Source organism: Coregonus lavaretus (genome assembly GCF_964263955.1).
Source record: "Coregonus lavaretus genome assembly, chromosome: 35".
Lineage (NCBI taxonomy): Eukaryota > Metazoa > Chordata > Actinopteri > Salmoniformes > Salmonidae > Coregonus > Coregonus lavaretus.
The window spans coordinates 3,769,843-3,841,931 of record NC_140022.1 but is presented as its reverse complement, the minus strand read 5'-3'; the positions used below and the strand labels follow the sequence as shown (position 1 = coordinate 3,841,931).

The 72,089-nt window shown below is 45.1% G+C and overlaps 1 protein-coding gene across 1 annotated transcript; it reads left to right on the top strand.

The window, feature by feature from the left end:
• Positions 1-25,885: 25,885 nt before the first annotated feature.
• On the top strand, positions 25,886-63,098 carry LOC311109463 (Krueppel-like factor 7; the record flags this gene model as incomplete). Its single annotated transcript, XM_084152380.1, has 4 exons — positions 25,886-25,987; positions 52,997-53,642; positions 58,993-59,116; positions 63,047-63,098. The coding sequence occupies 4 exons, from the start codon at positions 25,886-25,888 to the stop codon at positions 63,096-63,098; spliced, it is 924 nt and encodes a 307-aa protein (XP_084008506.1).
• Between the last annotated feature and the right edge of the window lie 8,991 nt (positions 63,099-72,089).

Sequence of the window (72,089 nt, the reverse complement as noted above, 5' to 3'; positions counted from 1 at the left end):
GTCTGGCCGTCTTTCCATCTGTCTGTCTGGGGAGGCAGGTAGCTTAGTGGTTAAGAGCGTTGTGCCAGTAACCGAAAGGTCGCTGGTTCTAATCCCTGAGCCGACTAGGTGAAAAATCTGTCGATGTGCCCTTGAGCAAGGCACTTAACTATAATTGCTCTGTAAGTCGCTCTGGATAAGAGCGTCTGCTAAATGACTAAAATGTAATGTAAATGTCTGCCGCCCCAACACTGGCTGAAACACACCTACAGACCAGGCTAATGCTTTCACCATTGCAAGACTGGAAACCACTGATTTCTGTCTGACGGTAGTACATGTACATCCCACCACCAGGGATGATCAGACAGTCATTGATGAAGAGTCTCTGCACGACTACGGCAACAGGAGTTGAATTATTGATACCTCGCTGCTGTGTTCTCCCTAACGCAAGGCTTTGGCTGTGTCCCAAATCGCACCCTATTCGCTTTATAGTGCCCATAGGACTCTGGTCAAACGTAGTGCACTATAAAGGGAATAGGGTGCCATTTGGGACGTTGCCTTAGTGATCCTCAATCTTCCCATCCTAGCAGAGAAACAGGATGAAACATGGAGGAGTGCTCACAGCCGTTTGTCATGATACCCCACTGGTCACAGGGCTATATGATTGGTTACCTGCCTAGCAGTGGGAGCAATGGGAATGGTCCTTTTAATGAGGTGATTGTGTGTGTGTGTGTGTGTGTGTGCTTGCTTGTATGTGTGCGTTTGTGCATGCCAAAGGCTCATGTATGACCCACTGTCAGTAAGCTCCCACTGAGTACTGTCTTTATAACATTACAGACTGACCACTGATATACTGTCAGTGAGCTGCCTCCCACTGAGTACTGTCTTTATAACATTACAGACTGACCACTGATATACTGTCAGTGAGCTGTCTCCCACTGAGTACTGTCTTTATAATATTACAGACTGACCACTGATATACTGTCAGTGAGCTGTCTCCCACTGAGTACTGTCTTTATAATATTACAGACTGACCACTGATATACTGTCAGTGAGCTGTCTCCCACTGAGTACTGTCTTTATAATTTTAGACGGACCACTGATATACGGTCAGTGAGCTGTCTCCCACTGAGTACTGTCTTTATGACATTACAGACTGACCACGGAGATACTGTCAGAGACCACTGATCTCCAGCCATATATGAAGTCTGATAACAAGCCAGTGGCTTTGATTTGCCTCCACTGAGACGATGACATAGACGGCTGTTTACAATGACCCATAGACTGCTGTTAACACTGACCCATAGACTGCTGTTAACACTGACCCATAGACTACTGTTAACACTGACCCATAGACTGCTGTTAACACTGACCCATAGACTACTGTTAACAGGGATCACAGGGATCATGATGTCTAACACTGACCCATAGACTGCTGTTAACACTGACCCATAGACTACTGTTAACACTGACCCATAGACTGCTGTTAACACTGACCCATAGACTACTGTTAACAGGGATCACAGGGATCATGATGTCTAACACTGACCCTTAGACTGCTGTTAACACTGACCTATAGACCACTGTTAACACTGACCCATAGACTTCTGTTAACACTGACCCATAGACTACTGTTAACACTGACCAATAGAGAGTTATTAACACTGACGCATAGATTGCTGTTCACCCTGACCCATAGACTAATGTTAACAGGGATCACATGGATCATGATGTCTGACACTGACCCATTGACTACTTTTAACAGGGATCATGATGTTAACACTGACCCATAGACTGCTGTTAACACTGACCCATAGACTACTGTTAACACTGACCGAGAGACTGCTGTTAACACTGACCCATAGACTGCTGTTAACACTGACCCATAGACTGCTATTAACACTGACCCATAGACTACTGTTAACACTGACCCATAGACTGCTGTTAACACTGACCCATAAACTGCTGTTAACACTGACCCATAGACTACTGTTAACACTGACCCATAGACTGCTGTTAATACTGACCCATATACATCTGTTAACACTGACCCATAGACATCTGTTAACACTGACCCATAGACTGCTGTTAACACTGACCCATAGACTGCAGTTAACACTGACCCATAGACTGCTGTTAACACTGACCCATAGACTGCTGTTAACACTGACCCATAGACTACTGTTAACACTGACCCATAGACTGCTGTTAACACTGACCCATAGACTGCTGTTAATATTGACCGATAGACTGCTGTTAACACTGACCCATAGATTGCTGTTCACCCTGACCCATAGACTAATGTTAACAGGTATTACATGGATCATGATGTCTGACACTGACCTATAGACTGCTGTTAACACTGACCCATAGACTGCTGTTAACACTGACCCATAGATTGCTGTTAACAGGGATCATGATGTCAAACACTGACCCATTGACTACTTTTAACAGGGATCATGATGTCTAACACTGACCCATAGACTGCTGTTAACAGGGATCATGATATCTAACACTGACCCATAGACTGCTGTTAACAGGGATCACAGGGATAATGATGTCTAACACTGACCCATAGACTGCTATTAACAGGGATCATTATGTCTAACACTGACCCATAGACTGCTGTTAACACTGACCCATAGATTGCTATTAACAGGGATCATGATGTCTAACACTGACCCATAGACATCTGTTAACAGGGATCACAGGGATCATGATGTCTGACACTGACCCATAGACTGCTATTAACAGGGATCATGATATCTAACACTGACCCATAGAATGCTGTTAACACTGACCCATAGACTGCTGTTAACACTGACCCACAGACTGCTGTTAACACTGACACATAGGCTGCTGTTAACAGGGATCATGATGTCTAACACTGACCCATAGACTTCTGTTAACACTGACCCATAGACTACTGTTAACACTGACCCATAGACAGCTATTAACACTGACGCATAGACTGCTGTTAACAGGGATCACATGGATCATGATGTCTGACACTGACCCATAGACTGCTGTTAACACTGACCCATAGACTGCTGTTAACACTAACCCATAGACTGCTGTTAACACTGACCCATAGACTGCTGTTAACACTGACCCATAGACTGCTGTTAACACTGACCCATAGACTGCTGTTAACACTGACCCATAGACTACTGTTAACACTGACCCATAGACTGCTGTTAACACTGACCCATAGACTACTGTTAACACTGACCCATAGACTGCTGTTAATACTGACCCATAGACATCTGTTAACACTGACCCATAGACTACTGTTAACACTAACCCATAGACTGCTGTTAACACTGACCCATAGACTGCAGTATGAAAATGTATGCACTCACTAACTGTAAGTCGCTCTGGATAAGAGCTAAATGACTAAAATGTATATGTAACACTGACCCATAGACTGCTGTTAACAGGGATCACATGGATCATGATGTCTAACACTGACCCATAGACTACTGTTAACAGGGATCACATGGATCATGATGTCTAACACTGACCCATTGACTACTGTTAACAGGGATCACATGGATCATGATGTCTAACACTGACCCATAGACTGCTGTTAACAGGGATCACATGGATCATGATGTCTAACACTGACCCATAGACTGCTGTTAACAGGGATCACATGGATCATGATGTCTAACACTGACCCATAGACTGCTGTTAACAGGGATCACAGGGATCATGATGTCTAACACTGACCCATAGACTGCTGTTAACACTGACCAATAGACTGCTGTTAACACTGACCCTTAGACTGCTGTTAACACTGACCCACAGACTGCTGTTAACACTGACCCATAGACTGCTGTTAACATTGACCGATAGACTGCAGTTAACACTGACCCATAGACTACTGTTAATACTGACCCATAGACTGCTGTTAACACTGACCCATAGACTGCTGTTAACACTGACCTATAGACTTCTGTTAACACTGACCCAAAGACTGCTGTTAACACTGACCCATAGACTGCTGTTAACACTGACCCATAGATTGCTGTTAACAGGGATCATGATGTCTAACACTGACCCATAGACTGCTGTTAACAGGGATCATGATGTCTAACACTGACCCATAGACTGCTGTTAACAGGGATCATGATGTCTAACACTGACCCATATACTGCTGTTAACAGGGATCACAGGGATCATGATGTCTAACACTGACCCATAGACTGCTGTTAATAGGGATCATGATATCTAACACTGACCCATAGACTGCTGTTAACAGGGATCATGATATCTAACACTGTGGCCTACATGCTGGGTGGGTAATGCTGCTTGCTTGTTAGTCTTGATGCATATCTTGAACTCACAAATAGAGGGATGCACACACACACATGCATTCACGCGCACACCCACACACAAAATCTCTCACATACACACATGCACACACACTCTCCACCCCAACAAACACACACTTTCACTCCCTTTCTCCTGTATCCCATGTGGACTGTTGCATCACCAGCGAGAGCCCCTGTTGTTTTGCTGTGAAACAGACCCCTGGGGCCGTGTTTGTCTTCAACAGACTGGCTCTGGCTCGTATGGACGACAGACTGCCGTCTAGCCAGCCTGCCTCTCCACAGGTGATCTAGTGTTGTTTATTTGACACCAGTAGGACATAGAGACAACACACACACACACACACACACACACACACACAATGGGCTTTCTCTGACTGGGCAGATCATAGAATCAATGTTGTTTGCTTCCTTGTTTATTTGTAACTGCCTGCAGAGAGTAAAACAGCAAATTATATCTCTAGCTTTGAGTGGCCAATAGGAATCAGGTCAGATGTCAGATCAACAGGGGAACTCTGTGGTTTGCTATGGTGACACTGTAGGCTGTGTGGCATCAACAACCTGAATTGGACAGACAGGACCTAAAGAAATCAGTCATAAATATCAACATTTTATCTAAACATTGAGACCAAACAACACCAGTTATCTCATCCCTTCCATTCCTCCATGCCTTATCGAAGCAGATGAACGCTTATTACAATTCCATCCCTATGAAACCACTATGACATTGCTTCTTGAATATCCCCACCACTCATACTGTGGTGGGACCGCTAGACAGTGTAGGGTGAAGTTGCCCCTAGACACTGATCTTGGGTCAGTTTTGCATTTCCCCCACTAATGATTGAGGTTAGGATTGGAGGAGGGCAAGCTGATCCTAGCTCTGTACCTAGGGGAAACTTCACCCCGGAGCTAAATAGAAAGAGGGTTGATCATATTACAAGAGCATCTGATCCTTATCAGGAAAGTCATCACAGCACTGCACCGTCTGGCCAACAACCAACAACCATCCACCTATATGAAAGTGTGAGGCCGATGTCTGACTGTGAAGGAGCGATGGCTATCGGGTTGTTGTGAATGCTATCTGTGTGTGTGTGTGTGTGTGTGTGTATGTGTGTCACCTCTGCCTTAGACACAGATAGACAGGTAAACACAGACAGCTGTCTCTCATCTCCTCTCGGCCACGCGGCACGACAGTGGGGTTACAACATCTCTCATGTCTGTTAGATGTTTACATCCCTGGCCACGACGGTGGAGTTACAACATCTCTCATGTCTGTTAGATGTTTACATCCCTGGCCACGACGGTGGAGTTACAACATCTCTCATGTCTGTTAGATGTTTACATCCCTGGCCACGACGGTGGGGTTACAACATCTCTCATGTCTGTTAGATGTTTACATCCCTGGCCACGACGGTGGAGTTACAACATCTCTCATGTCTGTTAGATGTTTACATCCCTGGCCACGACGGTGGGGTTACAACATCTCTCATGTCTGTTAGATGTTTACATCCCTGGCCACGATGGTGGGGTTACAACATCTCTCATGTCTGTTAGATGTTTACATCCCTGGCCACGACGGTGGGGTTACAACATCTCTCATGTCTGTTAGATGTTTACATCCCTGGCCACGACGGTGGAGTTATAACATCTCTTATGTCTGTTAGATGTTTACATCCCTGGCCACGACGGTGGGGTGGTAACATCTCTCATGTCTGTTAGATGTTTACATCCCTGGCCACGATGGTGGGGTGGTAACATCTCTCATGTTTGTTTACTTCCAGCCAGGACTAAGCCCCCAGATTGCATTCTGACAAGCTCCCGTCATCTCACTCCATCCCCAGGACACTGCTGAGAGGAGAGATGAGACCACCGGCTGGCTTCTTATTAAACAGAGGGAGAGATGAAGAGGGGGAAAAGAGGGGGGGTAGGAGGAGTGTGTGTGTGTGTGTGTGTGTGTGTGTGTGTGTGTGTGTGTGTGTGTGTGTGTGTGTACTCGTGTGTGTGTGTGTGTGTGTGTGTGTGTGTGTGTGTGTGTGTGTGTGTGTGTGTGTGTGTGTGTGTGTGTGTGTGTGTGTGTGTGTACTCGTGTGTGTGTGTGTGTGTGTGTGTGTGTGTGTGTGTGTGTGTGTGTGTGTGTGTGTGTGCGTCTGCGAGCAGGTGTGTGTGTTGACGGCGGTTGGATTGAAAATGGGACATGACCAGACTTCCAGCATCATCCGACGGAGTGTAAGACGGATGGGAGAAACTGGGATCGTCGTGGTAACCACGTGTAAAACATGAGCAGATCAGACGAATGAGACTCAGCATATGAAAAGATGCTGGTGAATAAATTGAGAGCGCTCACAAGAGTGAAATCTATGTATGAACCACCCTGGAAATGGAAGAGGATCAAGGTAGTGTACAGGTGGGAATGGAAGGGGATCAAGATAGTGTACAGGTGGGAATGGAAGGGGATCAACAAAGAAAGTTGTTATTTTATTGTAATAGTATATATTCTCTATTTGCTTTGCAGGGATGCTCCACTCCACTCTCTCAAAGCAGTAATCATACCCATGTGTGATGGAGTTGACAGAACTCAACTTACATCATGCACACATGCCCACCCATGGGCAACTATGCCAGCTGGGCCAGAGACTGTCTGAAATACACCACATCATCAATTAGAGCTCCTGGGCCAGTGAGAGGCGCACACACACACACACACACACACACACACACACACACACACACACACACACACACACACAGAGAGACACAGTGTAAAGTAACTAAGTACTTTACTATTGATATTTTTGACAACTTTTACTTTTTTTTCACTACATTCCAAAATACTATAATGTACTTTTTACTCCATACATTTTCCCTGACAACCAAAAGTACTCGTTATATTTTGAATGCTTAGCAGGACAGGAAAATTGTCCAATTTAAACACTTATCAAGAGAACATCCCTGGTCATCCCTACTGCTTCTGATCTGGTGGACTCACTAAACACAAAGGCTTTGGTTGTTTATTTTTATAACTAAACTAGGCAAGTCAGTTAAGAACAAATTCTTATTTACAATGACGGCCTACCCCGGCCAAACCCGGACGATGCTGGGCTAATTGTGCGCCACCCTATAGGACTCCCAATCACAGCCAGTCTGTAGTGACACCTCTAGCACTGAGATGCAGTGCCATAGGCCGCTGCGCCACTCAGGAGATAATGATGTAAATTATGTCTGAGTGTTGGAGTGTGCCTCAGGCTACCGTAAATGTAAAAAATATAAGAAAGAAAATTGTGCCGTCTGGTTTGCTTAATTTAAGGAATTTGAAATGATTTCTACTTTTACTTTCGATACTTAAGTATATTTTAGCAAGTACATTTACTTTTGATATTTAAAACCAAATACTTTTAGACTTTTACTGAAGTAGCACACAGACACAGACACAGACCCACACACACACACACCCTCACCCACAAACACACACACACCTCCCCAATCACAGTCAGTCTGGAGTCCAGCTGTGCTATCCCTCTCTACCTCTCCCATTCCTTTTCTATCTTCTCCTTCTCTTGTATTTCTATTCCATTTCACCCTCCTCTCCTCCTCTACCTCCTCCTCTCCTCCTCTACCTCCTTCTCTCCTCCTCTACCTCCTCCTCTCCTCCATCTAAGACAAGAAACCATTGTCTTAATATCATCCGCATAAAACAAATGGAAAGTTGATCACAAACTGTAGACTGACTGTTACCTCTGTATGAGTATCGGTGCTTTTTCCAGATCTCTGTATCAGTATCGGTGCTGTTTCTATATTTCTGTATCATTATCGGTGCTGTTTCTATATCTCTGTATCAGTATCGGTGCTGTTTCTATATTTCTGTATCAGTATCAGTGCTGTTTCTATATCTCTGTATCAGTATCGGTGCTGTTTCTATATCTCTGTATCAGTATCGGTGCTGTTTCTATATCTCTGTATCAGTATCGGTGCTGTTTCTATATCTCTGTATCAGTATCGGTGCTGTTTCTATATCTCTGTATCAGTATCAGTGCTGTTTCTATATCTCTGTATCAGTATCGGTGCTGTTTCTATATCGCTGTATCAGTATCGGTGCTGTTTCTATATCTCTGTATCAGTATCGGTGCTGTTTCTATATCTCTGTATCAGTATCGGTGCTGTTTTCATATTTCTGTATCAGTATCGGTGCTGTTTCTATATCTCTGTATCAGTATCGGTGCTGTTTCTATATCTCTGTATCAGTATCGGTGCTGTTTCTATATCTCTGTATCAGACCTACTGGAATGTCTGACTGCTGTGTGGGCTATAGTCCCTTAGATCAGGAAGAGAGCAGCTCAGAGTAGTATCCTATAGACAGCAGAAGACAGTTATTCATGACTCCAGCTCTTCCTCTGTTCTCCGACCGACTGTGAGAAGTAATTACCACTGTCTAACACACACGCACACACACACACACACGCACACACACACACACACACACACACACACACACACACACACACACACACACACACACACACACACACACACACACACACACACACACACACACACATGGAAGCACGCACACACACATGAGCACATACACACACCACATACACACACACCATCAGGAATGTCGGGAAGATAACCAGAACCCCAATTACCTCACTGATGGGGCGTTTCACTGGGGTGGGAGCCATACTAAAAGAATGGGGAATTGCCCAAGATTTACAACGGTGGCTGGGCTGGGACAATTCCCACTTTACCAAATGGAAGATGGTGGCGAGATATCCCAAGTAAATTAGATAGTTTTTTTCTTTCCATAAAGAGACTGCAATCAAATTGAGGTTCTCGTTCCAATCAAGAGTTGGCCTGGGTCCCAAATGGCACCCTATTCCCTACATAATGCACTACCTTTGACCAGAGCCCTATAGGTCCTAGTCAAAAGTAGTGCACTATGTAGGGAATAGGGTGCCATTCATCATGATAGAGCGGTGATGGAGGAGAAACATTACCATTGAGAGACAACTGCAATCAGAGGAGATTGGGTGGGTCCATAGTTGAGATTAGATATCATGTGACCATTGGGAGGGTCCATAGTCAAATCAAATGTTATTTGTCACATGCTTCGTAGACAACAGTTGTTGACTAACAGTGAAATGTTTCGTTCCAGGTCCTTTTTCAACAACGCAGAGTTAAAGATAAAAAATACTATAAAAAAATAGAAATGGTGACACAAGGAATATATACACAGTGAATAATGAATGTAGAAAACGAGTAAAATTAACATGGCTATATACAGAGAGTACCAGTACTGAGTCGATGTGCAGGGGTACGAGGTAAACCCGAGTGGCGCTGCGGTCTAAGGCACTGCATCTCAGTGCTAGAGGCGTCACTACAGACCCTGGTTCAATCCCGGGCTGTAACACATTCTGCCGTGATCCCATAGGGCGGCGCACAATTGGCCCAGCGTCGTCCGGGTTTGGCCGGGGTAGGCTGTCATTGTAAATAAGAATTTGTCATTAACTGACTAGCCTAGTAAAATAAAGGTTAAATAGAAATTGATCTAGCTATGCACTGTACATATAGGTAAAGTGACTAAGCAAACAGGATAGATAATAAACAGTAGCAGCAGTGTATTGGAGTGTCAGTGTTTGGGTAGAGTCCAGTGTGTGTGCATACAGTTAGTGCAGAAAAGGTTGAGACTATATCATGTGATCATTGGGAGGATCCATAGTTGAGACTATATCATGTGACCATTGGGAGGATCCATAGTTGAGACTATATCATGTGACCATTGGGAGGATCCATAGTTGAGACTATATCATGTGATCATTGGGAGGATCCATAGTTGAGACTATATCATGTGATCATTGGGAGGATCCTTCTGTTAGAGTTCCAGTACCTGTCAAGTGTTCTGTGGATTAGAAATGTTGGAGTGTAAGGAGAAGAGTATGTGGTGGGGGTCTCTCTGCTGTCTCCGGCTCATGGAGGCCACCTAATCCATCTCTCTCTCTCCCAGCTAGCTATGTGCAGAATTACCTCCCTAATAGCCTTTCTGCAGCTTCCTGCTAACGGTACCATGGGGAACCATAGACAGACAGACAATCGCATTCAAACAGCAGTCACATAAGATATGAGAGGACATTTTGTAGCGTCCCACTGGGACAGAAATCCCCCTCTGGATCAATGAATGAAGGTGTTCCAAGTAGAGCAGTAAAGACCATAGGAGTAGCTATGCATCGTTTGCAAATGCCGCTTCCTCGATGGTTGGTCGTAATAAATGAATAATTGAACGCAAACAGCTGTTAGTTGGTCTGTTGGTCTGGGGACAATCAGACTGCTCCAAGAGCTCTATTGAAGAAGCCACATAGCCCATACCATTCCACTTGTAATGGAACATCCAAAAACCAAACATGCAGATTATATGGCACACACACACACACACACTCACTATTAGCATCCAGAGCAGACCCATTACTCTCTGTCTGTTGTGTGGGGCCCAGCCATAATGAGTGTAGTCCCAGAGGCCTTTGCTCAGGTACAGTACAGTGAAGGGTTCCTCCTGGATGGACAGCGCTGGCCTCTTTAAAGGAGAGGAGGAGAATGAGGTTCTACTACCCAGCACAGAGACCAGTGTTGTCTTTCAGTAGGAGCTATGAGGGGAGGTTCTACTACCCAGCATGGAGACCAGCGTTGTCTTTCAGTAGGAGCTATGAGGGGAGGTCCTACTACCCAGTACAGAGACCAGTGTTGTCTTTCAGTAGGAGCTATGAGGGAGGTTCTACTACCCAGCATGGAGACTAGCGATGTCTTTCAGTAGGAGCTATGAGGGGAGGTTCTACTACCCAGTATAGAGACTAGCGATGTCTTTCAGTAGGAGCTATGAGGGGAGGTTCTACTACCCAGTATAAAGACTAGCGATGTCTTTCAGTAGGAGCTATGAGGGGAGGTTCTACTACCCAGTATAGAGACTAGCGATGTCTTTCAGTAGGAGCTATCCTCACTGCTTCCTCCTCCCAACCGACAGGACAGGGCCGAAAGACACTGTTTGGCATGGTGAAGTTTAGGTCAGTAAGTAGGAGGATTTAGCTTTGCAACGACGTGTTTTGCCTTTATGTTCACTTAGCGGCAATTAAATCTAGGAAATGTATGTGTCCTAACCACGTTTGAGATTGAACTACAAGAGATGAAAAATATATCTTTATATCTATATTATTATATGTAATAACTATATCATCCTGCCTCTCCCAACAGTGAATCAGGGCACAGGGTGGAAGGATACGTCTGCCAGCACCGGCAGTAGTAGTGTCAAGGCTCCGGGCTGCCAGCTGCGTCTGATTCATCCTCCCTGGTTGTAATCGGCGTAAGTCATCCTTGATTAACCCCCGCAGAATGAGTCTAATTACTTGAAATTAGCCCAGGCACAATGGAGCCGCTCTCCATGCAGATGCAAAGTGGAGGGGTGGAGGGTGGAGGGGGGTGGAGGGTGGAGGGGGTTGGAGGGCACTAGCCAGCCCAGCAGCCTTATGCAATATCTACCAATACCTACCTCCTCCTCCACAAGCCCCCCATCCTCTCCTCTCTCCAAGCCCCCCTCCTCTCCTCTCTCCAAACCCCCCTCCTCTCCTCCTCTCCAAACCACCCTCCTCTCCTCTCTCCTCTCTGAGAGGTCAGTCTGAAGAGGCCCATTTACAACACGGAGGATGCCATAATTGTTCTAGCCTATCATCACCGACAGCGTATTTCAGCCTGATGATGGGTTTGTCCGCCTGCCATCCCTGGCAAACAAGGGATACATCCCAAATGGCACCCTATTCCCTACATAGTGCACTTATTTGACCAGGGCCCATAGGGCCATTTGGGACGTATCCCTTGATTTCCAGGGATGGAGAAAAGTCATTTTAGGCCCAGGCCAGGAGAGCGAGACAGCACATTCAAGCTCGGTGACGACAAATTGAAAAGGGGATTTTGTAATGTGCCGAAAGCGTGGCCTAAAATCAAAACAGTCCCGATAACCGTCTACCTCGCCGCTATTTACCTCATTATGCAGACAGTGGAAGATGAGGCTGTTATGTAGAATGTCTCTATTTCCTGTATGTAAAACACTGACTACATCCCAAATGGCACCCTATTCCCTATATAGTGCACTACTTGACCTCTCTCCGTTTAGCTACCAGGGAATTCTACACATCAGACCAGAATCACTGAGGATGTAAAGTACATGGTTCCTGTATGTGTCTAAGGAGTGGCGGATTGTTTGAGTTTCAGGCAATTTAATTTATTGGGTTAATCAATTGATTGAATGATTTTCATGTGACTGTATGTACTCAAAGTGAGTATAGATTAAGTGAAGCCAGTTCAGAAGGGAAAAACCACGGTGTGGTGGCATCAGCGGATCGCATCAGCGGATATCGCACCAACTGGATTCACTCTACTCACATGCGGTCTATTTAAGTTGACCAGTTCTACACATGCTTCCTCGATGCCGGATGCCTCTTGCTGCCATTGCGTTGCTGCTGTAACTAGCTGTTACTCGCTATGCTTGCTGTTTTCTGATATCCCACCTCCACCCCAGCCTCCACCCCAGCCTCCACCCCAGCCTCCACCTGTCTGGGTTCTGGGGTTTTTGGTATAGATATTTTATCATCTTTATATGACGCTTGGCTCTGGCAGTGAGCTACCCTGAAGGAGCAGAGCCATAATGCCAAGACTATGCATTGTAATCTTTTCTAATAAATGGTTCAACGTACACGTGGTGTTTCCTTTCTGAACTTGTTTTGAGGGATAACAAGATAAATGTGTCTGTCCATCATAACTGTGCAATGACTGTTCAAAGAAAGGTGGTAACTTCTGCTGTTTAATTCACTAATAAGTATTGTGTCTCAGTCTTTGCCTTGACTGGACATCAGACGTGTTAGTAGAGAGGTTTCATGGTGTGGAGGTGTTAGAGCGGTTTCATGGTGTGGAACCTTAATCGATAGTCACCAGTGGTTTTATCTGAATGGCTGACTTCTGCACGGTAGAGATTGGCGACATAGGTAAAGAGGGAGTATTTGATCGTCACATGTGGAGAGACTGGATTTACCATCAACCATTTCTTCATCTCACACTGTTAGTCGGTGAGTCGCTCTCATGCGTGCACGTGAACACACACACACACACACACACATCACACACGAACACACTCTCTATATCCCTCTCCCCTTCTCTCTTTCTCTCTCTGTTCTGTTTATCCAAATAAGGCTCTTTGAACCTCACAGTATTAGTGTATTCTGAGACTGTGGTGGCATCTGTTAATGTCAGTGGTAATGATGTACGGCCTGCTGGCTGACTGGTGATACACCTTGAAAGAGCAGCGGGGAACTGAGGCTCAATCATTCTCACACTCTTCACACAAATATATAAATGTATTCATGAAAGGGTGAAAAACAAAGAGAGAGAGAGAGAAACTTTCAGAATCGGAGAATCCGAGAACTGTGAATGCAGACACTTCTTTTCCCGCAAATCATTTTCACACACGCCTTTGAAGTGGCAAAGCCCCTTGAAAAAGATGAGGGAAGCTCCAATATTATGAACAACAACCCAGAGATGAAATAAGTTCATCCTTCCCCATCACCTTTTCACCTAGGCCTATCTACTGATCAGATGACAGGGTTGATGCCTCCTGATTCTCCCCCCCCCCCCAAGTGATTGGGTCAAAGCAAGTTACCCAGAGAGAATGTGATCGTCAGCCTCCTGGAGAGGATTTATGGTGAGCATCACATCATCACGCTTCTCGCTGATGAAGACGGCAGTTGGAAATGGTCCCAGCACCAACCTTACCCAGCTCTTTAGCAAAGAAACATTTAGCAGTTCATCAATTGATGCATTACTAATTACACTATAGAGTTATAAGATCTAAGTATTACAGATCAGAATTCTCACAAGCTACCCTCAGGGCCCAGTTTTTCAAAACTGAACCTATCGGATAGGATTAAATGCATAGAAATAGAATGAAAAGAACAGACAAATCATTGACTTGAATGGGGACTCCCGTTCTATTCATTCTGTTTGTATGCTTGTAATCCCATCCGATAGGCGAAATCCAGATAGATAACTTTTGAAAAACTGGGCCCAGATCTCACAAGCTCCCTCTCTACGTTATAAAAAAAGTATGTCTCCTACTTCTCATTAGGTTTCTGTTAATGTTGATATAGATATAGAGTGGCTTGCGAAAGTATTCACCCCCCTTGGCATTTTTCCTATTTTGTTGCCTTACAACCTGGAATTAAAATGGATTTTTTGGGTGTTTGTATCATTCGATTTACACAACATGCCTAACACTTTGAAGATGCAAAATATTTTTTGGGGTGAATCAAACAAAAAAGAAGACAAAAAAACAGAAAACTTGAGCGTGCATAACTATTCACCCCCCTAAAGTCAATATTTTGTAGAGCCACCTTTTGCAGCAATTACAGCTGCAAGTCTCTTGGGGTATGTCTCTATAAGCTTGACACATCTAGCCACTGGGATTCCAAGACATTTAAATGTTTCCCCTTAAACTACTCGAGTGCTGCTTTAGCAGTATGCTTAGGGTCATTGTCCTGCTGGAAGGTGAACCTCCGTCCCAGTCTCAAATCTCTGGAAGACTGAAACAGGTTTCCCTCAAGAATTTCCCTGTATTTAGCGCCATCCATCATTCCTTCAATTCTGACCAGTTTCCCAGTCCCTGCCGATGAAAAACATCCCCATAGCATGATGCTGCCACCACCATGCTTCACTGTGGGGATGGTGTTCTCGGGGTGATGAGAGGTGTTGGGTTTGCGCCAGACATAGCGTTTTCCTTGATGGCCAAAAAGCTCAATTTTAGTCTCATCTGACCAGAGTACCTTCTTCCATATGTTTGGGGAGTCTCCCACATGCCTTTTGGCGAACAACAAACGTGTTTGCTTTTTTTTTTCTTTAAGCAATGCCTTTTTTCTGGCCACTCTTCTGTAAAGCCCAGCTCTGTGGAGTGTACAGCTTAAAGTGGTCCTATGGACAGATACTCCAATCTCGTGGTCCTCTGTAGCTCAGCTGGTAGAGCACGGCGCTTGTAACGCCAAGGTAGTGGGTTCGATCCCCGGGACCACCCATACACAAAAAAAAATGTATGCACGCATGACTGTAAGTCGCTTTGGATAAAAGCGTCTGCTAAATATTATATTATTATCTCCGCTGAGGAGCTTTGCAGCTCCTTCAGGGTTATCTTTGGTCTCTTTGTTGCCTCTCTGATTAATGCCCTCCTTACCTGGTCCATGAGTTTTGGTGGGCGGCCCTCTCTTGGCAGGTTTGTTGTGGTGCCATATTCTTTCAATTTTTTAATAATGGATTTAATGGTGCTCCGTGGGATGTTCAAAGTTTCTGATATGTTTTTATAACCCAACCCTGATCTGTACTTATCCACAACTTTGTCCCTGACCTGTTTGGAGAGCTCCTTGGTCTTCATGGTGCCGCTTGCTTGGTGGTGCCCCTTGCTTAGTGGTGTTGCAGACTCTGGGGCCTTTCAGAACAGGTGTATATATACTGACATCATGTGACAGATCATGTGACACTTAGATTGCACACAGGTGGACTTTATTTAACTAATTATGTGACTTCTGAAGGTAATTCGTTGCACCAGATCTTATTTAGGGGCTTCATAGCAAAGGGGGCGAATACATATGCACGCACCACTTTTCCGTTATTTATTTTTTAGAATTTTTTGTAACAAGTAATTTTTTTAATTTCACTTCACCAATTTGGACTATTTTGTGTATGTCCATTACATGACATCCAAATAAAAATCCATTTAAATTACAGGTTGTAATGCAACAAAATAGGAAAAACACCAAGGGGGATGAATACTTTTGCAAGGCACTGTACAGTAACATTAATTATCATAGGATAAAACACACTTTTCCACCAGAGAATGATTCCAGCTGCATCTCAGGGGAGGGCTGTCTCTGTTCTCTGCACAGCAACACTGCTCATTGATGCATGAGGTGTCCTGTCAATATTGGACCATTCACTACGAGCGGACACCTCTCTCCTGACAGAGACAGACGGCCACCTGGGTACCAGATAGGATTAAGAGAGGAAGATACGCACATTAATATACAGATGCAATACGGTCACCTCTCATATGTCTACTCCTGCGTCTCAAATCCTTCCTTATTCACTTTTGACCAGGACCCATACAGAATAGGGTGCCATTTGGGACCCAAGCCTGAGACGATCAGGGGAAATCAAAGAGGATCAAGTTGTTGAAGACACATAGCAACCAGCTAGATAGACTAGACTATCAGCCCACATTCAAAGAGATTGTTCACAGACACCAACTAGGAATGCATTGCAATCACACACACACCCTGACTATAAACGTAGACGTATCAATGAAAGCATATCGGAAACCACACATTTACTTTCAAATCATATTCAATCCATTCAGATTCAATCAATTTGCACCCTATAGAAAACTTCACATATTAATATTGAATAATTAAGATCTTACTGCAACCATATTGAAAATTGCACATTTATTTTTTAAGACACACACTATCATCACAATGCTATTGAAAATGGGATTGCTATGCTGGTGTACAGCTGCATATGTAGGCCTATGTGCAGAGCAGTATATCTTTCCCAGGCAGTTCTCCTATGTTTGTGGAGAGGTGTTAGATAGTGATAAATGGTCTTTGCTTCGGGATCCTTCGGGATGCTCCGGGCCTTCTTTTCTCCCTCCGTGGAGGTCAATACCTGACCTCTGGTTGGCTGTGTGCTGTGGAGGTCAATACCTGACAGCTGCTGGTTGGCTGTGTGCTGTGGAGGTCAATACCTGACAGCTGCTTGGCTGTGTGCTGTTGCCATGGCTCCCCAGTGGATGGCCTAGTTTCTTTGACCTCTTGTCTTCTCTTTTTTGCCCACTCACCCCAGTGAGAAGCTGCAATCAAATCAAACACACACAGCTAGAGAGAGAGAGAGAGAGAGAGAGAGAGAGAGAGAGAGAGAGAGAGAGAGAGAGAGAGAGAGAGAGAGAGAGAGAGAGAGAGAGAGAGAGAGAGAGAGAGAGAGAGAGAGAGAGAGAGAGAGAGAGAGAGAGAGAGAGAGAGAGAGAGAGAGAGAGAGAGCGAGAGAGAGAGAGAGAGAGAGAGAGAGCTCACACACACATCGATAAGCACACACAATCACATGAACACACGCACGCACACACACACACACACACACACAGCAAAATCACTGCTTCATTTTTGACAAGATAATACATGTCTTTCAGCATCTGTGAATGAATACCTTCCAGTCTCTATTCATGCTCCAAAACCAAGTGGCTATTAGAGTTTCCTGTGTCTCATCACACCTTGTCATGTTTGTGTCACTGAGCAGAAGACAAGTCATGAATTCCATTAGAAATTCACCCATTGAGAATTCAAAGCTACAGATGTAGGATCTTAATTTGATCACTCTTTTGTTGCTGAGAATTTTGAAATGCAGATGAGCTTCGTGATTTACATAAATTCACTGAAAACCCACACTAGCACATGGTTATATTAATACTAACCAGCGATCAACCTGTATGACATGATATGACAAGGCTGTACCACCAATGGTACAAATGGTCCCTTTCCCACTCCCTTTCATTGCCATTCAGGTTGAGGCTAGACAGACAAACCTGAACGGTACCTTATTCACACTATCATGCCCACACAAAGCATACTAAGCTGGCTTGTGTATTTTCATGGAGTATCATGGAGATAACCTTCAACAGACTGGCAGGCCAAGACCCAGACAGTGCGAGAAACAATCCGTTTCACAGACTGTCACTTTCTCATTATACTGTCACAAATCAAATTTAATCAATTCAGATACAACCAATTCACACCCTACTTAAAACTGCTCATTATACTGTCACAAATCATATTTAATCAATTCAGATCTCACTGCAACCTATATAAAAAACCACACATTTACTTTTACAATCATCACAATCCTTTATTCAAAACTGGATCGCTATGCTGTTGAATTGCTGGTGTACTCCATTGCTTTGGATTGGCCTCGGATCGGCTCTGCTAGTGTGAAAAGGGCATGGGTGTCTCCAATCATGGCCACACTCAGCACAGAAGGACCACAGTATCATGGAGATAACCTTCAACAGACTGGCAGGCCCAGACAATGCTAGAAATAGTCTGTTTCACACATTGTCTCTCTCTCTCTCTCTCTCTCTCTCTCCCTCTCTCTCTCTCTCTCTCTCATTGGGCTTTAATTGGTTCTAAACAGCTGGCCACGGTGGCATTGTCTAAGTTCTATTTTCGCTGCATCTTCTGGAGTAGGAAGGACCAGCGCAGCACTAAATATCACCCTGCTAAAAGGGCACTTTCTCTGTCTCTCTCCCTTTCAGCGACTGCGGGGGAGACTGAACCTCCGAAACCCCTGCCGTTCATTATCGTTTTTCTGTTTTCTCAGTCTGTCGCTCCAAATCCCTCCAGTCCCTCCCTCCCTCCTCTTTTCCTCACTCCTGTGTCCTTGTTCAGATGAGTAATGGAGGATGGCAGTGAGGATGTCTGCAGCATCCAGGGCCCAAGCATAGAGTCTTAGAACATAGTCTGAAGGGGAAAACTGTCCATTAGGGTCCTACGAAAGGCCCTAGACTTCATCTGTGGTCTTGACTTCACACTGCAAACTGGTAGTGCTTACTGTATGTATAGGTATCTATATACATCCACATCTAGACATCCACGATGTAGTCACTGCATCATGCTGAACCAAAGCCGGTTTCCCGTGCTGATGAACAATCTCTTCCAGTGGTGTAGTGAAGGGTATAGAGCCCCACAGTGGAGGTGTCCTAATACCCATAAAACCTAGCGGTCAAACAGGGAAATGATTCCAATCGTTTTTCCACCATTCATTTTTCCCATAGGGGATTTAGCTAATTAGCATTTTCAAATCTGAGAGTAAATAGAGCCGAATATATTGATAAAAGTCACCTTGTCCGAGAGAGATTGACATTGTTATCAAAACGTCACGCCAGGGTAAGCCTACACGAAACACAGCCCATATTTGAAGTGTTTCTGAAATCCCCTATGGGAAAAATGAATGGTGGAAAAACGATTGGAACCATTTCCCTGTTTGACCGCTAGGTTTTATGGGTATTATGACTCATACTGTGGTACTCTATGTGCAGTTATACGCCCATATACACACCTTTTTTTCAGTGGGTATTGCATATACTCACTTCATAATTCCCATTGATGCGTATCAAAGTAGTGTAGTGGAGGTCTATGCAGCATCAATTAGTAAGGCTGATGGAACAGATCAGAATGTTTAGCTTAAAATGTTGATCAACTATTATTTCTTCACATTTTAAGTGCTGCAATGTGCACACGGCGGTAGGCCTACATGCCAATGAGCGCAAAATGCAATTTGCGGGTAAACACTGTTCTAAAACGCGCACCGCACATGCAACTGTTTTCAGATGGAAAGGCTTTCCCCAAAACCTTCACAATTGAATGTTAACTAGCTACAAAGTAGCCTATGCATACCTGGCAGAATGACACCATGATCCAGTGGCCATTTGTTTTGCAAACTCCATCTCATGTGAGCTACAGAAACACTGGTAACCAAACAACAGTGCCTGCACACTTTAATGAAAGGGTAACTACACAAAAAAATCGACATTTCTTAGATTTTTCCCAGTCCTCAAAAGTGGTTTCCTGATGTGGTTTAAGCATTGTTGGTGACTTAGAACATACAATTTTGTTGTTTTTCTGTTAAAAAAGCGTGACTTTGAGAGCGAAAACCTTGACAGCCTCATTTATTTTAATAGTAGACCTACTATTATCCTACTGCACAGTAAAGCTTGGGTTGGCCTGACTGTGAAAGACCAATATGTGATTTATCATTTTAGGCCATTCAGAGTGCAATTCTCATGTATTTTTTCACACAGGGCGCCATTCCTTCGCCCGGCAGACCGTTTGGGAAACGTTTAGCAAAGTTAGAGTACACCCACTTCTCCAGGCACCACTACGCCATTGATATCTTCAACTAAGCATCTCCATTAAAAACGCTTTTTAGTCCAGGAATAGGTTGGATCTGGGTCCCGGAAACTGGCCCAGGGAGTGCAACCATGGTAACACACACATAGGCATCTACAACACTACCTTTCACCATTTACATTTGCGTTCACATGGATGTCCCACTCCACTACAGGCTTACCATAATAGACTAGAACCAATGAACACCAGGCATAGATGTCCCCATGAATCTCATCCTGTTTAAATACCCGAGTGAGTGAACTCCTGTCAGTGACACACCCAGGCACTGCCTTCTGGGTAAAGGGCATCTGTCATTGTGCTCTTTGCTCCACTAAAGTCCAATCAAATTGTCCCGATCCATCTTCTTCAATAACAGCCCTGCATTGAGCTGACGGGATTAGCAACCCTGCTGCCTCATATCCCAATGATGGATCGTAGTCGTTCAATTATTTATACTGTAAAAGCACTAACTGCCAGGTAAAAGCCATGTCAGCATCCCCTATGCGACAGTGTGAGCTGAGCGGTGGATGGTTTGTTTTTTATCTATGATATGTGTGCACACAGGGAGTCTCAATGGTAGTGATGGAAGCTTTTATGTTTCAATATCAGCTTGTGTATGCATATACTTTACTACTATGCAACATGGGCTGGGATGATACGGTGATACGACATGGGTGTGTTTACTGCTACACAACATAGACTGGTATGATAAGGTCATACGGTGTGTGTGTGTGTGTGTGTGTGTGTGATGGTAGGTTTACCCCCCTGAGATGCCCACCAGGGTCCTCACCAGTACTTGTTAAATATTTACGCCTCAGTCAACCATGCAGAGATAAGCAAAGTGTGTGTGTGTGTGTGTGTGTAGTGGTGATGCAACATTTCTTGGTCTGTCTTTTTCCATGAGATCTACTGTTAGTTTTTCTTTCATCTTATCTGAGCTCTCTCTCTCTCTGGCTCAACACCAGGGTTGGGTAGGTTACTTTCTAAATGTAATCTGTTACAGTTACTAGTTACCTGTCCAGAATTGTAATCAATAACGTAACTTTTGGATTACCCAAACTCAGTAACGTAATCTGATTACATTCAGTTACTTTTAGATTACTTTCCCCTTAAGAGGCATTAGAAGAAGACAAAAATGTATGTTACCCAATTGAACGACATCTATTGCAGGATAAGTCAATGTTTAAGTTTACATAGCTGGCCATTTATGGATTTTACATTTTACTTTATGGGTTGGTTATGTAGGCTTCTTCTAACCCATCGCTTTCTACTACAGATAATAATACGATTAAATTATATCTTTACAAGTCCAAAAATGGATGTCGCAACTACAGATTGCCCCTTTAAGTCTATCAAAAGTGTGCGAGTTTGAGCATGTCTCCATTAGGCCTATGAATTATGTATGTTTATCAGCATGAATTAGATTGAGCAATAAAAGCCCACTTTTATTCCATAGGCTGGGATCCGCACTATGCAGCTGTTGCAAGAGCGCATTTTTCACTGGCTGTCCACTGGTTTCAAAAACAATGATTGATAGGCAGCTTAAACTTCTTGAATCCAACCATTATTGGGTTCAAATACACATTTAGATTTGTGAACAGCCATCCACAACAACCACAATCCGTAAGGCACAAATAGCTAAATGAGAGAGCAGCAGTGTGATTCACATCAATGCGCTATGTAGATATCAATAATAAGTGATATCGGTATCGCCGTAGACTATACCACTGCTGTCATCCTTACCTCCAAGCGTTTATTCAAGTTGGATAATCTTTGGATGCCGACAGCAGTCGCACCATTGGAAGACATAGCTTGGAATCTAGCCTATAAAAGCCTAATCCTGCGATCCAAACACATTTGGTGTGTCATCATAGTGGTCTCTGACTTGTGGTCAGACTTGGTCAGGTGGAACAAACTTGAACTTGCGCCTTTTTTCAATGCTGATTTGAATGTCATTGAGAAAACAGAGAAGTGTCAAAGATTTTTTTCGCAAACATCCTTTCTGAATTGAAAAGTAATCCTCTAAGTAATCATCTAGTTTTTACAAAAGTATCTGTAATCCGATTACAATGTTTTTGCTGGCAACGTAACGGATTACAGTTACCGTTTTTTGTCATCCATTTTTGTAATCCCTTTTTTGTAATCCGTTACTCCCCAACCCTGCTCAACACGTAGGGAGAACATCTTATCTGAGCACTCTCTCTCTGGCTCAACACGTAGGGAGAACATCTTATCTGAGCACTCTCTCTCTGGCTCAACACGTAGGGAGAACATCTTATCTGAGCTCCCTCTCTCTGGCTCAACACTTAGGGAGAACATCTTATCTGAGCTCCCTCTCTCTGGCTCAACACGTAGGGAGAACATCTTATCTGAGCACTCTCTCTCTGGCTCAACACGTAGGGAGAACATCTTATCTGAGCTCCCTCTCTCTGGCTCAACACGTAGGGAGAACATCTTATCTGAGCTCCCTCTCTCTGGCTCAACACGTAGGGAGAACATCTTATCTGAGCACTCTCTCTCTGGCTCAACACGTAGGGAGAACATCTCATCTGAGCTCACTCTCTCTGGCTCAACACGTAGGGAGAATTATGGAGAGGGAGCAAGAGAGAGAGAGAGGTGTAGAGAGAGAGAAACTGTGTGTGTTTATGTGTGTGCATGTGTGCGTGTGTTAGTATGTGTCTGTCTGTGTCTCTGTGTCTGTGAGAGAGACAGACAGACAGACAGACAGACAGACAGAGAGAGAGAGAGAGAGAGAGAGAGAGAGAGAGAGAGAGAGAGAGAGAGAGAGAGAGAGAGAGAGAGAGAGAGAGAGAGAGAGAGAGAGAGAGAGAGAGAGAGAGAGAGAGAGAGAGAGAGAGAGATGGAGTGAGTGAGAGCTGAACGAGTCAAATGGATAAATGTCAGTGAGTGCTTCATCAGCTCGCAGCGTGCTCTCCCTCCCCAAATGCCATGTGTAAATCCCACATCCAGGGCCGTCAGCCAGCCTCCCAGAACACCGTAATAAGATTACAGCTCTGCTGCATGCCACCGTGTGTGTGTGTGTGTGTGTGTGTGTGTGTGTGTGTGTGTGTGTGTGTGTGTGTGTGTGTGTGTGTGTGTGTGTGTGTGTGTGTGTAAGGTAACTCAGTATAAACTAGACTGACACAAATCCAGGCAAATAAGCTCCGTTACTCACATAAACAAGATGAGGTGAAGGTAGGTATCAGAATACTTTGAGTCTACTTGTTTTTAGTCTCTTAAGTCAATATATATGTTTTATATTATAGTGTCCATATTAGGACAGGCTCAGTCTCAGCAGGACTTTTAAGTAAGATGCCAACATTCTTGTCTACATAGACTTGTAGGGTCTGGGGGTGAAAGGTTGAGTTCATTCTCACATGGGAAGTCTTCCATCCCTTCCTCTTTCAGAAGAGGTTGTAGTGACAAGCATCTCTAACACGCAATGGTAGGTGGTTGTCAAAAGAGAGTTAAGTTTGATTCATAAACTTTGAGGCGTATACCAAAAACATAATTGCACTGAAGGATCCTGTTCTATCCTATATCCTGTGTACCTCACATGATGCTCCGTGTGGAAATTGGTGAAGCCAAATGGGAAAGACACAGGGTACTGCACAACGCTGGATTCGTCAACAAGCTCTCACAGTCTCACATCACAATTAGACTTTCATCCATGTTTCTCAAACTTAAAATGTTGACGTTTTCCAAACTTCTAAGTGTTTAAGGTTAGGTTTAGGCATTTACTCAATATTTTTAAGGTTAGGGTTAAGTTTAGACATTAACTCCAAAATCTTAAGGTTAGGCATTAACTCTGAATGGTTAAGGTAAGGGTTAAGGTTTGGGATAGACCCTACACCCAAACGAGGGCACTACGTTCATCCACCTCTGGCCTGCTAGCTCCCCTTCCTCTACGGAAGCACAGTTCCCGCTCAGCCCAGTCAAAGCTATTCGCTGCTCTGGCACCCCAATGGTGGAACAAGCTCCCCCACGACGCCAGGACAGCGGAGTCACTGACCACCTTCCGGAGACACTTGAAACCCTACCTCTTTAAGGAATACCTGGAATAGTATAACAGTAATCCTGTAAAAAGACAAAAAAAGGGGGTGGTTGTCCCACTGGCTATCCTAAGTTGAATGCACCAATTTGTAAGTCGCTCTGGATAAGAGCGTCTGCTAAATGACTTAAATGTAAATGTTAAAACAAAAATCTAAAACATTACTTTTTATCACTGGTTTCAGACATGCAACCTTTTGCACCAGCAGCAGATGCTTACACCCATCCACCATCCCCTACACCCAAACAAAACTGAAACCTACTTAATGGTAACAGCGATCACAATTGCCCCTAGTGGCCTTTTTCACGTCATCTCTGGACTTCCTCAGACATGGATGGATGTCGAATACTGACTTGTATCAAGGGTGACCTGGTGCCTTCATAGCCAACTCCAAGGTCTGTGTTTGTCTTTCTAAATTCTTTGGGCTACTACTTTGGTCACATATAGAGTCTTTGGCTAATGTGTACGCCTCAAACCGAATATAGCCTGGTTTCCCTGCCTATTCGAGGAGCCCACGACATGGCTGTACTCCTGAGTGGCGCAGTGGTCTAAGGCACTGCATCTCAGTGCTAACTGTGCCACTAGAGATCCTGGTTTGAATCCAGGCTCTGTCGCCGCGACCGGGAGACTCATGGGCGGCGCACAATTGGTCCAGGGTAGGGGAGGGAATGGCCGGCAGGGATGTAGCTCAGTTGATAGAGCATGGCGTTTGCAACGGCAGGGTTGTGGGTTCGATTCCCACGGGGGGCCAGTATAAAAAAAATATGTATTCACTAACTGTAAGTCGCTCTGGATAAGAGCGTCTGCTAAATGACTAAAATGTAAATGTAGATGCTTGCGCTGTAACTTATTTTTGTAGACTGGCCGAAATGAGCCGCTTACCATGTCTATAGGCTCCTTTAAATAGCTCACCTTTCAAACCTATATATTGCTTGAGTGACAGGAAGGGAGAGCCTATTGAGGTCCATTGTTTTGCATAGCCCCTCCCCTATACACACCTTAACCTGTCAAATCGCCCCGTTGGCGGAATTCTTCAACTCCATTCACCTTATATGGCCACGCACGGAGTTGATTGACGTGTATGTCCACGCCCCTCCACTCGCTACTCTCCTCCTCCTTTGGCTCGCTATGTGTGTTGCCTACTCCCATCCAGCCCGACAATTTTCCTGCGGACGCAGAGCGCGGGGGAAAAGCATCTTGGGGTTGAGCAAGGTTACTACCTAGCAATAGCCTACGGATACACATGGAGCCTCCATCATCACTGCAAGTTTTGATCTCACACCAAGTCTAAACTCGTTCATTAGAACCAAGTATAAACTTGTTCATTAGAGTCCCCAGCAAATAGTGAAACTATATTTTTCCTTCTTTCGGATCTGTTTATGCTTCTTTCTATGCATTATATTTCCTGATTGAACTGGCACGAACATGGATTTGGACATTTGATTAGGCACAGCCGGATTCCTTTTTTTTCGTGGAACAGTCTCCTTTCTGCACTCTATATACAGAGCATCATCATGGACGTTTTGGCGAATCACGGTATTTTTCAGGAACTCCAGCTCGTGCATGATACCGGCTACTTCTCTGCGATGCCTTCGCTGGAGGAGAACTGGCAGCAGGTGACAATGGAGTTTCAATCGTTAGTTATATCTATAGTTTCAATCGTTAGCTGTTGCTAAATTGCTGATGAGGGTCTGGCAAAGCCGCCGAATTGCTCTCGAATCACTGACATAGGCGTTAACTTTCCTCCAATACCTTGATCACGAGTTCAGAGAGAGGTTGACTATTCTATAGCCTACATGTAATAGTAACTTGTTAAATAGATGAGTGTATGAAACTGCTGCGCTATTGCAATTACATCTTCATACTAGGCAATTCAATCTGCACCGATGTATTGTTAGGCTATTGTTAAGAATATTGCCCTGTGTGATTAACTCGAAACATGGAGTTTAATAGGGACAGGGCCGCAATGTAAACTTGGACAAAGTATGATTGTGTTATGATATTAATAGCGGAGTGCTGTTCTGTGTTGAGCCGAGCGCATGTTGTTATTCGCTGCGGCTGCTGTATCCTTCACTCTGACGGGTGCGCATGGTCTCAGCTGTCAAAAGCAATTAGGGAAAAGCGGTCATAATTTAGACAGGAAAGATGTAGATCTCTGAATAATAAAAACAGTGCTTTGTGCCTAAATAATACATCTGCTTCCGTCGGATTACTTATTTTGAAACCGTCGGCGGCATGAGGAGAGGAGGTTCCCCCATTCTAACGCATAATGTATTAACGCAGATGCATAGGGGTTGCCGTTCGAGATAAGCAAGTGGTCTTTTTACAAGATGCTGTGGAAATGGGGAATGGGAGGAGAGGGATTATAACGAGGGAATGATATGGTCCAGGAGTCAAGCCTCGGGGTTTCGGAGTCACATTGTGTCAAAGTCTTTATTTGCACAGGCTCATTCGTGAAATGTCACGCCGGCAGACACATGGTGAACCCAACGCTCTGCTCTACCTTCCATGGGGCTGCAGGCGTTATTCAACACTGGTCTGGTGGGAAGTAAACTGTTTCACTTACTATGCAAGCAAGACAACATGTAAACGTTCAGTTTTCTCTATAGCATAAAGTCTCGATGTTTCTTGTTTTACGCTGTGCATGTAAAGGCATTTAAAGAACCATGCGGTTGCCATGCGGTATGCCATCCACCTGCACTGGATGGAAGCGGTTTGGGAGGATAATTCTCGCCACCAGCATCGCTGGGCTGCAGGCAACAGCAGTGCATGGTCATTTGATGCCGGCTACTTGTGCCAGTAGAGTTCTTCTTGTGTGTAAATGAAGGCTAGTGGTCAGTCAGTGGTCCATGAACATGGCTCTACTGTCTCTAGCCACCTTCTTAATTGGCTTCCAGATCAGTGTCCAGTCAAGATCAGTGTCCAGTCACACACCAGATATTACAGCAGTCAGTTGATATACTATGTAGCCATTGAGAAATGTCATATTACTGTATTACTGACATGGCTCTGCCCTGGCCTTGGGGAATAAAACCTGTCATCAATCTGGTAGAATCCTGGCCTTGGGGAATAAAACCTGTCATCAATCTGGTAGAATCCTGGCCTGGTGGAATAAAACCTGTCATCAATCTGGTAGAATCCTGGCCTGGGTGATAAAACCTGTCATCAATCTGGTAGAATCCTGGCCTGGGGAAATAAAACCTGTCATCAATCTGGTAGAATCCTGGCCTAGGGAAATAAAACCTGTCATCAATCTGGTAGAATCCTGGCCTGGGGGAATAAAACCTGTCATCAATCTGGTAGAATCCTGGCCTGGGGGAATAAAACCTGTCATCAATCTGGTAGAATCCTGGCCTAGGGAAATAAAACCTGTCATCAATCTGGTAGAATCCTGGCCTGGGGGAATAAAACCTGTCATCAATCTGGTAGAATCCTGGCCTGGGTGATAAAACCTGTCATCAATCTGGTAGAATCCTGGCCTGGGGGAATAAAACCTGTCATCAATCTGGTAGAATCCTGGCCTGGGGGAATAAAACCTGTCATCAATCTGGTAGAATCCTGGCCTAGGGAAATAAAACCTGTCATCAATCTGGTAGAATCCTGGCCTGGGGAAATAAAACCTGTCATCAATCTGGTAGAATCCTGGCCTAGGGAAATAAAACCTGTCATCAATCTGGTAGAATCCTGGCCTGGGGGAATAAAACCTGTCATCAATCTGGTAGAATCCTGGCCTGGGGGAATAAAACCTGTCATCAATCTGGTAGAATCCTGGCCTAGGGAAATAAAACCTGTCATCAATCTGGTAGAATCCTGGCCTGGGGGAATAAAACCTGTCATCAATCTGGTAGAATCCTGGCCTGGGTGATAAAACCTGTCATCAATCTGGTAGAATCCTGGCCTGGGGGAATAAAACCTGTCATCAATCTGGTAGAATCCTGGCCTAGGGAAATAAAACCTGTCATCAATCTGGTAGAATCCTGGCCTGGGGGAATAAAACCTGTCATCAATCTGGTAGAATCCTGGCCTGGGTGATAAAACCTGTCATCAATCTGGTAGTATCCTGGCCTGGGGGAATAAAACCTGTCATCAATCTGGTAGAATCCTGGCCTTGGGGAATAAAACCTGTCATCAATCTGGTAGAATCCTGGCCTGGGTGATAAAACCTGTCATCAATCTGGTAGTATCCTGGCCTGGGGGAATAAAACCTGTCATCAATCTGGTAGAATCCTGGCCTTGGGGAATAAAACCTGTCATCAATCTGGTAGAATCCTGGCCTGGGGGAATAAAACCTGTCATCAATCTGTGAGAATCCTGGCCTAGAGGAATAAAACCTTTCATCAATCTGGTAGAATCCTGGCCTGGGGGAATAAAACCTGTCATCAATCTGGTAGAATCCTGGCCTGGGGGAATAAAACCTGTCATCAATCTGGTAGAATCCTGGCCTGGGGAAATAAAACCTGTCATCAATCTGGTAGAATCCTGGCCTAGGGAAATAAAACCTGTCATCAATCTGGTAGAATCCTGGCCTGGGGGAATAAAACCTGTCATCAATCTGACATAGGCCTGCTGTAGTTTCCAAGCATGTTGTTTAGGTTACTAGAGGTTTTACTCTAGAGACACAGACATATTACTGTTTGCCTATTGTATTTACAATGTATATGCTTGCAATATTTCCAAGATGTTTGTGTGAGAGAATGAAAGATGTCTCCAGGTCTTGAGTTGACATCCCCAGACCAGATAAGTCATTATAACAGACCTGTCTACTTCCCACTAGCCACTCAGGGACATGCGACTGGCATTGTCCACCTCCAGGGAGAAATATTGCCTGTATAAAACACATAAAGCTCTGTCTGACACATGGAACAACGTTGTCTTAATGCTGTGGCCCACAGTAGAGATGTGATGCTTTAACGGATGCTGTGAAAGAACCTTGGTTTTAAAGGGCACCATATGTTAGTCACGACTGGCATTGTCGTGGTGTTCCCTCCTCCCTGTCTGCAGGGCATAAATCAGATGGTTATGGCATCAGCTGCTGGGCCTACACGAGGTGAGACTTGAAGACCATAGAAAATGAATAGGATGTACAATACAATATACGGATTCAGCACCCAACCATAACCTGAGGAGGAGCACATTGCCTGTTTTGTCACATGACTGACTGACCAGCTGCCTTGACTTGAAGGAATTTGTTATTCCCTGTATACCCAGTTGGTAGATGTAGACCTATCACTGGCCACATCGCATGGACCTGTAATGGCTACACTGTAACACAAGGGCTGGCTGACATTGACCTACAGACACAGGCTGTCTGCCCTCCAACACACTCACTTTGTCCTTCAGGGCTCACTCACAATAAGGGGTGTCTAGTCAGTACTCAAGCAACATGGCTGACAATATCACTCTACTGTATCAGAGATGTGCTAGGTTTCTAAATGGAGAGAAAGTGATGTAGCATGTCTGTATAGAGGAGCTGCTTTCGTGCATGTTTGTGTGCGTGCGTGTGTGTGCAGGTGCATGTGTGGGTGCGTGTGTGGAGATCTCCAGCAGCCTGGCAGGCAGCGGTGGTGGTTGATGAGGAGAGATGACTGGGAGAGAAGAGGGGAGGGGAGGAGGAGAGAGGAGAGGGAAGAGAGGAGAGAGGAGTGGAGAGGAAAGGAGGAGAGAGGTGAGGGAAGAGAAGAGGAGAGGGAAGAGGGGAGAGGAGAGGGAAGAGAAGAGAGAGGAGAGGGGAGAGGAGAGGAAAGAGGGGAGAGGAGAGGGAAGAGAAGAGAGAGGAGAGGGAAGAGAAGAGAGAGGAGAGGGAAGAGAAGGGAAGAGAGGAGAGGAGAGGAGAGGAGAGGAGAGGAGAGGAGAGGAGAGGAGAGGAGAGGAGAGGAGAGGAGAGGAGAGGAGAGGAGAGGAGAGGAGAGGAGAGGAGAGGAGAGGAGAGGAGAGGAGAGGAGAGGAGAGGAGGACAGTGAGGTAGAGGAGAGGAGAGGAGAGGAGGACAGTGAGGTAGAGGAGAGGAGAGGAGAGGAGAGGAGAGGAGAGGAGAGGAGAGGAGAGGAGAGGAGAGGAGAGGAGAGGAGAGGAGAGGAGAGGAGAGGAGAGGAGAGGAGAGGAGAGGAAAGAGAGGAGAGAGGAGAGGAGAGGAAAGGAGGAGAGAGGAGAGGGAAGAGAAGAGGAGAGGGAAGAGGGGAGAGGAGAGGAAGAGAAGAGAGAGGAGAGGGAAGAGAAGGGAAGAGAGGAGAGGAGAGGAGAGGAGAGGAGAGGAGAGGAGAGGAGAGGAGAGGAGAGGAGAGGAGAGGAGAGGAGAGGAGAGGAGAGGAGAGGAGAGGAGAGGAGAGGAGAGGAGAGGAGAGGAGGACAGTGAGGTAGAGGAGTGAAGTGCCAAGCATGCACATTCACTACTGCAGGGTTTCACATTTCACAGTCCACTGGGCCAAGCCTGCAGGAGCAGAGAGAGAGAGGAAAAAGAGAGAGTGATAGAGGGAGTCAAAGAAAAAGAAAAACATAATATCCTGAAGAGTGAAGAGACACACATGGAGCTGGACTGGCTGGAACCGGCTTTCCCTTTGACTGACCGGGGAATCTGCCCCGGAGTATCTCTAGTGACCTGTTAACCATGACCCTGTCTGCAGCCAGCTGGCAGTGTGTGTGTGTGTGTGTTGTAATCCTCAGTAGGGCCCCAGCTGCTTTCTTACACATAGCATGCAGACTGGAGGAGGAGAGCACTTACACTCTCCCTCTCTCCTTCCTTCCCTCCTTCCTTTCCTCCCCCCCCCCCCTCTCTCTCTCTCTCCTTCCTTCCCTCCCTGCTCTTCCTTCCTTCCGTCCGTCCGTCCCTCTCTCTCTCTCTCTCTCTCTCTCTCTCTCTCTCTCTCTCTCTCTCTCCTTCCTTCCCTCCCTGCTTCCGTCCGTCCCTCTCTCTCTCTCTCTCTCTCTCTCTCTCTCTCTCTCTCTCTCTCTCTCTCCCTCTCTCTCTCTCTCTCTCTCTCTCTCTCTCTCTCTCTCTCTCTTCCTTCCTTCCTTCCTTCCTTCCTTCCTTCCTTCCTTCCTTCCTTCCTTCCTTCCTTCCTTCCTTCCTTCCTTCCTTCCTTCCTTCCTTCCTTCCTTCCTTCCTTCCTTCCTTCCTTCCTTTCTTCTCCTGCCTTCCTTCCTTCCTTCCCTTCCTCCCTCCCTCCTCTCCCTCTCTCGATCTCCTTCCTTCCTTTCCTCGCCCTCTCTCTCTCTCTCTCTCTCCTTCCTTCATTCCTTCATTCCTTCCTTCCCTCCCTCTCTCTCTCTCTCTCTCTCTCTCTCTCTCTCTCTCCTTAGTTAGTATGTAAGAGGACGCGTACACACACACACACAAAAACACACACACACACACACACACAAACACACACACACACACACACACACGTGAGGACATGACCTCTGAGACTCAGACTGCTGTGTTTCTGATAAGCTTCAGTGGGTTGTGAGTGCATGGTCTGTATGGGGAGATACAGTATACATCTAGCTTATTCTGTGGCTGCCTTCACCACCAAGCCTTGCACTCCTCTCTAGAGGGGCCATGTTTTCTCCCCGATTCTGTTCTGATGCTGTTAGGAGCAGTCTTCAATTCAGCCATTCAGTTATCGAGGGATTCATTCAATTCAATTGTAGTATTTTGTCCATATTTTTCCATTCATTTTTCATTCATTTCCCCATTCATAGTGAAATATTATCAGACGTGCAGTAAATTCTATGATAAATCACTATCATTATTCAAACTGCACTATCATCATCTGATATGATCCAGATCTCCACATTTCAAAGTAATGAACCGACGTAATACCAATTCTATCATACCATCTCAAAGGAATTGGCAAGAAGACAGACGTTGGTGAGCAAAGCCTTGTTCCAATGGCAGTAATCAAATAGATAATCATCATGTCGATGGAGAGAGGATGGAGAGGACAGAGATTATCCTGAGCTAACACCACTCATGACACACGGTTTATGAAAGGGAGCTTTATGTTGTTGAACATCCTCTCAGGAGTGCGTTACACAGTACTCAGGAACCACTATCTTATGACTGAGGGGCCATTTCTTAGAAAACAGGAGGACAGAATTCAAGATGAAATAGGCCTAACAGAAAACCCCATTCTGTAAGTATGGGGTGTGTTTGTGTTGTGTGGGGGGCTGGGAGCAGAGTAAAAGAAGATTTTCCATCTGAGATGGACTAATAAAGTGATATTCTATTCTATTTGCTGTAGCTAAGTCTAATAAAGTTGTATTCTATTCTATTTGCTGTAGCTAAGTCTAATAAAGTTATATTATATTCTATTTGCTGTAGCTAAGTCATCAGACCATGGCATGACAGTTAATTGATAGAGAGAAGCTGGCTAAACCTAACATAGACTGGACCACCAGGCTGATCTAATGTATCTAAACCTAACATAGACTGGACCACCAGGCTGATCTAATGTATCTAAACCTAACATAGACTGGACCACCAGGCTGATCTAATGTATCTAAACCTAACATAGACTGGACCACCAGGCTGATCTAATGTATCTAAACCTAACATAGACTGGACCACCAGGCTGATCTAATGTATCTAAACCTAACATAGACTGGACCACCAGGCTGATCTAATGTATCTAAACCTAACATAGACTGGACCACCAGGCTGATCTAATGTATATAAACCTAACATAGACTGGACCACCAGGCTGATCTAATGTATCTAAACCTAACATAGACTGGACCACCAGGCTGATCTAATGTATCTAAACCTAACATAGACTGGACCACCAGGCTGATCTAATGTATCTAAACCTAACATAGACTGGACCACCAGGCTGATCTAATGTATATAAACCTAACATAGACTGGACCACCAGGCTGATCTAATGTATCTAAACCTAACATAGACTGGACCACCAGGCTGATCTAATGTATTTGTAAAGTGATTATCCCACTGGCTATAGGGTGAACGCACCAATTGGTGAGTCGCTCTGGTTAAGAGCGTCTGCTAAATGACGTAAATGTGCCCTTGAGCAAGGCACTTAACCCTAATTGCTCCTGTAAGTCGCTCTGGATAAGAGCGTCTGCTAAATGACTAAAATGTAAATGTAAATGTATCTAAACCTAACATAGACTGGACCACCAGGCTGATCTAATGTATCTAAACCTAACATAGACTGGACCACCAGGCTGATCTAATGTATCTAAACCTAACATAGACTGGACCACCAGGCTGATCTAATGTATCTAAACCTAACATAGACTGGACCACCAGGCTAATCTAATGTATCTAAACCTAACATAGACTGGACCACCAGGCTGATCTATTGTATCTAAACCTAACATAGACTGGACCACCAGGCTGATCTAATGTATCTAAACCTAACATAGACTGGACCACCAGGCTGATCTATTGTATCTAAAGCTAACATAGACTGGACCACCAGGCTGATCTAATGTATCTAAAGCTAACATAGACTGGACCACCAGGTCTGTGTGTATCTAACATTGAACAATAGAGTTTAGAGTGCAATTCAGACCAGATACAATGACTGACAGCAAGGAGATTCTTAATGAGATTCCTATTACACTGTCACAGAGAAAAATAACATGCATACAAGCATTTTAGAAGGCTGTTGCTAAAAGCAAGCCGTCATTATTCAACTTGCATTCAAGCACTCCAATGTGAATAATTTCATAATTGTGCGTGTGTTGAGTGTCAGGGTCACGCTCTGACCCCAGAGCACGTCTTTTAAGTGATCGGACCACAATGTCTGCTCCTCCAAGAGGTTAGCTCGTCATTCAACAAGCGAGGAGATGATTGCGAGTGATGGGTGGGTGATGCATTGAAAAGGGGGCGACGGAGAGGTTGAAGTGTTGATGAACTAGAGAAGAGGATGGAGGGAGGAGACGATGCATTCATTTGTCTGGCTCGTCTGGTTCGGAGGAGTGGCTGTCACGTCAGTAGCACCCGCTTGGAGAGACGACGAGAGGAGAGGGGGGAAGAGGGGGATGAGGAAGAGGAGAAAGGAGGAGGGAAAGCACGTCTTTATGTATGGGTTCTGTCATCTCCGCGCTGGACGAGCACGTCGAGAATATCTGGCAACCCGGCCTGGGGGGATTTGATTAACAGTGGGGAGAGGGAGCCAGTCATTTATTCTAACACCAGACTCACACATGGCCAGGCAATGACTTTCACATCATTTGAGTGGAGATGGGAAGCTGTTACAGTGCTTTAGAGTGATCCGACATGCCTCGTCGCAATTCATCCTGGCATGGCAACCATAGAGAGAGAGAGAGAGAGAAGGCTCAGACATTGTTCTATCCTCCCCCTCTCTCGGTCTCTGTCTACCTGCCTGCATGTCTGTCTGTTTGTCTGTCTGTCTGCCTGTCTGTCTCTGTTTCGTTCTCTCTCTCTCAACATGTGATATAGAAACATCAACCATCATTTCAATTCAACGATTACCTCAGAGAAGGTTAATCATTGTTGTTATCTAAAACCATGGAGAATTGTTCCAACTGAGCAGAGTGTACCAAGGCTACATGGTATTTTACTTGTCTGCTCTGCTCTTCTATAACCTTTGACCCCAGACAAACATCAATGGAAGGTGTCCAAGTATGCCAAATCAATGATCAACCGCTGTTGAAGACCAAACACAAAATCAACCTCAGATCTCTCTAGTCTAGCAACACCTGTTGCTAAGCAGCCGGCACCGAGCACCAGGCAGGGTCATTTGTTTGTTTAGTCTGGAACAATAATCCCACTTATCCATGGAACATCGAGGTCTGGAGAATGGAGAATCATCCATGTCCCAAGCCCCAAGCCCGTGTTGGGTCTTCTTTCTGAAAATGACACTAGCTGTCAAATCTGTTTTCTCTATCCTTTCTGGTAAAGTGGATTGGAGGAGAGGATCCCAGGTTCCCCCCCCCCCCCCCTGACCTCCTCCTCCAATGGTCTTTGAGAGAGAGGAGAGGAATGGAGGAAACAAGGATGGAGGAAGCAAGGATTGACGTCTAGTAACAGCCAAAGAGTCCTTTACTGGGAAGGAGAGAGTGAAAAAGTAGTGCACTTTAGATCAGAAGTAGTGCCCTATATATGGAAAAGGATGCCATTTCAGATGCACCCAGAGACAGAATGGGGAAGCCTTACAGACAGGAACGTAGTGGAGGGTAAACGCCTGTGGCTTAGGCATGATTCAGCCTCTGTCATATTGGCAGCATGCATAGAGTTACCCATGGGTGATGGTGAGGGAGATTGGGATATAGAGTTACCCATGGGTGACGGTGAGGGAGATGGGATATAGAGTTACCCATGGGTGACGGTGAGGGAGATTGGGATATAGAGTCACCCATGGGTGACGGTGAGGGAGATTGGGATATAGAGTTACCCATGGGTGATGGTGAGGGAGATTGGGATATAGAGTTACCCATGGGTGACGGTGAGGGAGATTGGGATATAGAGTTACCCATGGGTGACGGTGAGGGAGATTGGGATATAGAGTTACCCATGGGTGACGGTGAGGGAGATTGAGATATAGAGTTACCCATGGGTGACGGTGAGGGAGGTTGGGATATAGAGTTACCCATGGGTGACGGTGAGGGAGATTGGGATATAGAGTTACCCATGGGTGACGGTGAGGGAGATTGGGATATAGAGTTACCCATGGGTGATGGTGAGGGAGATTGGGATATAGAGTTACCCATGGGTGACGGTGAGGGAGATTGGATATAGAGTTACCCATGGGTGATGGTGAGGGAGATTGGGATATAGAGTTACCCATGGGTGACGGTGAGGGAGATTGGGATATAGAGTTACCCATGGGTGACGGTGAGGGAGATTGGGATATAGAGTTACCCATGGGTGATGGTGAGGGAGATTGGGATATAGAGTTACCCATGGGTGACGGTGAGGGAGTTTGAGATGAATGAGCAAGTGAGGGACTGATCACATGGACTGATCACATGAGAGTACAGTGCAGTAATGGGAACATGGAGGCATGTGGTTAGATTCAGAATGTAAAGTGACCTTGGCATCATCCACTGTGTCTTCATAGATGGAAGGAGACACAAGGAGAGACAAGGACCATTGACCAAGTGTAAACACTGAAGGTTGTGTTTGTTAATGTCACCCTCATCAGTCACAGGCCTTAAGAGCCTCATGGCGACGGCAGCAAGGACACACGGGCGTACGGCTCCCTAAAAGGGACTGTCAGGGATGAAGAACCAACTTGTATGGTTGTTTAGAGTAGAATACAACTTTATTGTCTAAATGGTACAGCGAACAACAGAAATGTCTTCTGCTCCGTTCTCAACCCCCCCCAACCTAGCATGGGGTGAAGTGGTGAGTTCCATTATGTTCATTAGAGAATTGTGCCATTGCGTTTCAGGGATGTCGCAACCCGTCATGTGGTGTTCAGGGTAGTCTTGGCACTGAGAAGAGGTTTGTTGTAGGATGCTGAAGATGTGGTGTTTTTGAGTTGCCCAATAAGAGCAGGGCATGCATACTATAACCTTACAGGCCTCAGAGAGAGAGAGAGAGAGAGAGAGAGAGAGAGAGAGAGAGAGAGAGAGAGAGAGAGAGAGAGAGAGAGAGAGAGAGAGAGAGAGAGAGAGAGAGAGAGAGAGAGAGAGAGAGAGAGAGAGAGAGAGAGAGAGAGAGAGAGAGAGAGAGAGAGAGAGAGGACAGGCAGGCAGAGTTCCTGTGTGTGTAGGGCTGTGTGCCTTCAGCTCTGTGGCCCAATATGCAAACCCAGCGGTATTTCCATATGCTCTGAGTAATCATTTCCTCAGTTCCAACACGACCTGGCCGCTCTCCAGTCAGCCAGTGTGTGTCAGGACCTCGATGTAATGTCCTCCCTCCCTCCCTCTGCTGTCTCTCACTCAGAGCAATGCAGGCTGCTGGCTGGACCCAGCTACTGGAATACAATACACACCGTCAGCTGTAGTGCATCAGCGGTGGCTAGGCTAGGTCTATACTATAGACAGTAATGCCTAGGCTTTAGCTCAGAGGGCTAACTTCAGACCTAGATTTGAACCCCGGTCAGTTACATTGTGGTTCACCAAACCACCTATGTTGCAATAGCAGCTACAGGCTAACTGCTGGGATTGGAGGAGAGGAGCGTGGCTGGTTTTACAGAAACGAATGCTAGGCTGCTGAACTGGTAAAGTCTCCAGACTATCTATCCTTCAGTGGTTTAATGAATCCTGGGGCAAGTCATTCCTCACTGTCTTCTACTTACATCAGTGGCATGGTTTTGTACAGTACTATTGGTCTGTCTCATTGCACTACCAGTATAGAACCTATAGAAGGCCTATATTTGGCCAAAGAGGATATCCTTCAACCAGTTGATCCTATTTACTGTAATCTTGTGACACCAGGTTGTGTCCTGCAGCAATCATAGAGCAAATGTATATCTATGATGTTCTGTCTCCCAGGCAACACACAATTGACTGTATCCCCCACCTCTCCCTGACCCACTACATTAATGTACACTCTTGGCCTAGATAGGCCATAAACATTTGGTTATAAAAACGAGCAAATTAATTACCCACTAAAAACAAATGGCTTTGGTGTAACATTGGGCGCCTCAGACAGTTCCAACAGGGGGGAAGGTATTTGGGTCGCTAGCTATTTTAGTCCCGGTGATGTTGCCGGGAATACCTTAGGGAACAGCCTGTGTTTTATAAGGAGTCCATCAATAATGTTGGACTGTGTGTCTGGAGGGGGATGGGGAGTGGAAGTATGTGTGAGGGGGAGGAGTGTGTGTGTGCGTGTGTGTGTGTGTGTGTGTGTGTGTGTGAGTGTGTGTGTGTGTGTGTGTGTGTGTGAGTGTGAGTGTGTGTGTGTGAGTGTGAGTGTGTGTGTGTGTGTGTGTGTGTGTGTGTGAGTGTGTGTATGTGTGTGTATGAGGGGGAGGAGTGTGTGTTTGTGTGAGAGTGTGTGTGAGTGTGTGTATGTGTGTGTATGAGGGGGAGGAGTGTGTGTTTGTGTGAGAGTGTGTGTGAGTGTGTGTGTGTGTGTGTGTGTGTGTGTGAGGGGGAGGAGTGTGTGTGTGTGTGTGTGTGAGAGGGAGCTTTAGCAAGGCACAGGATCTATGTGGATGGTGTGATCTGTGTACATTATTACCTGTATACTTCTACATACCCTACTGTATAATGATGTGTTCTTGTTGTAGCCTGCTGGGATCACTCTCTCTACGAGGTTCAGTGGAGCAGGTCCCATATGTTCACTTAAATCACAACTAGTCTGAATGATTTAAGCCTGAACTGCTGCAACCAGTGAACCCACCACCAAGGGACTGCGGTCTAATGTTTTCCTTCAACACGGTCCCCCATAGCTCCAACCAACCATGCAACATCAAGCACACCTCTGCACACAGTCCATTATGGGAAGCATTCATTCATTCATTCATTCAAACACTCACTCAAGCACCTGTGGCTGATCTCTCAGTGCAAAGTGAATGGCACTCTCTCGGTAAGTGGTGAACAAACACAGGGAATACTAGCCCTGATATGGCTTGTAGAAAGGTGAGTTGGGGAATGGTTGTGGTTGGGTTGAGATGAGATGAGGTCGTGTTTACAACTTCTCCTAAAGTCAGTCCTCTAATGTCTGAGATCTGGTGCTACGTGACTAAGGTGGAAACTAACTATAGGGTAACAAAAGATCCCTGTACCATGAAAGAGTGTCTTCACGACATCTTTTTGACTAGAGATGTGAACCTGTGGTTTAGATTGGATGGGGCTTTGGGACTGACTTTTCTAAATATATGGAATATATATATAATGGGACATTACAAAATAGGCTTCCAAGCCTGAACCAATCAAATACAGGCTTACAAAACCGAGGTCCAGTCTCTTGTTTAGAGGCGTTTACAGACTACATTACTATAGTGTCTGACTCATACTATGCCCTGTGTCCATGTGACAGACAGCTCACACACCACACACACTCTCTCACACAACACACACTCACTCACACACACACACCACACACTCACACACACACACACAGAAGAAAAAGTCTGGTTGTAGTGTTTCTGTCTTCACTCAAAATATTTATTAAAAGTTATTAAAAGAGGCTCAGTTATAAAAAGAGGCTCAGTTATAAAAAGATGCTCAGTTATTAAAAGATGCTTAGTTATTAAAAGAGGCTCAGTTATAAAAAATATGCTCAGTTATTAAAAGAGGCTCAGTTATTAAAAGAGGCTCAGTTATTAAAAGAGGCTCAGTTATAAAAAGATGCTCAGTTATAAAAAGATGCTCAGTTATTAAAAGATGCTCAGTTATTAAAAGAGGCTCAGTTATAAAAAGAGTCTCAGTTATTAAAAGAGGCTCAGTTATTAAAAGAGTCTCAGTTATAAAAAGAGTCTCAGTTATTAAAAGAGGCTCAGTTATAAAAAATATGCTCAGTTATTAAAAGAGGCTCAGTTATTAAAAGAGGCTCAGTTATTAAAAGAGGCTCAGTTATAAAAAGATGCTCAGTTATAAAAAGATGCTCAGTTATTAAAAGATGCTCAGTTATTAAAAGAGTCTCAGTTATAAAAAGAGTCTCAGTTATTAAAAGAGGCTCAGTTATTAAAAGAGTCTCAGTTATAAAAAGAGTCTCAGTTATTAAAAGAGTCTCAGTTATAAAAAGAGTCTCAGTTATTAAAAGAGCCTCAGTTATTAAAAGAGGCTCAGTTATAAAAAGAGGCTCAGTTATAAAAAGATGCTCAGTTATTAAAAGAGGCTCAGTTATTAAAAAAGACTCAGTTATAAAAAGATGCTCAGTTATAAAAAGAGGCTCAGTTATAGGGAGGAAATTGGGATTAAAAGTGCTTTCACTCTGTTTCAGCGTTTCACTGAGGAGGCAAACTCGGGGCAGAGAGGGGTGAGTGGGTTCAAGCAACATTGCGTGCTTCCTTCCACGGCACAGTCCTCAATGGGCACAGAACACTAAACAGCCTATTCTCTTGGAGGAGAGCCCGCTGCAGTGGCAACAGAGACATATTTTGTTCAATATTTAAGCAGCTTGGCTTATCTGTGTTCCTGAGGTTTGTTTTAAAAGCGTTCCTGTGTGAATGAAGACAGGGAAGAACGACAGATTGCCTCTTTCTTCTGGCTTATACATCCACCCAGTTAAACCTGGAGGAGGGAATTTGCAATCACACACACGTAAACAATTTTGACCTCATGAACATTAACCCCGTCACCTAAGGCCGTAGCAGGGTGCGGTAACCTGCTTTCTGAAGATCCTGCCTTTTTCACTCTTGACCCCTAGTTAACCTCAGTTGGAGCATATCTCAATGCTGTGGTTGGTGGAGTTGTCCCTCTTGACCCCTAGTTAACCTCAGTGGGGGCATATCTCAATGCTGTGGTTGGTGGAGTTGTCCCTCTTGACCCCTAGTTAACCTCAGTGGGGGCATATCTCAATGCTGTAATCAGTGGAGTTGTCCCTCTTGACCCCTAGTTAACCTCAGTGGGGGCATATCTCAATGCTGTAATCAGTGGTTGGTGGAGTTGACTCTCGTGACCCCTAGTTAACCTCAGTGGGGGCATATCTCAATGCTGTAATCAGTGGTTGGTGGAGTTGACTCTCGTGACCCCTAGTTAACCTCAGTGGGGGCATATCTCAATGCTGTAATCAGTGGTTGGTGGAGTTGACCCTCGTGAACCCTAGTTAACCTCAGTGGGGGCATATCTCAATGCTGTAATCAGCGGAGTTGACCCTCTTGACCACTAGTTAACCTCAGTGGGGGCATATCTCAATGCTGTGGTTGGTGGAGTTGTCCCTCTTTACCCCTAGTTAACCTCAGTGGGGGCATATCTCAATGCTGTAATCAGCGGAGTTGACCCTCTTGACCACTAGTTAACCTCAGTGGGAGCATATCTCAATGCTGTGGTTGGTGGAGTTGTCCCTCTTGACCCCTAGTTAACCTCAGTGGGAGCATATCTCAATGCTGTGGTTGGTGGAGTTGTCCCTCTTGACCCCTAGTTAACCTCAGTGGGGGCATATCTCAATGCTGTAATCAGTGGAGTTGACCCTCTTGACCCCTAGTTAACCTCAGTGGGGGCATATCTCAATGCTGTAATCAGTGGTTGGTTGAGTTGACCCTCTTGACCCCTAGTTAACCTCAGTGGGAGCATATCTTAATGCTGTAATCAGTGGAGTTCACCCTCTTGACCCCTAGTTAACCTCAGTGGGACAGGAGCAGTTAGGGTTAAGTGCCTTGCTCAAGGGCACACGACAGATTTTTAACCTAGTCGGCTCAGGATTTGAACCAGCAACCTTTCTGTTACTGGCCCAATGCTCTTTACCGCTAGGCATCCTGCCACCCGTAACACCGTGCAGCAGACAGGAACAAACCCTAATAGGTCTTATCTGTACAGAGACAGTTTATTTAGCCTGTTCTCCATTCTGGATGACGTGACTTGGATGCCCATTCTGTATCTGCACCAAGCCTTTTGACTGGCAACTGTATGAAGAGGAAGCTGACTTTTTCCGGTTCGCTGTTCCCTTTATCTCTCCCCTCTCTCTCTTCTGCCTCTGCCTCTGTTATCACCCCCCCCCCCCCCGCCCCCCACAGCTCTTTTGTTTCGCCGAACTCATTTCCAGCCGAGTGCCATTCTCTCTGCCCTGTCATTGTGTGTGGTAATGAAGATTAGCTAGCCTGTGGCTCACAATGGGGTACCCAAATCCGCCATACAGATGACTCCAAATCCCCACCGCAAACTGTTAACCCTGGTGTAAAAAGCTTGTCTTCCACCCTACCCTTAACCTAACCCGCTCCAACCCTTTCCGTGTCGGTGGGGGTAATACTCTTCGGCCGATTGACTGGTTGAATGGGAATGGCTGTTTCCTGATTAGATTAGCGTGGATTTGGCCGCCGAGAGGAGAGTCGCTACACCGATAAACAGCAGCTCATCCAAAGCCAGTTAAAGAGACAAGGATCCTCTCCCCAGTGAGCTCCACTACCGTCGCTCTAGTCTCTCCAGTCACTGGGATAATCCACTGGGCTTGGCTCCTCTCCCCACAACTTCTCTATTTCCCCAATACTAACTCACCTCCCTCTCCTCTTTTCTCCTCTCTTGTCTCCCGCCTCCTCTCCTCTTTCTCCTATTTCCCTCTTCCTTTCCTCTCCTCTCTTCAAATCTCTTCTCCTCCCCTCTTCTCTCGTCTTCCCCCCTTCTTCTCTCTCTCCTCTCATTGTCACCTTTTCTCTTCTCTTCTCTTCTCTTCTCTTCTCTTCTCTTCTCTTCTCTTCTCTTCTCTTCTCTTCTCTTCTCTTCTCTTCTCTTCTCTTCTCTTCTCTTCTCTTCTCTTCTCTTCTCTTCTCTTCTCTTCTCTTCTCTTCTCTTCTCTTCTCTTCTCTTCTCTTCTCTTCTCTTCTCTTCTCTTCTCCCTCTCCTCTCTTCTCAACTCCTGACAGTGTCTTCCCCCTTTCCTCTCCCTCCTCTCCTCTCCTCTAATTTCCACCCTCTGTTCTCCCTCCTCTCCTCCCCTGTCCTCTCCATCCTCTCTTCGTTGCCAGCACACACGTGCGTTTTCACAGCACGTCACAACCAAATTAGACTGCTCATCAGAAGAATACATTTGGTTTGCTTTTCTGATGCACTGCATGATGTTGCCTCAGCAATTCTCCTAATCTTTAATTACTTTTCTTCTAGAAGGATTTGCATCTCGAATCAGTCTGTCCATTTACCGTAGAATGTGTCAGATCGTGTACCGACAGTTGTATACTGACAAACAGTTGTATACTGACAGCATGTATCAAGTGGAAGTGCATAACTCCCTGCTGTTTTTATTGGTATTGAATTATAATGTAGGCCTAACTGTGCGGCGGGTTTGTTGCAGTCTGAGCACACTGGGACTGCGTCCCAAATGGCACCCTATTCCCTATGTAGTGCACTACTTTTGACCCAGGCCCATGGGGAATAGGGTGCCATTTGGGACGCAGTCCAGGTCTGCAGCCGGCTGAAGTTAGCTGCCATGCTGGATCATTGGCTGAAGAAGGATGTGTGGGGTAGTAGCGGTGAGTAGTTAACAGTGTTGCGGCAGAAAAGCAATGGGAAATGTATTTCCGTTCCATTTAGCAGAGGTTACCAGGTCTGCGATCTCTCTGCACCCTGTGAGCGGTGGCCTTTCCCTGGAGGAAAGAGGGACTGCTGATGGGCTTTGTAGTTCCCCGCGCCTTCCCTCCATGACTGATTGTCATAGTTTATAGATGTTTGGTGGGGTCCTCTTTTTGTGTGCTTCATAAGAGAGCTGGAGTTAGTCTTTGACCTCCAAAGTGGTCAGACAATGTCTAGTAAAGCAGACCTTGATTGAAGCTCCCCTTTCTTTACTCTCAGTGCTGACTGCACTTCACTGTCAACGTTTTGGATTGGCTGCACCAGGAAGAGAAGGACAGGTCACTCTTGTTAGCTCCACATGTTGGTCCCTGTCTCAGACTGGTGGTATAACTCCTGTTAGCTCCACACGTTGGTCCCTGTCTGAATGATGGTATAACTCCTGTTAGCTCCACACGTTGGTCCCTGTCTGAATGATGGTATAACTCCTGTTAGCTCCACACGTTGGTCCCTGTCTGAATGATGGTATAACTCCTGTTAGCTCCACACGTTGGTCCCTGTCAGACTGGTTGTATAACTCCTGACTGTCTGAAATAGATCTGCATGGTTCTGGAAGCAAAGCCCATTAAAACTGCCCTGAAGGATCTGGGAGCAAAGCCCTTTGAACCTGCCCTGAAGGACCTGGGAGCAAAGCCCTTTAAACCTGCCCTGAAGGATCTGGGAGCAAAGCCCTTTAAACCTGCTCTGAAAGACCTGGGAGCAAAGCCCTTTGAACCTGCCCTGAAGGATCTGGGAGCAAATCCCTTTAAACCTGCCCTCAAGGATCTGGGAGAAAAGCCCTTTAAACCTGCCATGAAGGATCTGAGAGATTATATTGTGAGGGTAATGTCGTCTGATAAGAGCTGTGTGTGTGTAATTATCTAACATCTCTGCTCTGCTTGGCGTCACCGGTCTCTAGCGCCTCTTAAGTGGTGGCAGAAGGTGTTGGATCTCGCTGAACCTAACCTCTACCACCCCATGTGAAATATATATTTGTTTAGGCTTGGCTCGGTAGTTTAAAAAGGCTATATTCTAAGCGTTCTCTCACTCAGATCAGTACGGAGAATTGAGTAATGTCTTCTTCCCTGTGAACAGCCCAGTCAATCAGGCAGTAACATAACAAAATGGGGAAAAAGTCAAGGGGTCTGAATACTTTCCGAATGCACTGTATATACTGTACAAAAGTATGTGGACAGCCCTTCAAATTAGTGGATTCGGCTATTTCAGCCACACCCGTTGCTGACAGATGTACAAAATTGAGCACACAGCCATGCAATCTCCATAGGAAAATATTGGCAGTAGAATAGCCTTACTGAAGAAATCAGTGACTTTCAACGTGGCACCGTCATTGGATGCCACCTTTCCATCAAGTCAGTTTGTCAAATTTCTGCCCTACTAGAGCTGCCCCAGTCAACTGTAAGTGCTGTTGTTGTGAAGTGGACAACGGCTCAGCCGCGAAGGGGTAGGCCACTCACAGAATGGGACCGCCAAGTCCTGTTGCTTGTAGTGCGTTAAAATAGTTTTTCTTCGGTTGCAACACTCACTACCGAGTTCCAAACTGCCTCTGGAAGCAACGTCAGCACAAGAACTGTTCGTCGGGAGCTTCATGAGATCGGTTTCCATGGCCGAGCAGCTGAACACAAGCCTAAGATCACAATGCGCAATGCCAAGCGTCAGCTGCCATTGGACTCTGGAGCAGTGGAAACGCGTTCTCTGGAGTGATAAATCATGATTCACAATCTGGCAGTCCGACGGACGAATCTGGGTTTGGCGGATGCCAGGAGAACGCTACCTGCCCCAATGTATAGTGCCAACTGTAAAGTTTGGTGCAGGAGGAATAATGGTCTGGGGCTGTTTTTCATGGTTCGGGCTAGGCCCCTTAGTTCCTCTGAAGGGAGATCTTAACTCTACAGCATACAATGACACTCTAGACAATTCAATGCCCCCGTGCACAAAGTGAGGTCCATACAGAAATGGTTTGTCAAGATCAGTGTGGAAGAACTTGACTGGCCTGCACAGAGCCCTGACCTCAACCCCATCAAACACCTTTGGGATGAATTGGAACGCCGACTGCGAGCCAGGCCTAATTGCCCAACATCAGTGCCCGACCTCACTAATGCTCTTGTGGCTGAATGGAAGCAAGTCCCTGCAGCAATGTTCCAACCTTAAGTGGAAAGCCTTTCCAGAAGAGTGGAGGCTGTTATAGCAGCAAAGGGGGGACCAACTCCATATTAATGCCCATGATTTTGGAATGAGATGTTCGACGAGCAGGGGGTCCACATACTTTTGGTCATGTAGTGTATCTCTCTGTGCTCTACAGCTTCTTAGATCTGCGTCTGGCTGAGATAGCATTCAGTGCAGGTGCAGGAAGGAAGAGAGGGGCTGAGGAGAGGGGGAAGGGTATAGGAGGTGGGGGGGCAGGAGGGTCATTTCTAAGTATTGCTCAGCGAGGGCTTCTGCTGATGAGATCACGCACTGCCGCATCATATCGCATGGATTTGTTGTTGTGACTGTGCAAACCCACACACACACCCACACACACACACACAGGGATGGAGCCAGGCAGCCAAGCGACTGGCTTGAGTCAGGCTGCTGGAGAACGGTCATTTGGCTGGTGTCACCAGTGAGGCAGCACATCGAAGCTTCTCATTGGTGGACAGGACAGGCACCTGACTTGACAGATGACCCATGTCGCTGCAGATTTCATGGAGCTAATAGTGATGCCACTATACACTCTAAGTGGCCAGTTTATTAGGTACACCACCCCGTTCACGAAAATGGTTCTCTCCCACAGACAGTGAGTCAAGTGGCAGTGGCTTGCTATATATAGCAGGCAGACAGGCATCAAGGCATTCAGGTACTGTTTGATTGAACGTTAGAATGGGCAAAACGAATGACCTAAGTGACTTTGAGCATGGTAAGATTGTCAGTCCCAGGCGCGCTGGTTCCAGTATCTCAGAAACGGCCGGCCTCCTGGGATTTTCACGCACGACAGTGTCTAGGGTTTACCGAGAATGGTGCGACAAACAAAAAACATCCAGTCAGAGGCTGTCCTGTGGGTGAAAACAGCTCGTTGATGAGAGGTCGAAGGAGAATGGCAAGAATCGTGCAAGCTAACAGTCTGGCCACAAACAGGCAAATAATGGTGCAGAAGCAACAGGATTAAATCTTCCCAAACCTTTTCTCACTTAACAGTGTCTTGTGTTCTGGCCTTCAGTCACGCGTCTATGGGCCCTTTGTTCGTTTTTATAGGCTAACCTCCATTTTTACCAGCCTCTCCAGCAGGTAGCCAGGCAGCCGACTGTGGGTGGTGGGTGGTAGCTTAGCTAGCACTTTGATACTAATGGCGTGCTGTGTGCTGGGCTGAGGGGAGGGATGCTAAAGGGGGTGAGAGGAGGGATAGCGTGGTTTGGCAGGCTTGGTACTGTGCCAAGTAGCTGCAGGGAGGGCGCTAGTGGTGCCCATGTGGGTGGGAGTGAATATTGGTGGATGGCTATGTTACAGTTGCACTGCAGTGGTAGAGGCTAAGCCAGAGGCAGGATACCCTACTATATGTATAAGTTAGATAGGATATATATAGAGGAACAACATTGTTATCTGTATAGTTCACCCCTGCCTGATGATTGGCTCTGTGGTATTAAGTTCTCTAGGCCTATTTCGCTCTGCTATTCTAAGTCTGCGTGTGACACATGATTCCCTCTGTCTGGGGAATCCACTGACTAGCTTGGTGTGAGAAGGAAAAAAAATATAGTATTGGAGAGGGCCACTGTCAAGCATAAGAATACTAGAGAGCCATCGAGGGGTTTGTTGTGTGTGTGTGCGTGCGTGTGTCCGTCCGGGCGTGCAAGTGTGTGTGTGGTGGGTGGGAAAGTGCAGAGCCTGATTTCCTGCAATTCAACACATTCTGCCATTGGGCAGTGAGAAACATTTGCAGTTTTATCATGCTATTCTTCACATTTTGTCATGAGGCTGACAGAACATTTTGCAGTTTTAAAGCAAATTTCCTGCAATTCTACAATATTTTGCCATGGCTTATGACATATGCTATCTAAAAATATCTTGACCCTTGGAAGCCCTGCATGCCCGGTTCGTAAATCCCACCCTGGGAAAGTGTGTACATAGGCCCAGGTAAAATTATAGTATGTGCAAAGGTGTGTATGTGGGGTGTGTATGTGCTTGGACCAATAATTTGCTTTGTCTGTGTCTGTGAGTCCCCTCCTATCTTTGTTTTGGGAGGTGTGTGTGTGTGGTGTGTGTGTGTATTGTGTGTGTGTGTGTGTGTGTGTGTGTGTGTGTGTGTGTGTGGTGTGTGGTGTTTGTGTGTGTGTGGTGTTTTTTGTGGTGTTTGTGTGTGTGTGGTGTTTTTGTGGTGTGTGGTGTTTGTGTGTGTGTGGTGTTTGTGTGTGTGTGCGTGTTGGTGTGTGTGTGCGGGGTTTGTGTGTGTGTGTGGTGTGTGTGTGTGTGTGTGTGTGTGTGTGTGTGTGTGTGTGTGTGTGTGTGTGTGTGTGTGTGTGTGTGTGTGTGTGTAATGTGTGTGTGTGTGGACAGATCAGTACACCCAGGCCTTTGTTCTCCAAATATTATCCCTGGTGGCTTGGTGACTAACTCACTAACACACAGCTCAGCTCCGCCCAAAGGCTTTGGTATCATAACAGCAGAATGTCCTATCACGGCACGTTTGTTTGCCCAACATGCTGACTCAGACAGGGTGAGGGCTGTATGCAACCATTGGCTGTGGGTACGGCTTTGGACATGTCATCACTGTTAGCACTAAATGGACCGCCAAGTTGGATTGGAAAGATCCATCTTTGCACTACTTTGCTTTTGTGCAGCAGGTCAATGGATAATGTCACCTCAATTCCACTCCTTGAAAGTAGTGTTTCTCTTTTCATTAAAGTCATGCATAGAAAAGGAGTCTGCTTTAAACCTGAAAGACTTAAAGACATCTTTGTGTGGAGACGATTCTTGTTGACTTTTTAGATCAGTGTCAGTCCATTACTCAAGGAGAACCAAGTGGCCTGTTAAGTCCTCTTTATCGAGCCCATTGGGAGAAATCAGCCTCAGAGGGATGCCAGAGAACTGCTTTTAAACCTGACAAAGAGAGGAAAAACACACACATTGCAGCATGAATATAGAATAAACACACACATACACAAACACGCACACACACACACATACACAAACACACACACACACACACACCTGCAGAACCACACAAAAAAGAATACATAGGCACTCAGAGAAAGATACAGAGACACAAGGAAAGAAAATGCTGAATAACTGCCCTTCTCTTGAACAATATTCATTTAATGTCACCACCCTAGGGGCTATGGAGGAGAGACAGAGAGAGAGAGAGAGAGAGAGAGAGAGAGAGAGAGAGAGAGAGAGAAAGGGAGCGAAGGAGAGAGAAGACATGTTCTGCTGTCTCTCCCAGCCCTCCATCTCCTCTCCCATGTAATCTACCTTCCAATAAACCCCTTCAGACATCCTGTCTGCATCCCAATTCTATAGCCACTGTTCACTTCCTGGGTTTAAAAGGAAAGGACTGTTGTAAGAAATATGGTGGAAAGTTCTTCTAGCCCACGCTTATCTTACACCAATCCAATGCTTTTAAACCTCTCCACTGGAATACACTCTACTCCTCAACACAGGTCACCTGACATCACTGACCAGCAGGCCCCTACACTCACATTCAATCAATCAAATGTATTTTATAAAGCCCTTTTTACATCAGCAGTTGTCACAAAGTGCTTTACAGATACCCAGCCTAAAACCCCAAAGAGCAAGCAATGCAGAGGGAGAAGCACGGTAGCTTGGAAAAACGTCCTAGAAAGGCAAGAACCTAGGAAGAAACCTAGAGAGGAACCAGTCTCTGAGGGATGGCCAGTCCTCTTCTGGCTGTACCGGGTAGAGAGGAACCAATCTCAGAGGGGTGGCCAGTCCTCTTCTGGCTTTACCGGGTAGAGAGGAACCAGTCTCAGAGGGGTGGCCAGTCCTCTTCTGGCTTTACCGGGTAGAGAGGAACCAGTCTCAGAGGGGTGGCCAGTCCTCTTCTGGACCCCATCCCTCCTTTCCCTGAGGTGTGTATTGAGAGTGCAGTCCCATCCATCTTTTCCCTGAGGTGTGTATTGAGTGTGTAGCCCCATCCCTCCTTTCCCTGAGGTGTGAATGCAAGGCTGCTGACCGTGTGTTAGTTAGCCTGCTGTGAGGATACCGTTACGGTAAATGTCACAGGCCTGGGATTGGTTTTACTTCCCACTGTGAGAGCCAAGGCAAGCCCTCTCTCCCTCCCTCTCTCTCTCTCTCTCTCTCTCTCTCTCTCTCTCTCTCTCTCTCTCTCTCTCTCTCTCTCTCTCTCTCTCTCTCTCTCTCTCTCTCTCTCTCTCTCTCTCTCTCTCTCTCTCTCCTCCCTCTCCCTCTCTCTCTCCCTCTCTCCCTCTCTCTCTCCCTCTCTCCCTCTTGCTCTCTCTTACTCTCCCTCTCTCCCTCTCTCTCTCCCTCTCTCCCTCTCTCCCTCTCTCCCTCTCTCTCTCTCTTCCTCTCTCCCTCTCTCCCTCTCGGCCACTCCTTTTTTCACACCCTCCCTCTTTCGCTCACTCGGTTATTCTCTGTCTTCCTCAGCCCCTCCTTCGCTTTCCATCCATTTCTGTTTCTCTTCCATACCTAATTTCTGTCCCTCATGTCTCTCTCTCTCTATATCTCTTTGCCCCTCCTCCCTCTCCAGCCATCTCTTTTCCTTGTCCATTTTTACTCCCCCCCCCCCCCCCCCCCTCTCTCTCACTAGACCTATCTATTTCTTGCACTTTTCCATCATTTGCTGAATGAAGTCTCCTTTTACTGGGTCATTTCAGCTGCTAATTACTCATAACCCCATGAGTAGAGAAGGAGGAAGAAAAATAGGAGAGAGAGAGAGAGAGGGAGACGGAGAGAGAGAGAGAGAGAGAGGGAGACGGAGAGAGAGAGAGAGATAGAAAGAGCGAGAGAGGGAGACAGAGAGAGAGAGAGACAGAGAGATAGAGGGAGAGAGGGAGGGGGAGATGGAGACAGAGAGAGAGAGGGAGATATATATATATATATATAGAGAGAGAGAGAGAGAGAGAGAGAGAGAGAGAGAGAGAGAGAGAGAGAGAGAGAGAGAGAGAGACAGAGAGAGAGAGATAGAAAGAGCGAGCGAGACGGAGAGAGATATAAAGAGCGAGAGAGGGAGACGGAGGGAGAGAGAGATAGAAAGAGCGAGAGAGAGACACAGAGAGAGAGGGAGAGAGAGGGAGGGAGAGATGGAGACAGAGAGAGGGAGAGGGAGATGAGAGAGAGAGAGAGGGAGAGGGAGATGGAGAGAGAGAGAGAGAGAGCGAGTGAGAGAGAGAGACACAAAGAGAGAGGGAGAGGGAGACAGAGACAGAGAGATTGAGAGAGTGAGAGAGATTGAGAGAGAGAGGAAGACAGAGAGAGAGAGAGAGAGAGGGAGACGGAGAGAGAGAGAGAGAGAGAGAGAAAGAGCGAGAGAGAGACACACACACAGAGAGAGAGAGAGAGAGGGAGACAGAGAGAGAGAGCTTGAAATTAATCTTGAAAGCTGAACATGTCCATATCATGAACTATACATTCCATGAGCATATTGAGCTCACTAGTATTAGCAGACTGAGACAGTGACCAATGGCTTTATCGATGATTGTTCTCCCTTTGAATTCAGTGAAGATTGTAGCATACCATTTTCTTATCACTTCTTAATGTCGCCAACACTTAAATTGCCTCTCTCGTAAATTCAGTTCATTCCAATTACATTTTACAATGACCGCAGCAATCAAGGGAACAGTAAAACCACGGAAAAGGTTATTTTTAAAAGCATCTTAAAATAAGTCCCCATTATAACAGGTGAGAAAGATATTTCTGCAGCACTTCTCTATTGACACACTCTTGGGGGTGCTTTCAATTTTATGTCAATATGCAAATGAGTTCAACAGCCCCCCAAATAAAATCATACAATCCCTTTATTCCTGAAAGTATCACCTAGCAACAGATGCAAAAAATAAACGGTTTTATTTTTAGAGTGCAGAACACAGAAACAAGTGTGTGGGGGGGGGGGTAGTTCTATGAACTACATATCTCAGATGTATGCGGTCTATACACCCTCCGCCTCGATAATGGAGCTGTCTGTCATTCTCTACTGGCTCAGTTGAAATGGTTAGTACTAAGGGCCCGGCGGCGGTGCTGTTTTCTCCCATTGCCCCTACATGCCAAACACAACTCACAGCTATCAGAGAGAGAGAGAGAGAGAGAGAGAGAGAGAGAGAGAGAGAGAGAGAGAGAGAGAGAGAGAGAGAGAGAGAGAGACAGAGAGGGACGCTGCTGTCAAACAAAAGGCCTTTATTGTTTTGTGCAGAGAGCGCTCCTGTGCTGAACAATGTCTGAACAGTGTCCCTACAACTCCAACCCAACACGTCCCCTTTCGAACAGAGCCAGGCTGTCTAATGGAGTAGACCTACTAGGCATATGCAGGTTGTTTATGATGGAGTATTCAGTTATTTTAGCATACGGCCGAACCGTAAGGAAATCCCTAGACTGATGACTTAATAAATCTCTCCTCTCCCTTATCTGAGGGTGGTAAAACTGCGTGCGTGGCTTATCCGTGCTCCATAAAGAGAGACATGTGCTTGCGTGTAAGATAGAGAGAGAGAAAGGTTACTCGGTTCAGGGCTCCTCTCCCCACTCCAGCCATTGTAATCAATCTGCGTGTAATGAGCCATCTCTGCAGAGTTGCCAGGCCTGGTAATGTGGGGCTGGTTCTACCATCTACTATCCTCCCTGGGGTTCTAAAAATACAGCAGCAGTCTTTCTGCTATTTAAAAAGGTGTGATGGGTCCGCGCTTAAAAATATGTCGTTTCTTTTGTATTCGTTTTTTACTGCATCAGGGAACAGCGTACACAGACGATTCGGCTTTGCAGCCTTCTTCAGTGTGTAGGTAGAAATATGTTTCATTCAGAACAGCATTTGTAGGGAACACAGGTGGGCAACCGATGAGCAGCAGGTGCTTCTAATCAGGGTGGTCACTCATCTTCCAATCAGGGATGAGGCTTCTCTGGTCTACCTGTATACACGTTACAGTCACAAAGAAATACAGAATTATAGGGTATGGGAGCGGGCACGAAGGGCAATTGAGGGCATCAGGCATGAACCATTCATCAATTATTTGCCTTAGGTGCCTGCTCACTTGGATACATTATATCAATTGATGATATATATATGACCCAGCTCTGGCTGGTGTAGTAATTATGTGAGTTGTCAGATTATTTTAATTGAATGATGTGATATAGTGATAAAACAAATCTGAACAGGAAATATCCACTCAGCTTTAGAGGGATGTTCACCATCAGCACCACAGTATTCAAGTATTCCACTGAAATCTACACTATAGTGATTCTATGTAGCATGTGCTTCAGCCAAGGTTATGTGTTGCCAGTCTGGGAATACCAGTGCCACTATACAAGTACCTCTATCAGTGTTAAGACATAGGGTTTATGTGTGTGTCTGTATGTTGACCCCCTCTCCCTTCTCCCTTCAGACCTGTCTGGAGTTGGAGCGATATCTGCAGACGGAGCCCAAGAGGCTGTCGGACCTCTTTGACGAGGAGCTGGACTGCCTGCTCACCCCGGCCTACCTGAAGGAGGACAGTGAAGAGGAAGTACTAGAGCCTCTCCTCCCCAGCCTCCCGGACCCCCCCAGCCCTCCTCTACCGCCCCTGCTCTGCCCCTCTCGGAAGCACCTCTCTGGGGCCTTGAAGTCTGCCAAACTTGGCGTAGGCGACGGGACGGGGTTAGGGTCTGGAGGGGGAGGGGTACACCCAGCCCAGTTGAGCGCCGTCACCTCCCTGACGCCGCCCTCGTCCCCGGAGCTGGGACGCCACCTGGTCAAGCCCGACCCCCACCAGACTCTGACGGCGTCCGCTGATGGCACACTCACTCTCAAACTGGTGGCGAGGAAGGTGGGGCAGAGCGCCACCAGGTTGGTAGCGACCCACGCGCTACCCCTGCCCACAAGGCGTGACACCACAGGCGGGCACAGCGACGGTGAGCAGGGGGGCACGTGTGTGATGGGCGTGGGGGATATCTCTGAGAACAAGAAGAGGGTCCACCGCTGCCAGTTTAACGGCTGCAGGAAGGTTTACACCAAGAGCTCACACCTCAAGGCTCACCAGAGGACACACACAGGTGAGACTCATCAGCACGACTCTAGTCTAGAGCAGAGTTGAAATAGCATTGGTTTTTATTTCAGATACTTTGAGTGTCGGATTGAGCCTGCCTTGAATACCAAATGGACAGCACTTTTGGGACTATTCAATTACATCCCATTGCTCTAGGCAAGCTTAATCAAGTATGTGAAAGGAAACAAATACTATACAAATACTACTCACTTCTGCTCAGGGAAATACTACTCACTTCAGCTCAGGGAAATACTACTCACTTCAGCTCAGGGAAATACTACTCACTTCTGCTCAGGGAAATACTACTCACTTCAGCTCAGGGAAATACTACTCACTTCAGCTCAGGGAAATACTACTCACTTCAGCTCAGGGAAAGTCACTTCATCTGAAAACATAAGTGTCGTTTATCAAAGAGGTAGATCATCTGAGTCGTTGCCAGGCAGGGAGAGCTCTCAGACAGACTCTATAGACCACCAGACAAGCACCATCAGGTCTACTATTAGCTCCTTAGACATCCCTCGTCCATCCATGTTTCACCTTCCTTACCTTTAGCTCAGGTTCTCTTTAATCATACCTGGTACTCATCTTGGCCCTTTCTGTTAATGGGGCCTCATCTATTAATTAAAGAACACATCCACTCGTCTTCCTCATCCTCCTCTACCTCCTACTCAGCCTCTTTGTCCTCTTCCTCATCTTTCCTGGACCGCCCTGGGCCAGTGGTCATTAGCTCCTCAAATGTTCAACTGCTTGAGTACCAATTATAGAATATTGGCTCTAAAATATAATGAATACCACCTAAATTTAAAGAGTGAGTACTTCAGTACTCTTCAGCACTGCCTGTACCCTCAGTATACTCGGCTATCAGTATTCCTTCTCAAGGTTGCCACACTACTTCCTCAGCAGATTTTCCGGAAACGGACATCATTCTCCCTCTCTTCGATCTCAATCCCAAACCACTCAGACCTCTGTCAGGAAACTGTCCGCCGAGTGACTAACTGCCCCGTGATGGATGGATTGACCTGGATAAGCCGTGGTTTCCCAGTTTATTTTAGTCTGCCGCCCCGTATCCCTCTATGGACGCTTTCTATAGGCTATGTCTCGGTGACAATCCACCAACTTGGGACTCTGTGGGACTGAAATATGTTAATGTTCCCCGTCTGGCACTTCTCAAACACCCTTATTCTAACCAGGGTTGGGGTCAATTCCATTTCAATTCCAGTCAATTTGAAAAAGTAAACAACAATTGTTTCATTGAAAAGCATTGAGGAGAATAGGAATTGGAATTTTAGTGTACTTCCTGAAATGAAATGGAATTGACCCCAACCCCGACTCTTACGCACCATGTCAGCTCTACAGCTACAGCAGATCTGTTCCAATATCCACACTAGCTTCCCATTTAGAATGAAGCAATGTATCGGCCGTGCATTTTGATCAGTATGTGTAGTGTGGCCAATGAAACACATGAAAGAGAGTGAGTGTTATAGCTGGAACAGTTGTTTTAGTCACTCAGAGAGATAAAGCACCAAGACAGTGACAGGGCGCTGAGAAGGAGAGGTAGAAACGTCTCAGTCCACCTGTACTGTTACGTGACATGCTGGCTCTAAAAGCGCAGGGAGAGTGTTATAGCTAGCTGAAATAGTTACTTTAGCCACCGACAGCACAAAGACAGTGACAGAGCACTGAGAAGGAGAGGTAGAAACATCAGTCTGAGACATAGCGCCATGGGCCTCCACTCGTTCAACCATCAGGCCATGACTTAAGAGACGGCGTTACTCAAATCCCCCCATTCTTCATGTGTTATTACCATCCATTACTGACAGAGCAGAGATTAACATTGGAGCTGGAATCAAGCAGACTGGGTGGAAATTACACGGCCCTGCAGTGACTTTTATGAATGGAGGTTTGAACGCAGATAAGGAATTGTACAATTAGATTCTGAGGAGGAGAAGAGTAAAACACGTCTCCCTCTGTCCTGCATCCTCCTCCTCCTCTCTCTGTCTCCTCCATTGCTCCCTTTCTCTCACACACGCACACACACACACACACACACACACACACACACGCAAACACACACGCACACACTCTCCCTCTCTGCTCATATAAAGGAAGCCAGCATTGACTAGTGTAACAGTAAAACTGTAGGAGTGAGTAGTGCTGGCCTGTAAAGTGCTTTCCCCCCATAATGACCTCAGAGACCACGATACACCGGTCCATCTCCAGCTAATGGAGGAAATGCAATTAACCACAACTCAGGCACCTGAGAGGCTGGATCGAGTGTGTGTGTGTGTGTTTAGTTGCTAGGCAACCATAGCCTATCAATGGAGGAGTGTGTAGCTGGAGTGGTTATCTGCTGTGCTCTTGGCACTGGTCTCAGCCTGTATCGATGCTGTCTCCACTATCCCTCCCCCCTCACAACCACCACACCCCCCCCACCCCCACCAAGAAGGTACAGCATTACAGCGCCTGTTGCTAGGCAACTGCATACTCCTCTGCCAGCGTGAGTGGTAATTGGCTGGTGGCACAGCGGCGTGTGCTGCCAATGCCAGATCCAGCCAGCTGCACTAGCCTCCTCGTGTTTCATCACTCACCCCGTTGCTAGGAGACCGAGTCAGGCATCCATGCCTCCCGGGACTATAATTGACCGGTGTGTGAGGGAGTGGGCCAGACCTAAATCTGCCTCTCTTGTTTTTAAGGCTAGAGGAAAGGAGAGGAGAGAGGAGAGGGGAGGATGGGGCTAGGGGAGGGAGAGGAGAGAGGAGATGGGAGGATGGGGCTAGAGGAGAGGAGAGGAGAGGAGAGGAGAGGAGAGGAGAGGAGAGGAGAGGAGAGGAGAGGAGAGGAGAGGAGAGGAGAGGAGAGGAGAGGAGAGGAGAGGAGAGGATGGGGATAGAGGAAATGTGAACCTGTGATGGGGGATAAGTTGGATGTGAGTGATAGGTACTCTGTTACACACCTTGTACCTCTGTTATCCACCACTCAGCTAGTCTCTGATTATAAAATGGTCTCTGTTATCCACCACTCAGCTAGTCTCTGATTATAAAACGGTCTCTGTTATCCACCACTCAGCTACCCTCTGAATATAAAAATGGACTCTGATTTTTAAAGTAGTTGAGTAGTGAATTCCTTATGGACAACCTCAGAGTAACACTAAAGAAGGCTGGCCCAAGCAGGAAGAGGGGGATAGTCCTCCTAAAAACATCTTCAAGCAGGAAGAGGGGGATAGTCCTCCTAAAAACATATTCAAGCAGGAAGAGGGGGATAGTCCTCCTAAAAATATCTTCAAGCAGGAAGAGGGGGATAGTCCTCCTAAAAACATATTCAAGCAGGAAGAGGGGGCTAGTCCTCCTAAACACATCTTTAAGGAGGAAGAGGGGGATAGTCCTCCTAAAAACATATTCAAGGAGGAAGAGGGGGATAGTCCTCCTAAAAACATCTTCAAGGAGGAAGAGGGGGATAGTCCTCCTAAAAACATCTTCAACAGCTGACACACGTCATCCCATTTGTTTTATTTTATCCGTTCTCCAGCAGCTCGGTTGGTGAGATAGCAGGCAGGTCATTATAAAAGCACTGTAAACCACAAAATGCTTCCTTCCTCTCTTAATTGCATTCTGAAAGCTGATGAAGCAAGTGTAATGTGGATTTGATGGAGTTCTTGAAGAGATATAAAATGTGTGACAAATGCTGGTACAAACCGTGCCTTATTAAACCATCCAAACACACTGGGGAGCTATTATATAGATTATATTATAATAAATAGATGATATTATATATAGTGTTGTTGTCATATAGACTAGTACAAACCAACATACACTGACATACATGTGATCTACCACTTAAAAGCATTGGCCTCATTTTATGTTTTTACATTGCATAACTCCTCTACAGCAAAACAACCACGAACGGACACATTTCTGATTCACATTGGACAATGAAGTTATGTGAATCTGTTCAGTTGTTATGATCATATCTGAGGAAGTTGCAATGGGAAGACTGTATTTAGTCTGATGTCTTTATGAGACTGTATTTAGTCTGATGTCTGAGACTGTATTTAGTCTGAGGTCTTTATGAGACTGTATTTAGTCTGATGTCTTTATGAGACTGTATTTAGTCTGATGTCTTTATGAGACTGTATTTAGTCTGATGTCTTTATGAGACTGTATTTAGTCTGATGTCTGAGACTGTATTTAGTCTGAGGTCTTTATGAGACTGTATTTAGTCTGATGTCTTTATGAGACTGTATTTAGTCTGATGTCTTTATGAGACTGTATTTAGTCTGATGTCTTTATGAGACTGTATTTAGTCTGATGTCTTTATGAGACTGTATTTAGTCTGATGTCTTTATGAGACTGTATTTAGTCTGATGTCTTTATGAGACTGTATTTAGTCTGATGTCTTTATGAGACTGTATTTAGTCTGATGTCTTTATGAGACTGTATTTAGTCTGAGGTTTTTATGAGACTGTATTTAGTCTGAGGTCTTTATGAGACTGTATTTAGTCTGATGTCTTTATGAGACTGTATTTAGTCTGATGTCTGTGTTATGCGATCTAGTTGGGATGATTGGTGGATGTGTGTGACATCTCCTTGGAGAGGGAGGCAGCTGGCAGGGTGTAAATATAGAGGAACTTCCCATTAAGCAACACCACTGGCCTAATTATCACACATACACACATGCACGCACGCACACACTCACTCACACACACACACACACACACCTCCCACCAGTATCTCTGCCCCTGTCCTCCTCCTCCTCCTCCTCTCAGTTTCTGCCCATTCAGCAGGATAAGAGACTACTGGGAACCCCTCCGCATCCATGAAAAACACATTACATACACACACACACCTAACATATCTCTCTATCTCACTCCCACACACACACACGCCTATCACACACACAAATGCACACACAGACGCATACACACACAGGGGCGGACTGGAACCAGAAATTAGCCGTGGCATTTCTAACACACCGGACCATTTTTTTCCTTGAGGCCCCAACACCGGACAATATTTTTCTTCGAGGCCCCCACACCGGCAATATTTTTCCATGAGGCACCCATTATTTGACAAATGATCATTTTGCACAAAAAAACCTAAGTCAGACAGGACCAATGGGCAAGAAATGGACCAGCCCTTCTGGCATTTGCCCAAAATGCCAGATGGCCAGTCCACCGCTGCAGACACACACACCCTCCTAAATGGAAGTCTCCTATCAACATAGCTGCACGTGAAACACAGTACGATGGGAATATGGAGTGGATGCTTGCTATAACCATCCATATGATTGGTGGATAACTGTTAAACATGCGTGTGATTGGTGGATGAGTGATAAACAGCTTTGTTTGTTTCCGTCCTCAGGTGAGAAGCCCTACAAGTGCTCATGGGAGGGCTGTGAATGGCGGTTCGCCCGGAGCGATGAACTGACAAGACACTACCGCAAACACACGGGCGCAAAGCCTTTCAAGTGTAACCACTGTGACAGGTATGTCAAAACACACTCTCATCACACACACACACACACACACAGGCAGCAACACAAGCCTGTTAAGTGTATCGACTATGATGCATTACACAAGCTCACTGTTTGGCAAGGTAGTTACAGTACTTAACAGACTGATGTTGCCAGCCCTAGTAAGCAACACTGTAGTAAAGGGCATATAATACTCATGTCAAGTTGAGAACATAAAGATTGGAAAGGTACCCGTCATGTCGGGAAGACTTGAAGGCCTTAAAATAGGCCTAAAAAAGCCTACATAAAAAATTACCATTTTAAACTTTACTCAGAAATTCAGTGCAGGGTCACGTCTAGATTCCTGTGTGTCTCCCTTCTGCTCCCAACTGTTTGATTAGATGTTATTAGGATCTCTTTTAGCCCACCAAGGGCTAGTCTTCCAGAGTCCTTAAGAAATGTAAAAACATACAGAAATGTAGAAGAACAACAGAAGCTAAGTAAAAACACAAACACAGATCCACTGTCCAACTGTTCAGTGCCCTCAGGTTATACTGTTGTCTATAGAAGCCTATATTACCATGGCAACTGTTCAGAGCCCTCAGGTTATACTGTTGTCTATAGAAGCCTATATTACCATGGCAACTGTTCAGAGCCCTCAGGTTATACTGTTGTCTATAGAAGCCTATATTACCATGACAACTGTTCAGAGCCCTCAGGTTATACTGTTGTCTATAGAAGCCTATATTACCATGGCAACTGTTCAGTGCCCTCAGGTTATACTGTTGTCTATAGAAGCCTATATTACCATGGCAACTGTTCAGAGCCCTCAGGTTATACTGTTGTCTATAGAAGCCTATATTACCATGGCAACTGTTCAGAGCTCTCAGGTTATACTGTTGTCTATAGAAGCCTATATTACCATGGCAACTGTTCAGTGCCCTCAGGTTATACTGTTGTCTATAGAAGCCTATATTACCATGGCAACTGTTCAGAGCCCTCAGGTTATACTGTTGTCTATAGAAGCCTATATTACCATGGCAACTGTTCAGAGCTCTCAGGTTATACTGTTGTCTATAGAAGCCTATATTACCATGACAACTGTTCAGAGCCCTCAGGTTATACTAATGTCTATAGGAGCCTATATTACCATGGCAACTGTTCAGAGCCCTCAGGTTATACTGTTGTCTATAGGAGCCTATATTACCATGACAACTGTTCAGAACCCTCAGGTTATACTGTTGTCTATAGGAGCCTATATTACCATGGCAACTGTTCAGAGCCCTCAGGTTATACTGTTGTCTATAGAAGCCTATATTACCATGGCAACTGTTCAGAGCCCTCAGGTTATACTGTTGTCTATAGAAGCCTATATTACCATGACAACTGTTCAGAGCCCTCAGGTTATACTGTTGTCTATAGAAGCCTATATTGCCATGACAACTGTTCAGAGCCCTCAGGTTATACTAATGTCTATAGGAGCCTATATTACCATGGCAACTGTTCAGTGCCCTCAGGTTATACTGTTGTCTATAGAAGCCTATATTACCATGGCAACTGTTCAGAGCCCTCAGGTTATACTGTTGTCTATAGAAGCCTATATTACCATGGCAACTGTTCAGAGCCCTCAGGTTATACTGTTGTCTATAGAAGCCTATATTACCATGACAACTGTTCAGAGCCCTCAGGTTATACTAATGTCTATAGGAGCCTATATTACCATGGCAACTGTTCAGAGCCCTCAGGTTATACTGTTGTCTATAGGAGCCTATATTACCATGACAACTGTTCAGAACCCTCAGGTTATACTGTTGTCTATAGAAGCCTATATTACCATGACAACTGTTCAGAGCCCTCAGGTTATACTAATGTCTATAGGAGCCTATATTACCATGGCAACTGTTCAGAGCCCTCAGGTTATACTGTTGTCTATAGGAGCCTATATTACCATGACAACTGTTCAGAGCCCTCAGGTTATACTGTTGTCTATAGGAGCCTATATTACCATGACAACTGTTCAGAGCCCTCAGGTTATACTGTTGTCTCAAGCAGCCTATATTACCATGACAACTGTTCAGAGCCCTCAGGTTATACTGTTGTCTATAGGAGCCTATATTACCATGACAACTGTTCAGAGCCCTCAGGTTATACTAATGTATATAGGAGCCTATATTACCATGGCAACTGTTCAGAGCCCTCAGGTTATACTGTTGTCTATAGGAGCCTATATTACCATGACAACTGTTCAGAACCCTCAGGTTATACTGTTGTTTATAGGAGCCTATGTTACCATGACAACTGTTCAGAGCCCTCAGGTTATACTGTTGTCTCAAGCAGCCTATATTACCATGACAACTGTTCAGAGCCCTCAGGTTATACTGTTGTCTCAAGGAGCCTATATTACCATGACAACTGTTCAGAGCCCTCAGGTTATACTGTTGTTTATAGGAGCCTATGTTACCATGACAACTGTTCAGAGCCCTCAGGTTATACTGTTGTCTCAAGCAGCCTATATTACCATGACAACTGTTCAGAGCCCTCAGGTTATACTGTTGTCTCAAGGAGCCTATATTACCATGACAACTGTTCAGAGCCCTCAGGTTATACTGTTGTCTCAAGGAGCCTATGTTACCATGACAACTGTTCAGAGCCCTCAGGTTATACTGTTGTCTCAAGCAGCCTATATTACCATGACAACTGTTCAGAGCCCTCAGGTTATACTGTTGTCTCAAGCAGCCTATATTACCATGACAACTGTTCAGAGCCCTCAGGTTATACTGTCGTTTATAGGAGCCTATATTTCCATGACAACTGTTCAGAGCCCTCAGGTTATACTGTTGTTTATAGGAGCCTATATTTCCATGACAACTGTTCAGAGCCCTCAGGTTATACTGTGGATGGAGGGAGGGAACGAGGGATGGAGGGATGGTAGGGTGGAGGGCGGGTGGCATGACAGACCTGTGGTGTGCCAGCTGGTGTTGTGGCCCCTCGTCATGACTCATACCACCATCTGGTCTGACCATAACCCCCTTCACTCCCCACCCCCCTCGCTCCTGTCCAACAGGTATGACAGTGAGACAGATGACTGGTGGCTCATCTCAGTGTGTCACCTCACCTCCCTGTCCTGTGTGTCTCCAACATCTCCATGAATCCAGACGTATGAGGCAGACAGGGACCTGTGTGTCTCCAACATCTCCATTCATCCAGATAGCTTCTGTTTTTTGCTGTTCTGTTCTGACTGGTGATACAAGGAGGGTAGAGGGATCTAGTCATGTAAGGTTTAAATCTAACTAGAATTAGAATGACTTCAGTATGTATTCTAATTCAATGAAGCACCCAGGCAAGTTACAATGTTATCACAGTGAATGGACACGAAGACTGCTTCAAATTGCAATGTAACGCTAAATAGCGATATATATATAAATGTAACGCATGAATCTTTCCTTATTTGTAGCAAATAGGAAAGTAATGCACGAGTAAAGAGTAAGGAGTTATGAATATGATCAAATAATATATTTGATACATAATGTGATTTCATGTTTTACTCTGTTGACTTTGGTCTCGTACAAATATAGTAGCTCAATTTCAATATGTTATACTAGTTTAGTTCTAATTTAGAGCAAATGTTGTTTGTGTGCATTTCTTATACATGCAGACAGTTCAACTAATTGTGCCTTAATGTTAGAGCAAATGTTGTTTGTGTTGGTTTTCCATCACTGGTTCAACAAATCAATCTGCAGCTTCCATTCCTATTCATAACGCAGCTGCAGTCATTACCGGCCCTGTTGAAAATGTTGATTTAAATGTTGATTATGAATTAGTCATACATGTTTAATTGCATGTGCATCAGAATTTCCTTGACGCACATTGACTAGCTAACAGCAGCAGTTAGACTGATGACTCAACAATAGTTCCTCCTGCCATGGCAACAAGCTAACAACATCATTTCTGTCTGTTCTACAGATGTTTCTCAAGATCGGACCACTTGGCGCTACACATGAAAAGGCATATCTGAGGAGGTGGAGGGAGAAGAGCGGGAGAGGAGGAGGACAGGAGGACAGAGAAAAGAGGAGAGGTGGAGAGGGAGGTGAACATCATGGCTGTCTCTGTTGTGTTCAAAAGGGAACTGAGAGAGAGTTCAATCAAAAGCTTGGTTGCATCAGATCAAGGATTGGATCAGCCTTGGGAGACATGGGAGTGAAAGACAAACGGATAGTGTCCGTGGGGCTGCATTGGGCACATAATCATGGCTTTTGTGTGCAGCAGACAAACAGACAGTCTGGTCTAATGTTGTTCCCCGAGCAGCTCTGCCTCACCCGAGTCCTGGAATTCTGATACTGCCAGATTGTGATTCTGCCTCGAGACAGTAACACAGGACTGACAGACGCTTGTGTCGTATAGAGAGTAAAAGGGTTGTCGTCCCGTTTTCTGTTGCTCTCTCGAAGGTTATCTTAGAGTTTGGACAACTGCAAGCCAGCCCTGTCAAACTCCTATTGTAAGGGGTCAAAGGTCAACCAGAAGACATTGACCCAGTCCCTGGTCAGACACCTGATGACCACAATGAACTATAATATTCATACTCCTCCTATTCTCCAGATGCACTCCTCTCTGGCTCCTCTCTGGCTCCACTGTCTCCCTCTGTCTCCCCTCTGTCTCTTCTCTGTCTCCCCTCTGTCTCCTCTCTGTCTCCTCTCTGTCTCCCTTCTATCTCCCTCTGTCTCCTCTCTGTCTCCTCTCTGTCTCCTCCCTGTCTCCTCTCTTTCCTCTCTGTTTCCTCTCTGTCTCCTCTCTGTCTCCCTCTGTCTCCTCTCTGTCTCCCTCTGTCTCCCCTCTGTCTCCCCTCTGTCTCCTCTCTGTCTCTCCTCTGTCTCCTCTCTCTCCCCTCTGTCTCCCTTCTGTCTCCCTCTGTCTCCTCTCTGTCTCCTCTCTGTCTCCTCCCCGTCTCCTCCCTGTCTCCTCTCTGTCTCCTCTCTGTTTCCTCTCTGTCTCCTCTCTGTCTCCCTCTGTCTCCTCTCTGTCTCCCTCTCTCTCCCCTCTGTCTTCTCTCTGTTTCCTCTCTGTCTCCTCTCTGTCTCCCCTCTGTCTCCTCTCCTTCTCCTCTCCATCTCCCCTCTGTCTCCTCTCTGACTCCTCTCTGTCTCCTCTCTGTCTCCCCTCTGTCTCCTCTCTGTCTCCTCTCTGTCTCTTCACTGACTCCCTCTGTCTCCTCTCTGGCTCCTCTCTGGCTCCCATCTTCTCCTCTCTGCCTCCTCTCTGTCTTCCCTCTGTCTCCTCTCTGTCTCCTGTCTGTTTCCTGTAAAACAATCAAAATGTTTTACAGGAATGGACTCCGCTCTGTCTCCTCTCTGAGTTCCCCTCCACAGCTGCGCAGCGACACTTTTGAAACTTTTGTAAAAAATGTTATTTGTAAACCCTTCGGTCTTGAACTGGAAAGTCTTGAAACTCACCAAACGTTGGCTTCGACACATACTGTTCTGGTATGGACTGCCATATGCACAGGCGAAAGACAAGTAGCGAAACAGCTACCGAAGCACAGACTGCAAAGGATATCGTAAATGATGTGTACAGGTTACTTAATTTATTTTCTAAAATCTCTTCCCTTTCGCTATATGTTTTGCTAAGAACAATTCATTTTGGAGCAAACAGATCCTGAACAGCACCCCGCCATCAAAACCCAAGCCTATGAAAGCTTCAACATGCTTGAAATGATACCTTGGTCTATGGGAGTACTTGGCCAAACCCCCTACAGAACTACAGAGTGCAACTACCAGTCAAAAGACAAAACTAGAGCCGTTCAGATATCTTTAGCCAGAGTCAAAAGCATACAGAGAGAGACTTTGTCGGCCTCTCACATATCCAACAGACTTCTGCTCGTGTCTACAGTTCATTTCAATAGGCCAAGATGCTTCTACTCAAGGTGGGATGTGGGAAATGTATTTTGATGAAGGAGGATTCTTCTTCTTACAGTTCATGTACACTCAAGGTTTCTTGGAGGGTGGGTGAGAGGGTGGCTCTTTCTAGAGCGAGTAATTGTGAATGTACTGTTGTCTGTCTGTGCATGGCATTAGCACCCAGAAAGGACTTGGTCAGTGGGATTGTTGTGCAGTCATATAGGTGGGACTGGTAAGCACAAGCCAGGCAGTGTGATTCACTTTCATTTGTAGTCTTCTCTTCACCATTATCATCACCGTCGTCTTTCCTCACCCTGAACTATCTAGGAATTGGCAGATGCAGAAATGCACACATCACTTGGCGAAAAAGACAGACAAACATTAGCTCGTTGTTGAATTTTTTTGCTAGCCCCTTGCCAATTGCCATCTAGACATCTGCTCTGTTAGCTGTTAGCATCATTCAGCGCTAGCCCCCCAGAGCTGCCCACTGACTTGGCTGACATTGGCCAATGGGAGGGCACGTTGACAGCAGGGTCATCGAGGTAATGAGGAGTGAATTCTGCTCTCTCAGCAGTGCTGGTCAGCACCGGTCAGCCCTCTAATGGGACGCAATGGAGTGAGACTTCACCACTACTCTATTGCTCTCTCTCCCTCTCTCTCTCCCTCTCTCTCTCGCTCCCTCCCTCTCTGTCTCCTCTCTGTGGTCATACTACTGAGAGGTCACATACATTGCCCCACTGACCACTGACCGACACGTCCCGAATCCCAGCCCTGGCATTAGTTTGCTAGAAAGTGTCAGCCTCCTGTCCTGCTACTCGCAAATACCAAGGAATAAAAACTCTGGGGTCATGTTCAGTAGGGAGGAAATGAATCGGAGTGAAACAAGCTACCACCTGAACATACCGCATGGACGTTTTAAAACCTTTTGCTACAGTGTTCCTGGATGAACACAACCCAGACCTCCAGGCCCATCTAACTTAGCCGGGCACAAACACACGCAGGGAGGTTGAATGCATTGCACACGTGGTCTCAATGATTTGAATAAACTACTAGGAAGGGACCAAAAGAGGAGCCTGGTAATAATGTTCTGTGTATGTCAAACCTATACCACACTCTCCATTGAGGTTTACTGTCCAATATCCTTGTGTTTGATTTGTTCCAATAAACCAGCATGAAGGAACAAAAAATGCACAGACAATGGCGGTTGATCAGAATCAGAACCAGGTTTATTGTAGGAAACACAGCAAGAAACAACCAACAGTCAGACATCAAAAGGTTTACAGTAGTTGGGCCTGTGATTAATGTATCCTCCATTTGCAGCTCGCTGTGTTCAGACCTTTCAGTATTCTAGGGTGAAACCGTCAAGACAACAACTTAACTAAATGGCCTTATGTAGGTTTTGTAGTTGGGGACTTTCTCTGCAAATACTGGCTACCAGTTGATTACTGAAATGTTGATTGTGGTATAATCTTTTAAAATCGTTCAACAAGATTCACTGTGCACCTGAACGGAGATCCCTTTGGGGCGGCTTATCCAAAGTGGAGACAAAACTAAGATTCATTCATCCCCTCATCGCTTCAGTCGGTATAATTCAGCACTACAATATGTTACGACATGTGTTTTAGTTGTGGGTAGCTATACTCTGCATCTTGATGTATGACAGGTGTTTACTGATCCACTCATCCTCAACTTAAAGCCCTCTCCCATGTCAGCTGTCTGTCCACCTGTCCTGTAAACACAACTTTGGATGTTGCGTCCCTTAACCGACTCCCTGAAATATGATGATGCACACACCAGTGTTGATGAATTTCCTGTTTCCTGTTTGTGATCAGAGACACGTCAGTAATTTAGTAAAAAATATTCACAGAGGACTACTGAAACCAACGGAGAAAACACTTCACATTTACTTTGTGTGTCTGCAGTCTACAAGTCCTTTTTACTTGTCTTTGTGTATCAGAACTTGGTTATACAACAATTGCTTTCACTGCTTTGTGTGGGAGTAAATGAAAATGTATTGTATACCATCTTTAGTGAAACAGCACTTCAAAGATGTTCCCTTTTTCTACCAGCAACCCCTCCCATATTCCTAACAACTGTTTTCCTCTGTCATCCTTTCTCTCTCTCTCTCTCTCACTCTCTCTTGCTCTCTCTCGCTCTCTCTCTCTCTCTCTCTCTCTCTCTCTCTCTCTCTCTCTCTCTCTCTCTCTCTCTCTCTCTCCCTCTCTCTCTCGTCTTCTCTCATTCTCCTTTTCTTTGCTGTACAAAGTGTTTTCTAAGTTATTATTTGTATGATGTTAGTATGACAATGTTCTTTATTATGGAAAAAGGAAAGATTTATTTTTGTTACTGGTTTGTTTCATAATTCTTTTTTAAAATTGGTATTGTAATATCTCTATGCAAGAACTGTTCAGTGAATCATTTGTATTTAAGAATGTAATATGTGTAATAAATAGTAGAATCAGACTGGCCAGTGGTCTGTCTTTTCTTGACTAGTCCCTGTAAATACATAGTAGAATCAGACTGGCCAGTGGTCTGTCTTTTCTTGGCTAGTCCCTGTAAATACATAGTAGAATCAGACTGGCCAGTGGTCTGTCTTTTCTTGGCTAGTCCCTGTAAATACATAGTAGAATCAGACTGGCCAGTGGTCTGTCTTTTCTTGGCTAGTCCCTGTAAATACATAGTAGAATCAGACTGGCCAGTGGTCTGTCTTTTCTTGGCTAGTCCCTGTAAATACATAGTAGAAACAGACCGGTCAGTGAAATAAAAGTGCTGAAAACATGTTGTCTCACTATTTAAAAAGAAGATGGAGAACAAGCTATGGGATGAAAGATACTGGAGTTTTGGCATGGACACAGCCGACTAGTGATAGCTAACACTACCTACAGTAGCAAAGGTATATATATAAAATGTAATCCCTTTTTTTATATATACACTACCGTTCAAAAGTTTGTGGTCACTTAGAAATGTCCTTGTTTTTCGAAAGAAAAGCAGTTTTTTTGTCCATTAAAATAACATCGAATTGATCAGAAATACAGTGTAGACATTGTTAATGTTGTAAATGGCTATTGTAGCTGGAAACGGCTGATTTTTAATGGAATATCTACATAGGCGTACAGAGGCCCATTATCAGCAACCATCAGTCCTGTGTTCCAATGGCACGTTGTGTTTTCTAATCCAAGTTTATCATTTTAAAAGGCTAATTGATCATTAGAAAACCCTTTTTCAATTATGTTAGCACAGCTGAAAACTGTTGTGCTGATTAAAGAAGCAAAAAAGAAAAAGAAAAAGAAAAAGCAATATCTCAGACTGCCCATCTTAATCTTTTCTTTTTATTGGCCAGTCTGAGATATGGCTTTTTCTTTGCAACTCTGCCTAGAAGGTCAGCATCCCGGAATCACCTCTTCACTGTTGACGTTGAGAATGGTGTTTTGCGGGTACTATTTAATGAAGCTGCCAGTTGAGGACCTGTGAGGCGCCTGTTTCTCAAACTAAACATTCTAATGTATTTGTCCTCTTGCTCAGTTGTGCACCGAGGCCTCCCACTCCTCTTTCTATTCTGGTTAGAGCCAGTTTGCGCTATTCTGTGAAGGGAGTAGTACACAGCATTGTACGAGATCTTCAGTTTCTTGACAATTTCTCGCATGGAATAGGCTTAATTTCTCAGAACAAGAATAGACTGACGAGTTTCAGAAGAAAGTTATTTGTTTCTGGCCATTTTGAGTCTGTAATCAATCCCACAATTGCAGATACTCAACTAGTCTCAAGAAGGCCTGTTTTATTGCTTATTTAATCAGCACAACAGTTTTCAGCTGTGCTAACATAATTGCAAAAGGGTTTCCTAATGATCAATTAGCCTTTTAAAATGATAAACTTGGATTAGCAAACACAACGTGCCATTGGAACACAGGACTGAAGGTTGCTGATAATGGGCCTCTGTATGCCTATGTAGTTATTCCATAAAAAATCTGCAGTTTCCAGCTACAATAGCAATTTACAACATTAACAATGTCCACACTGTATTTGTGATCAATTTGATGTTATTTTAATGGACAACAAAATTGCTTTTCTGTCGAAAACAAGGACACATTTCTAAGTGACCGCAAACTTTTGAACGGTACTGTATATTTAATCGATACTTGGAGTCAAAATTCTAAAGGCACTCACACATCTGAGCTATCTTTGTTGCAGGTGCATGGTAACAGTTGAACAACATGAGAGAAAAAAGAAGTCAAAAATCGATATAACATCGTCGAAAAATAGTATTGTGATATGTAACTGTATCAATGTTTTTTTTTCAGCACTAAAGGAAAGTTCAATTCAGTTCATTCCAAAAAAGGTAAATGGACAGAAAAAAAAGAAATGATCATCCAATAGGAAATGCAGGAGAGTCCATCAAAGAGGGACAATATCACAATCAGCAGTCAGCACCTTGGTGATGAGAGGACTATGTCCATGGTGATGAGAGGACTATGTCCATGGTGATGAGAGGACTATGTGAGAGGACAGGAATTCACTTTTAATAATCCAAAGAAACAGGTTTTCTATGGACAATTACTGAATTAGGCCTATTGACTGACAAACATTTCAAGTCATGCTTTCTCTTCTTCCCCTTCTCTGATAATTGGCGTTTGCACAAATTTACTGTGAATGCTGCCACCTACTTAAAGGGAGAATCCACTCAAAAACGATATTTTGGTATTTGCACCATCATGATGATGCGACCAATGACACTTTGCTTCTTCAAAGTCCAATATCTTGAAAACTTGACTGCTGACATTCAAAACATTTTGGGACTGTATTAACAGTGGACTAATAATACAAATAAAATAAAAACTTTTTCCAGTGGAGTTCTCCTTTAACATTAGAATTATTCAATTATACAAGCTATGCTGCAATGTTCTGCTCGGTCAATGCACCTCACTCCAGCACAAGCGGCTCCTAAGATCTCATGCTTTCTCACACCCATAGAGAATGATAGAGGCCTCTAGTGGCCAAAATGCTGTATTAGCATGGGCAGCACCATTGAGGGCTTCCACCATTTTAATGTAGTCAACTGGGTGGGACTTCCAACTTCACTGGATGATCCCTCCTGGTGACCATTTTGGAGTCATGTCTAACCCGTAAATCAGGAGGGTTCAGCCAATCGTGAAGAAGAAAATATACTATGGTACTTTAAAATGGAGAAAGCCTCGATGGCGCTGCCCATGCTGTCACGGACGCTATATTGGCACAGATACAAAGATGAGTCTTCTGTCTATCTCTATGCTCACACCTTGGTGGCCATTTTGGTCCCTCTTCCTAATCACGTTCTCTCCCTGCTTAAAGTGGCAGGTTCATGATTTGACTAATCAACCGTCAATATGGGAATAGGCCTACATGCACTCTTATATCAGTTCATATAATTTCACATTCAATATGGAGACGTTGCAGTCCATTGTCTTTTTGAGGCAACGGAAATGTATTTTTTTCTACTTTCAACCCAACCCCCCCAAGACACAGACTGAGACCCATGATGGATTAATTACAACTGTTACTAACCAAGGTGATGACATATCTTCCATTTCTTCTCCTTTTGACTGTGACTAAATGATAAAAGGGTACTCAAATAACTAAATCGTTAATTAGGGTGCAATTAACGTGCTAGTTAATGAGCCTATAGAGTGTATTAATTCTGCTTATGTCTGGCAGTAGGCTACTCCATAAGGTTTTCTCATTTAATGCCCTTAATTGAAATGGGCACCCTCATCAAGCAGCCTCCATGTATCTGTCAGACTTAATGTGCCTCTACATTACAGACAATCACCCCCCCCCCTCGTACCTACTGCCCATTGTACCTACAGTAGTTCTATCTATCGGACAGGTTATGAAATTAGAAATTAGAGACTCATTTTTCAACCACTGCCCCTCATATCCCATGAGTAGTTTTTAATATTGAGGGATACCCCTATCGTGTCAGAAGTTTCTTAGTGATGAATGACAATGAGTGCTTTTATGTTAACACCCCTTTCACATTTTGCTGCTTTAAAATTACATCTAAAAAGGGATTAAAATTGACTTTCTTACTACAGATCTACATAATCCTACTCCACATTTCCAAAGTGAAAGAAACTTTTCCTAATTAATACACATTTTTAAAACAAAGATGTCTTGATAGCGTATGTCTTCATACCCCAGAGTTAATACTTGATGGAAGCACCTTAGGCAGCCATTATAGCTGTGAATCATTTTGAATAAGATTCTACCAACCTTGTACAACACACGTATATCCAAGGTGTTGAGTGGTCCTGAGTGGTCCAGTCTCAGTCCTGACTTAAATGTGCTTGAAAATCAGAGACAAGGTTTGAATATTGCTGTCCATCAATGATTCCCAACCAAATGTAATGAGCATGAGGAATTTTTACAAAACCAATGGATGTATGTTGCCATAAGAGTTGTACAAGGTTGGTAGAATCTTATTCAGAATGATTCACAGCTGTAATGGCTGCCAAAAGGGCTTCCAACAAGTAGTAACTCTGGGGTGTGAAGACAAACGCAATCAATAAATCTTTTGTATTTATTTTTTATTCATTAGGAAAATGTTCTATATGTTTCTTTTTTCTATAAGTTCTGTAGATCTGTAGGAAAAAAATCTAATCCCTTTTTAGATTTAATTTTAAGGCAGCAAAATGTGAAGACTGTGCAAGTGGTGTGTAGACTTTCACTAGGCACTGTAGATGTGAGAGATATCCCAAGACACAACAAACATTGCCCCGGGCTGGACAAGACAGCCCGTGAGATAAAACAGTTTGTTCCAGTTGAGAATGCATCAATGTAATTTTCCCACCAACAATTTTCTCCCTGCCTCACAGAACAGAACAGTCAGATCCTCAATGACAAACACAGAAGCTTTCACAGAAGTGTGTTTCACCACCCAGTTTACCCTGCGGTCCTTCTGCAGTTCTCTAATGGTGTCTGACAGCTTGGGGAAACAAGCTAATCCATCGAGGCATGGAGAGAAACTGAGGTGGATTCCATCTCCAGCTTATTGAATTCGAAGCTGGGGATTCCTAATTGGCAGAAATGCATTATCTATAAGTAGCTACATTATTTTTTGACCCTAATGCTTTGGTGTTCTT